Source organism: Erinaceus europaeus, chromosome 2 (assembly GCF_950295315.1).
Source record: "Erinaceus europaeus chromosome 2, mEriEur2.1, whole genome shotgun sequence".
NCBI classification, from domain to species: domain Eukaryota; kingdom Metazoa; phylum Chordata; class Mammalia; order Eulipotyphla; family Erinaceidae; genus Erinaceus; species Erinaceus europaeus.
Genome location: NC_080163.1, coordinates 83,128,765 through 83,200,853, shown reverse-complemented (window position 1 = coordinate 83,200,853; position 72,089 = coordinate 83,128,765). Strand labels below are relative to the sequence as shown.

Sequence of the window (72,089 nt, the reverse complement as noted above, 5' to 3'; positions counted from 1 at the left end):
TTTTATATGCGACTTTCATTAAAAACTGCTAAATGAAAAAAAAAAAAAATGACCACCCTGCCCAAAGCCATACACAAATTTAATGCCATCCTCATAAAAGAACCAATGAACTTCTTTAAAGGAATAGAATGAAAATTACAAAAATTTATCTGGAACCAAAAAATCCCTAGTATTGCCAAATCAATCTTAAGAAAAAAGAAGAAGACAAAAGTCATTACACTACCTGACCTCAAGCTATACTACAGAGCTACTGTAATCAAAACTGTTTGGTACTGGAACAAAAATAGATATGCAGACGAGTAGAATAAATTGAAAATCTCCATATAAATTTTAAAGGCATCTTCAATGAAATGAATCCAATTACAAAGAAGACTAAGGCAAGCATAAACCTATGGGACTACATCAAATTAAAAAGTTTCTGCACAGCTAAAGAAACCACTACCCTCACAGAACGGGAGAAGATCTTTACATGCCATACATCAGATAAGAGTTTAATAAGCAACATATATAAAGAGCTTGCCAGACTCAACAACAAGAAAACAAATAATCCCATCCAAAATGGGGGAAGGACATGGACAGAATATCCACCACAGAAGAAATCCAAAAGCCTGAGAAACACATGAAAGAATGCTCCAAGTCTCTGTCAGAGAAATGCAAATCAAGACAATAATTGGATACCACTTCTCTCCTGTAAGAATGTTATACATCAGAAATGGTAATAGCAGCAAATGCTGGAGAGGGTGTGGGGTCAAAGGAACCCTCCTGCACTGCTGGTGGAAATGTCAATTTGTCCAACCTCTGTGGAGAACAGTCTGGAGAACTTTCAGAAGGCTAGAAATGGACCTACCCTATGACCCTGCAATTCCTCTCCTGGGGATATATCCTAAGGAACCCATCATACCCATCCAAAAAGACCTGTGTACACATATGTTCTTAGCAGCACAATTTGTAATAGCCAAAACCTGGAAGCAACTCAGGTGTCCAACAACAGATGAGTGGCTGAGCAAGTTGTGGTATATATACACAATGGAATACTTATTCAGCTATAAAAAAAAATGATAACTTCACTGTTTTCAGCCAATCTTGGATGAAGTTTGAAAAATTCATGTTAAGTGAAATAAGTCAGAAACAGAAGGATGAATATGGGATGATCTCACTCTCAGGCAGAAATTGAAAAACAAGATCAGAAGAGAAAACACAAGTAGAACCTGAACTGGAATTGGTGTATTGCACCAAAGTAAAAGACTCTGGGGTGGGTGAATGGGAGAATACAGGTCCAAGAAGGATGACAGAGGACTTAGTGGGGGCTGTATTGTTATGGAAAACTAGGTAATTTTATGCATGTACAAACTATTGTATTTACTGTCAAATGTAAAACATTAATTCCCCAGTAAAGAAATTTAAAAAAAAAAAAAAAAGACAGATGAATACTAGCCTGTGAAGTGAGGCTAAGAATGTAGACAAGAGCTAGGTCAATCTCTTAAATGCTTGTGAGGTATAAAATACTAAGGCTAGGTTCAGGGTAAGAAAAAATAAACAAATGGAATGGTGTTTATGTACACTCCTATCAATTTGCAGTCATATAAATCACTATTTAATTAATATGAGATAGATTTAAAAAAAGAAAAATGAAACAAGGCAAGCCTAGTCCTTGCATACTTAATTTGCATTCCTGCAGAATTACATTGTGGGCAGGAAAACACTATCTATTATTCTAAATAGATAAGAAGTTTGATCTACCTGAAAACCTTATAGGCTCTCCCAGGGGAAAAAAAGGTCACCCAGAAGAATGCACACTTTGCCAAATATGAAGGTTCAAGTCACTGGTACTGCAGGAAGCACTATGCAAAGGGAGAGTTTCACAAGTGGTGGAGCTGTGCCTTAGTATTTCTTCTCTATCTCTCTACTTCTCTATTTTAGCCTATATCTGAAGAGAGAGAGATGGAGACAGAGAGAGAGAGAGAAGGAAAAAAAAAACCTGTGAGCAGTGTAAATAGCAGGCACAAAGTTCCAGCAAAATCCTGGAACCAAAAAAATCTTTAATTAAAAATAAAGGGTCTCTGTGGTCCAGGAGGTGGCGCAGTGGTAATGGACTTTCAAGCATGAGGTCCCGGGTTTGATCCCCGGCAGCACATGAGCCAGAGTGATGTCTGGTTCTCTCTCTCTCCTCCTATCTTTCTCAAAAATAAATAAAATCTTTAAAAAAAAAATAAAAATAAAGGATCTCCATGTCCAGCAGAGAAGCAATTACAGAAGCCAGAACTCCCACCTTCTGTACCCCAAAAAGAATTTTGGGTCATACTCCCAGTGGGGGAGAAATGATAAAGGGGAGATAACCAGAGAGCTCTGAACTCCAATTTCATCAGGACCCAGAGAGAGAAGAGGAAAAACTGTAATAAAAAATAGTAAATAGTAATAGGTGTATGTGTGACTTGGAAAGAAAGATAGGACCACAGAAAATAAATGGGCAAATATATATATAAATATAGACAAATAGTTATAAAATAAATGGGCAAATATATGTAAATATAGACAAATAGTTATAAAATCAATAGTTAACCCATTTCTTCAACCTTAAGAGAACTGCTGTAGCTTTCAATAGAGGGAATGGGAATTCAGACCTCTGGTGGTGGGAACAGTGAAGAATTATATTCCTGTTATCTTATAATTTTGTAAAACAATATTAAAATAATTAATAAAAATAAAGATGACTAAATAAATAGAGGGCCTCCTTGGATGTTCTATAAAGAAGTATTAGAGGAACACAAAGTTTGAAGGAGGAATTTTTATTTGCATACCAGGTGGGAGACAGCAGAGAAGATTACAGGAGAAGATTGCTTTAGGATATTTTTAAGAGGTAAAATAATAGGACTTGATTGCAAATGTTTATGTTAGAAGGATGGTGAGATGCATGATTACTCCATATTTCTAGCAGAAACCAGTAGGTAAATGAAAATAATTTAATGAAGAGTGAGAAGGTTGGAAATGAAGTTAACAGGAAGAAAGGAATAGATTTAGGATATATAGATTTGGAGGTAGAACTTAAAATTTCTGAGTTCTGTGTTCTGATTTTAGGGATGTCTATGAAAATTCAAGTGAAAATTTCAAAAAGCAGTTGACCAGGTAAGATTCATCATACAGATGTATATTTTGGCGACATAGGTTAGAGGACTTGCAAACAGGAGGACCTAGGTTTGATCCCCAACATTACATATGCCTGCACAATGCACTAGCCTCTCTCTAAATAAATAAATAAAACTTCTAAAAATAAATTGTATAAAGATGAAACAGTGATCTTAGCAAAAGTATTTTAATGGACTTGTGAAAATGAATGCCAAGTTGTCTGGATAAAAAGCTAGAGAAAAATAAGGAATAGGAGACAGGAATGTGAAATAGTCTTGAAGGACAGATGGCTTGGCTGCTGGAGAGGCATGCAGTCAGTGACTGTCAAGGGAAAGGTCTCTCCATGATGGAAGATGATATTTTTCTCTTTTTTTTTAAAGATTTTATTTATTTATTTATTAATGAGAACCATAGGAGAGAGAAAAAGCCAGACATCACTCTGGTACATGTGCCGCTGGGGATTGAACTCAGGACCTCATGCTTGAGAGTCCGATGCTTTATCCACTGCACCACCTCCCAGACCATGGAAGATGATATTTTTCTAAATGAAAGGTTTACATTTAAATACTGAAAGAAAACATCAAGGAGAAAGAATGAAGAAGTAGATGAAAAGCAATGAATAGAATCCCTGGGGATGTGCGGTGGAGTGGAGTAGGAGTGACCAAAAAGGACAGACCCAGAGAGCCTTTAAAGAGATCTCCTTTGATCAAAAGAAACTTTCTCCACAGACCCCAGGACCAAAAAAAAAAGCTTGCAAATGACAGGTAATGTATCTAATCATAGGGTTTTATGCTTTTCAATTAACTTCACTGTACATAATTAAATACAGTCCCCCTGTGAATTAAGTGAAGTAGACAAGAGTATTTACATTTTACATATGAAGAAAAAATGAAGTGGTTTGAGGTCACACAAAGGGTTTCTTACACTGTTTGCTGTAGATAGCCAGGTTTCTGACACTATTTCATAGCACTATTTCAGATGCAGACTGAATTCAATAGTGTCAGGTAATGTGTTTTTAAATCTTCAAAATTAGAAAAACCTTCATTGAAGTCCTCATTCAAAGTGCAGTTGGCATCTCAAAAATTTTTGTTACACAGGTCACCAGATATAAGAAGTTCCACACTGTGCTTGTTTACAGGAGTTAAATAATCCTGGGTCCTGAAATCATGTGCATAATTCCTAGTCTATAAAACTGGGATGCTTATAAGGAGAGGCAACTAATGGGCAGAGGGACAAGTGAGGAAATACAGTATGAAAGCTATCCTAAAGATAGAGCCGAAACTCAAATAGATTCTTTTGAAATAATGAAATTAAAACTAGCATGATAAATGAATGAAAAGTCTAATTCAGTAAAAGATGAGGAAGTTCACAATGAAAGGGTTTTACTTTCTCACATCTGAGATTTAGGTGGTGGGAAGGAGCCAGGCACAAGAGACATAAAATCAGAAACCTGAGAGGGGCAAAGAAGGGAGTGACCAATTAGAAAGTTCTTCAAATTCAAACAGACAATTAAAATTGTCACATCCCTAGGACTAAACACCAACTGGGAAAAACTCTGAAGGAAATGATCTCCTACTCCCATGAGATAGCAAACATGATTTAGGCAAAAAGCTTTTCGTTTTATGACTGGGGAGGTAGCAATAAAGAAAATGAACTTCCTGCCCATGATTCTTTTTCAAGCTCTGCCAATTCCTGTGTCTGGGAAAACAATAAAGAACGTCCAGCCTTATGTTAAAAGGATCGCCACAGAGCTCCAGTCTACCTGTGCTCAAGCATCAGGACATCCATAAGGCTTTTCCCAGCCCAGACTGGAATCAGAAGGGCCTGGGGATCCTTTTCAGTTCTTCAGTTTCAGCTACACTAATGTTACAGCATAACCAGAGCCATTGGCAGTAGGTGATACAAAGATACTGAGAGGTAAAATAAAGAGCTGATGAAAAACAGAATCTTTTGTCTTTAAAAGTCATACCAGTACCATGAAGCACATCTCACTGGGGGTTTTCCAGACCACTTCAAAAGCAAGTTTTCTGGTATGGATCAAGAAAGCTAGTCAAATTGCCCCCTCAGCGCATACCAATCACCCCTGATATTGATTAGTGAAGGCAGCTCACACTCCAGGTAGTTCTTCTCAGAGTTCTGCTTAATTCAGGCAAGAATGGGCAGCATTTGAAGAAAACAGGGGTTGATGAATTGGTCACATTTGGCCAACCCAAATGTGACCAATTCTCCACCTACCTGGCACTTTACTGTGGTCTGCTCAGGCTCAGTGTCCCTAGTATTATCTCTTGTCCCTGTCAAAAAACAAGCAGGTTGGTCAGGTGGTGGCGCGCCTGGTTAAGTGCACACATTACAATGTTCAAGGACCCAGGTTCAAGCCCCCAGTCCCCACCTGCAGGGGGAAAGCTTCACAAGTGGTGAAGCAGGGTTGCAGGTATCTCTCTCTCTCTCTCCCTATCTCTCCATTCCCTCTAGATTTCTGACTGTCTTGATCCAATAAATAAATATAATAAAAATTTAAAAATAAAATAAAAACCAAGCAGGCTTGTGCCCATTTCCTCTAAACTATACAAATTGACTAATCTGGGAACTTTGTTAAATTCCCACCCAACCCCTAACTCATGGATTAGTGATTATTTCACATTATAGGATTTGCTTAGAGATTACCAAAATCAGGGCTGGGTAGAGGCACACCTGTTTGAGAATACATGTTACAATGCACAAGGACCAAGGTTGGAGTCCCCAGCCCCCACCTACAAGGGGAAAACTTTGCGAGGGTGAAGTGCTGCAGGTCTCTCTCTGTCTCTCTCCCTCTCTATCATCCCCTTCCCTCTCGATTTCTGGCTGACTCTATCCAATAAATAAATAAAGATAATAAAATTTTTTTAAAAGATTACCAAGTTCAATTCTGTCTCCTTCAAATAAAACCAAGGTCTAAGTATGAAATCAAGAGTTGAAATCAAGAGTTTTCAATGCTTGTGCTTTTTCTCCTCTTCTCTTCTTTTTAAATTTTCATTTAAAAAAATTTTTTTATTACTTGAATCCAGAAAGGAGACTCATGCAACAGTTGAACTAATATGAAAGAGCCAATAGAACAGTAAACCAGAAAACAGTCTTTTTGGTGCTCTCCAAGTTATAAAGTGTTTATCTAAAACCTTTCCCCACCAAGTACTATGTGTCTCCCCAAACTCCTAATCCTCATTTTTACCACAAAGCTTACAGTGGCAGATCCTCCTGCAAAATCTACAGTTCAAAAAAAAAAAGACTTTGAAGAATTACAGAGCAAATTATACTAGTGAAAAGACAACATAAATGTTAAGGTTCAGAGTTAGTGTTGCTGCAAAACCCAGCATCCTTTCCTATCTGTACTAGTTTTATCTAATCCTGGATTTTATCATCTCTAAAATAAAAGTAGTGGAAAGCTATAATTATTATTGTGAGGTTATATCATATATGAATTTACTATATATTTATTTTTTATTTCTTTACTGGAGGATTAATGGTTGACAGTAAAATATAATAGTTTGTGCATACATGATATTTCCCAGTTTTCCACATAATAACAATTCAGTTCACACTAGGTCCTCTGCCATCATGTTCCAGGACTTGAACTTTCCCCCCATCCCAGAGTCTTTTATGTTGGTACAATACATCATATTATAAAGTTATTATACTTGATACATATTATATATGTTAGATAACTTTAAATGTATACATTAATATGTCTTTTTTAAATATTTTTAATATTTATTTATTATTTATTTCCTTTTGTTGCCCTTGTTGTTTTATTGTTGTAGTTATGATTGATGTCGTTGTTGTTGGATAGGACAGAGAGAAATGGAGAGAGGAAGGGAAGACAGAGAGGAGGAGAGAAAGAGAGACACCTGCAGACCTGCTTCACCGCCTGTGAAGCGACTCCCCTGCAGGTGGGGAGCCGGGGGTTCGATCAGGGATCCTTATGCAGGTCCTTGTGCTTTGCACCACCTGCACTTAGACCGCTGTGCTACCGCCCGACTATTAATATGTCTTTTTATATTTTAATCAAATCATTGCTCAGGTCTGGCTTATAGTGGTGCTGGAAATTACTCGAAGGAGATCAGAGCAACAGGTATGAAATTCTTCTTTATGAAAGGGAAACTCAAAGCAGACTCTGAGTTTGGAGTATGGCACCAAAGTAAAAATTTCTGGGTGGAGGATGAGAGTAGATGTTCAGTTTCACTGGGGACGGGAGGGAGGACAAAGACTTTCAGTGGTGGGAATGGTGTTGATGTACACTCTTATTAACTTACAGTCTCACTAATCACTATTTAATTAATATGAGAGGGGAAAATAGATTAAATGTCTCAAACTTTTCGATGCATAGACCATAGCTCTAAGTATGTATTCTTTCAATCTAAGCACTTAAGACTGCAAATTGGTAATAAGATTGATTTTTAACAGTGGGCTCAAATTGTTAATACATTTCATTAATTCATAATAATGACTGGCTCTTTGAAATATTAAATCTCCTAAAAACTTAGAGCAGGAAGAACAGAAGCAACTGGTGGTGTTCCTTTATAGATATAAATATATGTGGGCCAGGAGGTGGCACAGTGGAAAAGCTTTGGACTCTCAAGCAGGAGGTCCTGAGTTCGATCCCTGGCAGCACATGTGCCAGAGTGATGTCTGGTTCTTTCTCTCTCTTCCTATCTTTCTCATTAATAAATAAAAAAAAATTTTTTAAAAGATACAAATATATGTAAATAACATAAAGGATATAAATTATGGTGAGGTCTTGTATGATACAGTAAATCCTAACAAAGGGATCTTCAAAGTCAACCGAATTGCCAAATAACTTGATTATAACAATAACTATCTCTTGCCTTTTTAAACCCCAAGACAGCAAGAACCTTCCCCTTTCTCTATAAATCCCATATTTCTCCCAGTTCTGGAACCTCTAGGGTGGGGCTCACTTCCTTGCATGCTCCCCTAAGTTCATAACAACTGATACTGCATCTGCTGCTCCCAGCCTAATGAATGCAACCAGTACCACCTCAGCGTGTTTCACTTCCAGAGACGTCAGACCTGGGATGTCAACCCTCAGCTTTATTACTCTGGTGAGAACTTTCCTAGCTTTTAGGACTCCTTAATTTCATTTCAGCTGGTGTTAACTTCCTAACAAAATCTCAAAACCTAGATATAGACCAGGGCCCATGAGATAGGGCCTATGTACACATGTATCCATAAATTAGGGTAAAATATATGTCTGAAAGCAAAAGTACACAATAGTTCTCAGTGAATCAATAAATGCAGTAAGCAGGTAGAAAGACCTAAAAAGACGCCTTAAAGTACCTAATGAAGCGGTTTCTACTTAGTCCTAGAAACCCTCTTCACCTACTTCCTATTACACTACCCTCAATCACTCCAAAGCTAACCTTGTCAGACAAAGTAAGGACTATGAAAGATAAATAAGGGCAAGGGACTGACATACTTTAATGATGACTCTTTAGTCACTACCAGGCCACCCATCACCTGGGGCTCTAGTCAGGGAGTCCTGGGATTCCCACACAGACATGACAGGCCTAGACCTTAACAGATCCCTCTCACCACTGTCACTGGTCATCTCCATCAGGAACAACATAATGGACCCCTCCCTGGGCCCCTATAGGACCTTGCCCTTTAATGCTTATCAACAATGGTAGGGACTGTTCCATTCTCCAAAGGGAGGTTGAATAACATACTCTACCTTCCACCCAAGGAAGATGTACCCCTCTTACCCTATGATCTTGTTAATATTTCCATTTTATAAATAAAAATTAGATAAATTTTTAAAAATCTACAGATAAAACAAAAAATTCTTCTGTATAATCATGATGCTATCTCCCCAGCCCTTTATAACTACCTATCAGTTATAATTATAGACTTAAATAATATCCATTTACCATCTAAAGTTTTTCCGTATGTCCAGTATGTAACATTGTACTAGGCATAAAGCACATGTTCAATAAATATTAATAGCTTGCCCAGAACATGTATCCAAATATTGGGATTTTTTGGATAGTTCCCAATAGTCCTACAGTTAATGATCAAATTCTCTACTAAGCAAACAGTAAGTTTGCAGCAGACCAAAGCATCACTTTTATATAAAAATAGAACATGATGAACAAGGAGGAATGCAGTAAAGGCAATCACTATTTTTTTTAAGGCAATCACTATCTTTAAGAAGACTCTAAATGATTTGCCTCATAATGTAGTTCTCTCACTCTATTTGCTTCCTGACTTTCCGTATAGGTTTCAGTCATGCAAGAGAAATAAAATTTGTAATAATGGAGGTGATTAAGATAGTCTTTAGTCAGGAAATAAGTCTTCCCACAATGTCCCTAAGAAATGTGGGTGTGTGAGGGGGAAGGGAGTATGTGTGTACAGAAACCAAAACATTATAAAACAGAACTTTATTACAGCCCAGAGAGTTTTCTTCAACTACAGAAAGAAGTCTACTGAGCTGAGCTTATGCCAAAAGAACTTTGTTAAAACTTGGTCTAGTGCCAAAGAAGGCAAAGCACCATTCCGCCTGCTCCCCAAGCCCAAATCTAAGCCTAGATCTGGTCACTGCAATAAGAGAATACCTTCCAGAGAAGAGGACAAGGAAAGTAGTCAGACAGAGGTCTGGTGAAATTAGAGAAACTTGCCATGCCTTTGTTTTGTTTATTCTCATTTACATTTGGTTGTGTATTTGATGGAGGAAAAGTGAACACAAAGACTGCTAGCAAAGGGTCAGTGCAAAGACATGTCTTCTCCAGAGTCTCGGGGAACATAAGAAGCCCACCAAAAAGAGAAATCATCAAACACTTCCAGGCGACTCAACTGTCTTAGCTATCTTAACTTTTCAGCTTGCTCATAAATCTTTAGGTGGAGTTAGGAAAGTCCCATTTCACACCTGTGACTTCAGAATGATCCCTAAACTTCTATATAAACAATCACAGCAGGTTGTCTACTTAGAGATGAAGTGAGTAGGAAAGTGTAGATGGGAGCTGTGAAGTTTCTCTTCCTTCCAATCTAACAGATAATATCTTCTGCATCTTGTGGAGCTGGTACATAGAATCCTTCAGTGATGCTTACCTACTGACAATAGCACAGATGTGTTCTTTATTTCATCACAAATATCAAAGATTCCTAAGAGTTCCTTAGTTATACTATCACTCCCTATTCACAGATTAATAAAGTGGTAACTGAGAAAAATAAGTGAAATTTTTAAAGAACATTTGCATTCTCAAGGACTTAAAAGTATTATAGGAGAATAGTTATTAGATCTTGAAATCAGATGAACTTGGATTCAAATTCCAATATGTCACTTCCTAATTGTGCAGTCTTGAGTAAATCTCTTAAATTTATTTCCTTGGCCAAATTGGAATTAACAAGAGTAGTCAATACCAAGGTCTCATGTACTAACTAACATATATAAAGTGCTTAGCATGTGTTCACAAGTGCAGCAGCTAGAGGAGTCTTAACACATGAAGAGTCTCCTTCTCTCTCTCTCTCTCTCTCTCTCCTCTCAGAAATCTACTTAAGTTGTAGTCACCTACTATCCTGAATCACTGTTTCTTCTTCCTACTCAAATCATAAGCTTTGGGCCTATAATTTCTAGCTCACATCTGATGATTTTTGTCTCTGCTTCTATGGGGACCTTCTGTCTAACTTAGACAATCAAAAAATATTTGTTAAATATAACTAAACACCTCAGTGCTGTTAACCTGTCAGTACTTGTACAGCACATCTCCTTAGGTTCTGCAGGATGCTTGAGACTCCTGCTCCTTAGTATTAAGTCTCAGATTCTGCCAGATTTTTCAGATTTTTTATCTGAATTCTGAGGTGGGGGTAGATAGCATAATAGTTATGCAAAGAAACTCTAATGCCTGAAGCTCCAAAGTCCTAGGTTCAGTCCTCCCCCACCACCTCCACCACCATGAACCAGAGCTGAGTTGTGCTCTGGTAAAAGAAAAAAGAAAGAAAGAAAGAAAGAAAGAAAGAAAGAAAGAAAGAAAGAAAGAAAGAAAGAAAGAAAGAAAGGAAGGAAGGAAGGAAGGAAGAAAGGAAGGAAGGAAGGAAAACCTGAATTCCAGTGTCAACTTTGCCCTCAGGATGGATGCATGTTAATGGCCTACTTAACACTGAATAAACACTAAACCTTTGGCCATTACCTCAGGCCAGGGTCCTCCCTTCCTGCTCCATATCAACCAGCCTGACTCCCAGACAGTCAGGCCTTCACTGAGTGCCAGGTTTCATGTGGCCATGGAGGGAGGACTCAAAGTCAGAACACAGATCTGCCAGCTTCCCATCCAGAATTTTCCTTCAATTCCATCAGTGTATCTATTAAACCATGAGGCTTGCTTGATTTTCATTTCACATTTTGCCACTTTTTATTATTCTCCATTTTGAGAATCCTGACCTCTCAACATTTCATAATCCTTTTGAAAGTGACACAGCAAATGTGCTGCCTACACAGTGCAAACAGAAGTTGATTTCATTTTTCCATCATCTAAAAAGCACATAAGGTAATTTCTGAACCAGCAGTAAAATCTATTTATAAAGAATGCTGATTTGTTTTCTGCATTTCCCAGCACAGAGGTTCAATTTATTTCCTATCCATAAAAAGAACAATTATTTTTTAAAACAATCATAGCTAGTGCATTTTAGAAATGTTTTAATTTAAAAAAAAAAGAACTTGCAAATTAGAGAGTATATAGCTTTCTTAAAACGTCACATTTTAGACCCAGTTTGCTGACTGATGATTTTGTTATGTTTGAAGAGAAATAATTTCACAGTCACTGAGTATGTAATAAAATTGTGTTTTATAGATCTTTTTGTATCACTAAAAACATAATTATTATAAATATAATGAGGGGGTGGAATCCTTACTTTGAAAAGGCTGAATTTTGAACTAGCTCATTGCTAAAAACTACATTTCCATAAGTAAATCCTGCATATTCCTTCTATGGGACAAACCTAATAGCACTCTGAAAACTTCATGATTATTATCAAGAACTATGATAATATTCTGGAAAACATGCACTGGAACCTGCAACCTTTGTTATTAGAAGGGCAACAGCAGCACCTAGTGGACAGTTCAAGAAGTGGCTACATTTATCTATCAAATAATGTTATTTTAAGTTTGACTAGGCCTTTCTACAGGAAAAGTCATGTCATATTTGTATTTTAAGGATGGCACATCTTTGCTTGTAAGAATTTGTAAATTATCCAAAATTGTCTTCTACATGGATTCTCTATATTCCAAACTTCGGGTGGATGCAGAGGATAAGACAGAAATTTTCTTTGAATATACCAAAATTTTGAAGATGGAAAAAAAAAAACTTTAATTCAGAAGTATCAAAAAAAATAACTCATACAGCTCCTAATTTATGGTAGTATCACAATAAAATAATTAGACTATTGCACAACAACAAGAGCGTAAAAGGAGAATACTATTTTTATCTCCCCACCTTTATCGCCCTTGCCATTCAAAACACAGCACACAACCTCTACTTCTCACCTGAACTCACTCTCTTTGTAAAAATATGGTCCAGAGTAGTCCAGGAGATGGCACAGTGGATAAAGTGTTGGATTCTCAAGCTTGAGGTCCTAAGTTTAATCCAAGATAACACATGTACCAGAGTGATATCTGGTTCTCTCTCTGGGTACTCTCTCCCTCCCTCCTTCTCTCTCTTCTCCTATCCCTCTCAATAATAAATAAATTGTTTAAAATATATATATGATCCCATTGTTAGAGTCAAATAGTCAAACACCGTCACCTCTGTTTTTGGAAAAAGTAGATGCTTACTTTCTTTGCCTTTATTTTTTTATTTTTTTAATATTTATTTATTCATTTTCCCTTTTTGTTGCCCTTGTTTTATTGTTGTAGTTATTATTGTTGTTGTTATTGATGTCGTCGTTGTTGGATAGGACAGAGAGAAATGGAGAGAAGAGGGGAAGACAGAGAGGGGAAGAGGAAGATAGACACCTGAAGACCTGCTTCACCGCCTGTAAAGTGATTCCCCTGCAGGTGGGGAGCCAGGGGCTCCAGCCTGGATCCTGACACCAATCCTTTTGCTTTGCACTACCTGCACTTAACCGCTGTGCTACCACCCAACTCCCTTGCTTTGCCTGTCTAACCCACAGTGGAAGTCAAAAGCACATTCAAATTAATCTTCCTATGCTTCTGTTTTCAGGGATCATTTATTCAGGTAAATATGGGAAGGGGGTGCCCCAGGATGTGGTATAGTGGATAGAGTGTTGGATTCCCAAAAATGAGTACCTGAGTTCAATCCATCAACACTGCATATGAAAGAGTAATACCCTGATTCTCTTTTTTTTATATTTATTTATAAAATGGAAATACTGACAAGACCATAGGATAAGAGGGGTTCAATTCCACACAATTCTCACCACCAGAACTCTGTATCCAATCCCCTCCATTGATAGCTTTCCTATTCTTTATCCCTCTGGGAATATGGAACCAGGGTCATTATGGGGTGTAGAAGGTGGAAGATCTGGCTCCTGTGCTTGCTTCCCCACTGAACATGGGCATTGGCAGCTCTATTGATACTCCCAGCCTGTTTCTCTCTCCCTAGTGGGACAGAGCTTCCCCAGGGAAGCGGGGCTCCAGCACACATGGTGGGGTCATCTGCCCAGGGAAGTCAGGTTCAGATCATGGTAGCATCTGGAACCTAGTGGCTGAAAAAGAGTTAAGATGTAAAACAGAACAAACTGTTGACTAATCTATGAACCTAAAGGCAAGAATATTGCAGGTGAAGATTTGGGGTCTCCATATGGGAAAAAGCTAGTAGGTCTATTATAGGTATATTCCAAGGGGCCCATGACTTTACTAGTTTTTGCCTAAGCCTGACATCTGATATGCAGGTGGACCCAAGTTATTATCTGAGGAGATGGTGTCATAGTTGGTGATTCTCTTTTTTTTTTTTTTTTTGCCTCCAAGGTTATCACTGGGACTCGGTGCCAGCATTATGAACCCAATGCTCCTGGAAACTGTTTTTCCCAATTTGTTGCCCTTATTGTTGCCCTTGTTGTGGTTGTTATTGTTGTTTGTAGCTGTTGTTGTTGTTGGATAGGACAGAGAGAAATCTAGTGAGGAGGGGAAGACAGAGATGTGGAGATAAAGACAGACACCTGCAGACCTGCTTCACCACCTGTGAATCGACCCCCCCTGTAGGTGGGGAGCAGGGGGCTTGAACGGGGATCCTTACACTGGTCCTTGCACTTTGCGCCATGTGCGCTTAACCCGCTGCGCTACCAACCAGCCCCCGTGTTTCTCTTTTCTATTCTCTCTCATTAATAAATAAATGAAATTTTTTTTAAAATTGGAAGGGAGACTGAAACCTAGAGGCTCAGGAGCAAGTAAGGTATGGTCCGAGGTGATCAAACCTTCCTGACTCCTAAATCATGATGAGCTCTTCTCAAACTTCCTCTTAGAACAAAGTCATATTAGGTCTCAAATTACTCTCCATCAGAGAAGAGGGCAAAAGGAAGGACATTTGAGGTAGTAGCAGGTGTAGCTGTGACTTAGAAAGGAAGAGAAGAACGCAACAAGTACCACCTCAGCATGCTTCACTTTAGTCTGCGTCCAGAGACGTCAGGCATGCATTGCCAACACTTCACCCTCATCACCTTTCCTTTCATAGTATTCTAATTCCATTCCAGGCAGTTCACTTCCTAACAAAGTCCCAAAACCTAGATATAGACCAGGTCACACACGTATCCATAAACTAGGGCAAAATATATACCTGAAAGCAAAAGTACACAACAGTCTGCAGTGAGTACCCCTCAACACTTAATCTGCACTATTGCAGCCTTTATGTCCATGATTGCTCAACAATTTGTTTGGCTTTGTATGTTAACTCTCTTTTCAGCCACCAGGTTCCAGATGCTAACATGATGTCAACCAGACTTCTCTGGACAGACAACCCCACCAATGTGTCCTGGAGCTCTGGTTCCCCAGAGACCCACCCTACTAGGGAAAGAGAGAGGCAGGCTGGGACTATGGATCAATCTGTCAATGCCCATGTTCAGTAGGGACACAATTACAGAAGCCAGACCTTCCACCTTCTGCATCCCACAATGACCTTGGGCCCATATTCCCAAAGGGATAGAGAATGGGAAAGCTATCAGGGGAGGGGATGGGATAGAGACCTGGTGGTGGGAATTGTGTGGAGCTGTACCCCTCTTATCCTATGGTTTTGTTAATGTCTCCTTTTTAAAATAAATAAAATAATTTAAAATAATAAAAAAAGAAAAGAAGAGAAGGCAGAACCACAGGGGAAAAAAAGGCAAATCTACATAAATATAGATATAGAAATAATAGTCAAGCCATGTCTGTGGCCTTAGGAGAACTATTGCAGTTTCCAGTGGAGGAAACGGGGACCAGACAAATCTCTGGTGATGGGACAGTGTGAAATTATACCCCTTATCTCATAATGTTGTAAATCAATATAAAATCACTATTAAAATTTTTAATTACTCTCTATCATTTTCCAGCTTGTCTATATATATGTAAGACAGAGAGAAACAGAGAGGAGAGGAGGCTACAGAGACAAACAGACACCTGCACCACTGCAACACTGCTTGTGAGATTTCCCCCCTGCAAGTGAGGACCAGGAATAACAACTCCAGACCTTGCTCAACAAGACCTTGCTCAACAAGGTGTGCCACTGCCCAGCCCATCCATCATTTTAAAATAGAAAAAGAACAGGGATGCGATAGAAGATACAAATCTATGATCTTTGTCTTTTTGTTTACCCAGTTGAGTTTTAGCATAATAACTGCTGGCAATGACCCCCTTCATTTATCCCAATTTACCAATCTCAGGTTACCGTCTTTGTCTAGGCCCTGTCAGACTGCACTGACTTTCTAGAGTCATGATTTCAATATGATCAATGTATATTTCTCATAGATCAATAAACTTGGCCTTCATCCTTTGTTGCTGGCACAGGTCTCTGGAAAGTCTTGGAATTTCCTAAGTGTTGACAGTGCTAAACAGGCCTGTTGTTATGTTAATTAACACTTTGAAACTGCCTGGAAATGGAGATTGGTTGCCAGGGAAACCAAAAAGATGCAGGGAGACATTCAGTTCCATGAAACAGGAAAAGACTAAAGGCTAAAGGCAAGGCACGCATGATGGCCAAGGACAAATGAGTTAATAACTCATATCTATGTTAAAAAGAGAAGAAGGAGGAGAAGGAGGAGGAGGAGGAGGAGGAGAAGAAGAAGAAGAAAAAGAAGAAGAAGAAGAAGAAGAGGAAGCAGCTACATTGGTGATGCTTCTTCTTCTTCTAGCATTTGCTCTTCTTCCGTAGCCAGTCAACAGCGTCAGGTTGAGCCTGATGTAAAGTTTCGAGACCTCCTTTGAATCTGGAGAGGTGGCAGTCGTTGACTATGTGGGTCATAGTCTGTCTGTAGCCGCAGGGGCAGTTCGGGTCGTCTCTGGCTCCCCAGCGATGGAACATAGCGGCGCACCAGCCAACTCTGTTTCCAAGAGTCTGGAACAGAGAAGTTCAGTGTAGGTGTAGGGGACCAGATTGGGTGACGAGACATCAAGTGTTGGACAGGGTGGGCGAAGATATCCACGTATATTGGCAGGTCCGGTCGAGTGTAGACGTGGGAAATGAACTTAGATGATGCTGCATCCCGACAAATATCTGGCGGGGCGATGTTGCTAAGAACTGGCAGCCATGGAACCGGGGTGGAACGGATGGTTCCAGAAATTATTCTCATGGAGGAGTATAATTTGGAATCAACCAAGTGGACATGGGGGCTACGGAACCATACTGGGGCACAGTATTCTGCAGTGGAATAGCATAATGCCAGGGATGATGATCGTAGTGTGGAAGCGCTCGCGCCCCATGAGGAGCTGGTCAGTCTTGCAATGATGTTATTCCTTGCGCCCACCTTTGCTGCAGTTTTTATGAGATGTTCGTGAAATGACAGAGTGCGATCCAGAGTAACGCCAAGATAGACTGGCTGGGCTTCATGCCGGATTCTCGTATCGTCAAGCTGCACATTAAGCTCACGCGAGGCCGAGGCATGGTGTAGATGGAAAACAGATGATACCGTTTTTGCAGTGCTAGGGATTAGTCGCCATTTTTTACAGTAATCAGATATCAGAGACATGTCTTGGTGATACTCAACAAGTAGAACATGTGGAAATTTGGAGAGAATTCTAGGTCTGGAGTTTCTATGCACATAATGTGTGTGTGTGTGTGTGTGTGTGTGTGTGTGTGTGTGTGTATTGGATAGAGACACAGAATTTGAGAGGGGAAGGGGAGATAGAAATGGAACAAGAAAAGCTATCAAACTCAAGCAAAAACTACCATAGTCATGGGCCCCTAGAAACAAACCTAAAATGAGTTTCTGAGCTTTCTTCCACCATAAGAGCCCTGATCTCATCTGCTCTGTTCCTACTTTTCGTTCCTGTTCATTAGCCATTTTTGTCTCACTTTATGTCCTGCTGCCTTCCAGACACCAAGTTGCAGATGCTACCAAGATTCCACTCTCAATTCTCTGGGTAGATAGCCTCACGAATTTCCTGGAGCCTCACCTCTCCAGAGCCCTACCTCACTAGGGAAAGACAGAAACAGGCTGGGGATATGGATGGACCTGCCAACACCCAATTCCAGAGGAGAAGCAATTACTAAAGCCAGAACTCCTACCTTCTGCGCTCCAAAAACAACTTTGATCCATACTCCCAAAGGGGGAGAAGTGATAGGAGGAAGAAGATAAGAGGGCTCTGAACTCCAGCTCTATCCGGTCCCAGAGAGAGGGGACAAAAAAGAGAAACATTTGGATGTAGTAATAGGGTAATGTATAGCTTGCAGGGGAAGAGAGGCCTGGACCTGGAAGAAAAAGGGGGAAAATGTATACAAATGTAGACAGATAAATGCAAAGACGACAGTTAATCCATATCTGCAACATTAGTAGAACTGCAGTGGTTTGCAGTGGAGGGACTTGGGATTCAGAACTCTAGTGGTAGGCGTGGTGTGGAATTATACCCTTGTTGACATGTAATTTTGTAAACCATTATCAAATCATTAATGAAAAAAAGTTTAAAAGAACAAGAAGAAAGGGTGCAAGAATGAGAGAGACTTCCAGCATTACTTCACTAATGAAGCTTTCCCTCTGCAGATGGAAACAAGGAGCTCGAAATCTAGTCCTTGAGCAAGGTAACTGTAAAAGGCAGTAGCCTTGAAGTTCCCTTTTTATGCAGTTGTTTGTTAAGTGCCTTTAGTATAAGTTGCTTGTAATGTGAGATGGAAAATTCCTTGCCCTTTCCCCCTTGAAAAACAGGACCTAATCAGTAAAGGCCATCAGTTGTTTTGCAGGTTGCTTGAAGGACCCTGCATAGGGGCAAGCCTGATCAGGGCCTTTGCACAGGGTTTGAGGAATGCTGTTTACCAGATGGATACAACAGATGGCCGGGTGGTCCCAGCAGAAAACAAAAAGATGTGGTGACCCTACCTGGCTAGATTCTATTGGTTGTGGGACTTTGCAATGTTTGAAACTAGCCTGCGCTTTACTTTGAATGGATCATGCTTTTGCTAAGTTTGAAATGATTGGATTTTGTGTTTGCTATAGCCTGTTATTGGATGTAGGTTGATAAGGTGATGTGTTCCCCCTCCCTGAGTATTTTCGGGGTAACTCTCTCCCTCTCCGGCAGGGTGGCCTCCAGGGGAAAGGTAACGGGCTGGTTCTTTCTCGCTCACGACAGGGATGACACAAAGTAAAAGACACCAGGGGACTCTTAGCGTGAATCTAGAATCTGAGTCCTTAGAGTCCCAGAATCCTAGAGTCCGTTTATTAGCAAAGTGGACATGAGTTAAATAGAAAAGCAATGAAGTTAATTATTGTTGAAATATGACAGAAATTACAGGTTTCTTAACAGTCAGCATGCCCCTAAGGTAGGGGGTTGGTATGACAGGAATTGATGAGATACAAGACAGTTATTCTCCATAACACAAGCAACTTAATTATCCAAAGGTATCTGAGAGAAGCATAGGGGTTAAACCCGTAGGGTGAGACAGAAAGAAGATGAATATCAAAAGGCCATATAGTTTGGAATTTCTCTTGTCTGGGGTCTGAGGTGTGTGATGAAGTGTGTGATAAGGTGTGTTCTTCTGTGATCAGAAGGTGACTTTGAATGAGTGAATCTGCGGCCATGTGGCCTGCAGTTGATGGAGGGAAGTACTGGGGTATCTGTGGGCCTGAGAGTCAAGAAGGAAAGAACCAAGTCTGAGTTTCCCCCCTTATGCTCACCTCGGTTGAGAGAGACTTACCAAGAGGTTATCTTCTCAGACCTCCATCCAAAGATGGGGGTGGTTCTCCCTAAGCTCTATCAGGCTTACACATGTTCCCAAGAGAGTATAGTCAGAATTCCTATAAATTGTGTGGGACTCTTAGCGTGAATCTAGAATCTGAGTCCTTAGAGTCCCAGAATCCTAGAGTCCGTTTATTAGCAAAGTGGACATGAGTTAAATAGAAAAGCAATGAAGTTAATTATTGTTGAAATATGACAGAAATTACAGGTTTCTTCAGGGTCGAGCTTGGTAGACTAACATCAGTCACCACTCGGCCCGGATTGCAATTCGTGAATAAACATCTTTGCTTCCTTGCATTGGATGGTGGTTAATTCTCGCTCTGTAACAGTAACATGTGTGCTCAACCAGGTGAGGTATGCCAGCCCCTAGTCCTGCCCATATCTTTGACTAAGCATCTCTTTCCACCTAGTTGTTTTGAAGTTATACCCTTTGTAATAAATCGGATATCTAAAACACTGATTTTATGAGTTCTGTGAGTGACTCTAGTAAGTTATAGGAGTCTGAAGAGGCCATTATGGGACCCCTCTGGTTTATAGCAAGTCAGTGGGATGCACAGGTAACGATCTAGATTTGCAGCTAGCATCTGAAGTAGTAGGTGGTCTGGGTAGAATGAGCCCTTAACCTATGAAATCTGAAGCTATCTCCAGATAGGTAATGTCAGAACTGAGCTGAATTCCTGGATACCTTAGTTGGTGTGAGAGAGCCTCCACATGCTCACATTGAAATTAAGCCTAGGATATCATCAAAAAAATATTAATGGAACTCTTTCTACACACAATGTACTTAACCCTATGTACATATAAAGCTTGTCAAAATTCATATAATTGCACATATGTACAAAAAAAAGTTAGTGTCTTCTTTTACTTCTGTAACTGTTTTCACCTTTTTTCTCAGTAAAATTGGAAGGAAGTGCTTAAACTTAGCAATTAAATACTACTGGACCTCTTTCCCATCAGCTATTACTTAAGCACTCAGCAATTCAAAGTTAAAAATCAGGGATACTCCTGATTTCTTTGGGCAGATAGCCTCACCAATGTGTCATGGAACCTCACCTCTCCAGAGCTCTATCCCACTAGAGAAAGACAGAAGCAGGATGGGGGTATAGATCGACCTGTCAATACCCAATTCCAATGGGGAAGCAATTACAGAAGCCAGAACTCCTACCTTCTGCACCCCCAAAACAATTTTGATCATACTCACAGTAGGGGAGAAGTAGTAGGAGGAAGAGGATAACAGGGCTCTGAACTCCAGCTCCATCAGGACCCACAGAGAGAGGAGGAAAAAGGGAGGAAGATTTGGATGTAGTAATAGGGTCATGAGTGGCTTGGAGGAGAAGAGAGAACTGGACTTGGAAGAAAAAGGGGGCAATTATGATACAAATATAGACGGATAGTTGTACAGATGATAGTTAACCCATGTCTGCAACCTTAGGAGAACTGCAGTGGCTTGCAGTGGAAGGACTGAGGATTCAGAACTCTGGTGGTGGGAACAGTGTGGAATTATACCCCTGTTGACAAGTAATTTTTTAAATCAATATTAAATCATTAATAAAAAATAAATAAAAATTCAGTGATGCTTATTTGACCAAAAGACCTACTCTCTGTGCCTTTCAAACTACAAAAGACACCTGGGTACAGCAAGATCTCACACATTGTCATGGATATAGGCAGTAGGAAGGTACACTGTCCTTGGGACACAGTGCTCTATGCTGTGTAAGGTCAACTGAGTCTTTTCTCCAGACACTCTACATGGTGGTCTGCTTATATGTGACACACATCTGCTCATATAGAATCCCCAGAAATCCATCTTGGACCCCTGACCTCTGACATCACCCACAATTACAGCCATCCCCCGAAACCCATGATGTGACCTGACACGATCTGGAGAACCTGATTCACAGACTCCAAAGGACAAGACTTTCCTACTGCCTTTCTTTCAACCATCGGTGTCTGCTCTTCCTGCTTCTGTTTCGCCCATCATGTTTTGGCGGTTCCAGGTCACTCTCTACAGAGAAGAAAAGTTCCGGTGGCCGTCCTCCTCCATCAAGATAGACGTGTGGCATTTATTTCCTGGCCGTTGACATTGGACTGATGCTTCTATAGAACTTGCTGGACACTCCTTTTATACTCCTGGACTTCTTGAAGAATGACTGTAGCAGTTCATAGAACTTACCGCCAGCTGACTCGGGATTTTGCAATGCCAGATCACCCCTCTAGCCCCTCGGCTTATCAGGCCCCCACTCCTCCACCCATCAGGCTCACTCTGTTTCTTGCTACTCTTACTTATCCCTCCCTGTCTTGTGCTAGTTATTTTTGAAGACACTTACACACTATCATTCTGCTTTCTTCCCAACAGGTTTCCGTTCACCCCTACACTGCTATTCCCTTACAGAGATGAAGCCTTTTACAGACATTGACCCAGTTATATATGGCCATTAAGTAAGAAAAAGATGTTGGAGAATTGTGAAGATATGGTTGAGCTTAGAAGGGCTTGAGCCTGAGGGGTGTGTCAATCCTGTTAGTCTCTCTCTCCACGGAGAGGTTGAGCAAAGAGGGACAGTAGAACCCCAAAAAAAGGTGTGCCTCTTATCAGTCTCCCTGCCTCACAAAGTGCCCCACACTCCTGATACTATGGCAAAAAGTTAAAAAGAAAGGGGGAGATGTTGGGTAGTTGCCATCTCCCCCTGGCTTCTTCTTATCCATATGCCTATATAGGGATTTACTGATCCAAAGGTTTGGTCTATTTACATAAATCACTTTTACATAAAGCACTCCAGGGCATTGGTGGTTCAGTTATAAGATTCTCGCCTGTTCCGCCCCCTCCTTGTCACACTCTGATTTTCACCAGTCACTTTTCTCTCCACCCTCTCTATATCACATCCTGTTTCCACCCTACTTGGAGAGTATAAAAACAGCTGCTCTTCTGATTAAAGACACTTGGAAATTGCTTTCCGGCTCCGAGAGTTCCAGAGTGTATCTCCTGCGGAAGTTGGTGCAGCACGCGTTCCTGATCCCTCTCCCACACAGCAGCCTAGATCAGCTCCAGTTGAGTTCTCTCCAACCCAGAGAGCACTAGCTCGGGAAGAAGTACCCTCAGGCTATCCCGGCAATGCTGTGTAAGGTCAACTGAGTCTTTTCTCCAGACACTCTACATGGTGGTCTGCTTATATGTGACACCCACTACTGAACCTTCTGATCACTCAATGTCACTTGTCTCTAGTCACCAAGGCTTCACATTCAGAAACATCTATATGCCATCACAGTTATTTGCTGATTCACTAGTCCTGTCGGAACAGTCCTGAGTCTCTCCCTCGATGGTGTGAAAGAAGTCTCTCTGACTCAGCACTGCAATCTGAGAGGAAAAGGGCACATCAATTAGATCTCAACCCCTGTCATTCTACTTCCTGTGGCACAGCATGAAGCAGAGTCACAATATATGGATATGTGGATATTCTCTGACCTTCATTTACCTGTCTATTCAACTAAGTTTGGGGAGGAGGCTGGACCAAGTACCATCTCATAACTACATCTTTTTGGAATTTCCCATTTTCTTTATAACAGAAGGTCTTCCTCTAACAAAATGTCTTCCTCCTCTTCTTATGCAGTGAGAATTTCCCTTACATCATACCTTTAACCAGATTAATAAAACTTTAAACAGTGGGACTTCCAGAGGCAGAGCTACGAGCAGCAGCAGATCGCTTTCTCTCCTCTCCTCTCCTCTCCCGGATCAACTAGGAATACCAAAGGAGACCACCCGGGACCAAAACAAGACAGGATTTGAATGACCACAGGAACCCACTAAATCACAAACACGTGAGTACAAACACGTGTGGCTGATGACAGAGAGGAGAGAGGAGCATAAGGAGAGATTAAGTGACTGCTAACAGTCCAGCAATTTATCAGTTGAGACACCACCTCCAGTCTGCTCCACCAACAAGGGGACAGCTGAAGGGAGGAGAGTACTCCTCAGAGACTCACCAAGTGCAACTCTGAGTCTCCATTGCTACTTCCCTCAGAATCTGGAGCAGCAACAGGGAGGGACACCAGGGGACAGAGATCTAACCAGGAAACTCAGGAGAAGACCTGTAGCTCAGTGGCATAGCTGAGGGGCTGTGAAAGTCTCTTTGCATAACCACTGGATTATCTCTGCCACACCCTGCTTTATCTCTTGGTCAGGAGTCAGTGATTAAGCTGAAGCCTATTGATAGTTTAAAAGCCCTCAAGCTCCCATAGCCTACAGGGAAGAAAAAAAAAAAAGAGAGAGAGGCTTTTAAACCACTGAGCTCAAACTCAGGGATTTAAATACTATTGAAACAACTGTTAACTTCCACCACTATGAACCCTTTAATTAACTTACTTGGACATAAGTCAATCCAGGCAATAGTGATCAGTAATTTGAAAAGTACTGATAAAGGGAACTCATAACATAATATATAAAATGGTTAAAACAACAAGAAGAAATATTGGAGACTCGAACCAGAACAAGAGTCCAGCTAAAAGTCCTCCAGAGGGTGAAGCACAAAATAACGAGTTCAACATCCAAACATTAGCTAAGGAAATAATAACAGGAGTGAGTAAAGAATGTGAAAAAATTGTAATCAGAAATACAGGAACAACAAATAAGACTATGGAAGAAAATACTAATTATCTCATGGTTATTAGAGAGCTTAAAGCTGAAATCGCTGAGCTAAGAACACAACTAGCTGAACAAGCTAAAACAGTATCAGATCAGAGCAACAAAATAGATGAACTCCAGAAAACAGTAGAGGGCAGAGAGAATAGAATCAATGAGGCTGAAGACAGAATTAGCAAGATTGAGGATGAATTAGAGACAACTAAAAAAGAAGCAAGAGATCTCAAAAAGAGATTAATTAGATGCTGAAAACAACAACAGAGTCCTATGGGATGACTTCAAAATAAACAATATACGCATTATTGGCATACCAGAGGAAGAAAGCATTTTCCAGGCCATAATAGCTGAAAATTTCTCTAGTCTAGACAACATCAAAGACATAAAGATTCAAGAAGCCCAGAGGGTCCCAAACAGAATTAACCCAGACCTAAAGACACCAAGACATATCATACTTAGAATGGAAAGGAATAAGGATAAAGAAAGGATCCTGAAGGCTGCAAGAGAAAAACAAAGAGTCACCTACAAAGGAAAACCCATAAGACTAGCAGCAGACTTCTCCATACAAATACTACAGGCCAGAAGAGAATGGCAAGATATCTATTGAGTACTCAATGAGAAAGGCTTTCAAACAAGAATACTATATCCTGCTAGACTGTCATTCAGACTAGATGGAGGCATCAAAACCTTCTCAGATAAGCAACAGTTGAAGGAATCAACTATCACCAAGCCTGCCCTGAAAGAAGTTCTGAAAGGTATCCTATAAACAGTCAGACTACCACAAATAGGACATATATCAAAACACTCTAAAACTCTATAAGAATGGCATTAAAATATCTTCAATCTTTGATATCAATAAATGTCAATGGCCTGAATTCACCTATTAAAAGACACAGAGTAGGAAGATGGATCAGAAAACACAACCCAACAATATGCTGTCTACAGAAGACCCACCTAACTCAACAAGACAAACACAGACTTAAAGTGAAAGGATGGAAAACTATCATACAAGCCAATGGCCCACAAAAAAGGGCAGGAGCAGCTATTCTCATATCTGACACGATAGACCTTAAAATAGATAAGATTTAAAAAGATAGGAATGGACACTACTTAATGCTCAGAGGATCAGCCAATCAAGAGGACTTAACAATTATTAACATCTATGCACCCAATGAGAAGCCATCTAAATACATCAAACTTCTACTGAAAGAACTACAGCAATATATTAACAGCAACACAATCATAGTAGGGGACTTCAACACCCCACTCTCTCAACTTGACAGATCATCCAGGCAGAAAATCAATAAAGACATAAGGGAGCTAAATAAGGAGATAGATAAACTAGAACTATTGGACATTTTCAGAGTCATTCACCCCAAGAAACTGGAATACACATTTTACTCAAATCTACATGGGTCATTCTCAAGGATAGACCATATGTTAGGCCACAAATACAGCATCAGCCAATTCAAGAGCATTGAAATCATCCCAAGCATCTTCTCAGACCACAGTGGAATTAAACTAACACTTAACAACCAACAAAAGATTAGTAACAGTCCCAAAATGTGGAAGCTCAACAGTACACTTCTTAACAACTTGTGGGTCAAAGAGGAAATAAAGGAAGAAATCAAAATGTTTCGAGAATTCAATGAAAATGAAGACACAAGCTATCAAAATATTTGGGACACAGCTAAAGCAGTCCTAAGAGGGAAGTTCATAGCTATACAAGCACACATTAGGAAACAAGAAAAAGCACAAATAAACAGCCTGATTGCACATCTTAAAGACCTAGGAGAAGAAGAACAAAGGGACCCTAAAGCAACTAGACGGACAGAAATCACTAAAGTTAGGGCAGAAGTAAATAACATTGAGAATAAGAAAACCATACAAAAGATCAATGAAAGTAAATGTTGGTTCTTCGAAAGAGTGAACAAAATCGACAAACCTTTAGCCAGACTCACAAAAAAAAAAGGGAGAAGACCCAAATAAATTGGATAGTAAATGAAAGAGGAGATATCACAACAGACACTGCAGAAATTCAACATATCATGCGAGGCTTCTATGAACAACTATATGCCACCAAGCTAGAGAACCTGGAAGAAATGGACGATTTCCTAGATATCTACCAACTTCCAAAACTAAGTAAAGAGGAACTAGATAACATGAACAGGGCCATCACAGCTAATGAAGTTGAATCAGTTATCAAAAATCTCCCCAAAAATAAAAGTCCTGGACCAGATGGTTTTACAAATGAATTCTACAAAACCTTCAAAGAAGAACTAATACCTCTACTTTTAAAAGTCTTCCAGAAGATTGAAGACACTTGAATACTCCCTGCCAGCTTCTATGAAGCCAACATCACTCTGATACCAAAAGCAAACAGGGACACAACCAAAAAAGGAAACTACAGACCAATATCTCTGATGAACATAGATGCGAAAATAATGAACAAAATTCTAGCCAACCAGATACAGCAGTATATCAAAAAAATTGTTCATCATGACCAAGTGGGGTTTACCCCAGGCATGCAAGGTTGGTTTAATATACGTAAATCAATCAATGTGATCCACCACATCAACAAAAGCAAGACCAAAAACCACATGGTCCTATCAATAGATGCAGAGAAAGCCTTTGACAAAATACAACATCACTTTATGATCAAAACACTACAAAAAAATGGGAATAGATGGAAAATTCCTGAAGATAGTGGAGTCTATATATAGCAAACCTACAGCCAACATCATACTCAATGGTGAAAAACTGGAAGCATTTCCCCTCAGATCAGGTACTAGACAGGGCTGCCCACTATCACCATTACTATTCAACATAGTGTTGGAAGTTCTTGCCATAGCAATCAGGCAGGAGCAAAGAATTAAAGGCATACAGATTGGAAGAGAAGAAGTCAAACTCTCCTTATTTGCAGATGACATGATAGTATACATGGAAAAACCTAAGGAATCCAGCAAGAAGCTTTTGGAAATCATCAGGCAATACAGTAAGGTGTCAGGCTATAAAATTAACATTCAAAAGTCAGTGGCATTCCTCTATGCAAACACTAAGTTAGAAGAAATTGAGATCCAGAAATCAATTCCTTTTACTATAGCAACAAAAACAATAAAATATCTAGGAGTAAATCTAACCAAAGAAGTGAAAGACTTGTATACTGAAAATTATGAGTCACTACTCAAAGAAATTGAAAAAGACATAAAGAAGTGGAAAGATATTCCATGTTCATGGGTTGGAAGAATTAACATCATCAAAATGAATATATTACCCAGAGCCATCTACAAATTTAATGCTATCCCCATCAAGATCCCAAGCACATTTTTTAGGAGAATAGAACAAATGCTACAAATGTTTATCTGGAACCAGAAAAGACCTAGAATTGCCAAAATAATCTTGAGAAAAAAGAACAGAACCAGAGGCATCACACTCCCAGATTTCAAACTGTATTATAGGGCCATTGTCATCAAAACTGCTTGGTACTGGAACATGAATAGACGCACTGACCAGTGGAATAGAATTGAGAGCCCAGAAATGAGGCCCCACACCTATGGACATCTAATCTTTGACAAAGGGGCCCAGACTATTAAATGGGGAAAGCAGAGTCTCTTCAACAAATGGTATTGGAAACAATGGGTTGAAACATGCAGAAGAATGAAACTGAATCACTGTATTTCACCAAATACAAAAGTAAATTCCAAGTGGATCAAGGACTTGGATGTTAGACCACAAACTATCAGAACTTAGAGGAAAATATTGGCAGAACTCTTTTCCGCATAAATTTTAAAGACATTTTCAATGAAATGAATCCAATTACAAAGAAGACTAAGGCAAGTATAAACTTATGGGACTACATCAAATTAAAAAGCTTATGCACAGCAAAAGAAACCACTACCCAAGCCAAGAGACCCCTCACAGAATGGGAGAATATCTTTACATGCCATACATCAGATAAGAGTTTAATAACCAACATATATAAAGAGCTTGCCAGACTCAACAACAAGACAACAAATAACCCCATCCAAAAATGGGGGGAGGACTTGGACAGAATATTCACCACAGAAGAAATCTAAAAGGATGAGAAACACATGAAAAAATGCTCCAAGTCTCTGATTGTCAGAGAAATACAAATAAAGACAACAATGAGATATCACTTCACTCCTGTGAGAATGTCATACATCAGAAAAGGTAACAGCAGCAAATGCTGGAGAGGGTGTGGGGTCAAAGGAACCCTCCTACACTGCTGGTGTCAATTGGTCCAACCTCTGTGGAGAACAGTCTGGAGAACTCTCAGAAGGCTAGAAATAGACCTACCCTATGACCCTGCAATTCCTCTCCTAGGGATAGATCCTAAGGAACCCAACACATCCATCCAAAAAGATCTATGTACACATATGTTCTTGGCAGCACAATTTGTAATAGCCAAAACCTGGAAGCAACTCAGGTGTTCAACAACAGATGAGTGGCTGAGCAAGTTGTGGTATATCTACACAATGGAATACTACTTAGCTGTAAAAAATGGTGACTTCACCGTTTTCAGCCGATCTTGGATGGACCTTGAAAAATTCATGTTAAGTGAAATAAGTCAGAAACAGAATGATGAATATAGGATAATCTCACTCTCAGGCAGAAGTTGAAAAACAAGATCAGAAGAGAAAACACAAGTAGAACCTGAAATGTAATTGGCATATCGCACCAATGTAAAAGACTCTGGGGTGGGTGGGTGGGGTCCAGGAAGGATGATAAATAACATAGTGGGGGCTGTATTGTTAAATGGGAAACTGGGGAATGTTGTGCATGAACAAACTATTGTATTTACTGTTGAATGTAAAACATTAATTCCCCAATAAAGAAATAAATTTAAAAAAAAAAAACTTTAAACAAACTTCTTTGAATCAAGAACCCTAAACTCTTTCTTAGAATACTTATGACAGTTTACACAACTTATCATTGTAAGTGATTTTCTGTCTCTTCATGTATATTTTTATAAAAACCTTTGTCAGCTTTCCAATACAATGATACTCTTCAAGAAATGAGAAGTTTTATTTTTGAAATATTATTTTTAAGGAAGTTAGGTACAGACTCAAATTTTGGTAGGTTCCTAATTCCATGTTTTATACTATTCCCTATTATGAAGACATGGGAAAATTTGTTTTTCTAGGAAAAGACAAAGCAAAACTTAGATTGTGTGAGGTATACTACACCAAAGCAAAAGACTCTTGAGAAGCAGTGTTTGGGAGGGTGTGGAAAAGATTTTGGGGTATTGATGTACCAATATGTCAACAACCATACTATAAGCCATTCACACACACACATACACACACACACACACACACACCAATAAAGTGAAAAAGAAAGGAAGGAAGGAAGGAAGGAAGGAAGGAAGGAAGGAAGGAAGGAAAGAAGGAAGGGAAAAAGGAAGATAGTAAGAAAGAAAGAAAGAAAGAAAGAAAGAAAGAAAGAATCCTATCCAACAATGACAATAACAATAATAACTACAACAATAAAACAACAAGGGCAACAAAAGGGAATAAATAAAATAAATAAATAAATAAATAAATAAATAAAAAGAAAGAGAGAGAGAAAGAAAGAAAGAGGAAAGGAAGGAAGGAAGAGAAGAAAGGAAGGAAGGAAGAAAAGGAAGGAAGGAAGAGAGAGAAAGAGAGAGAGAAAGGAATCTTAATTTTCCTTTGGGTAAAGCCAACTAGCAAACACAGATGATTATAATCTGTCAGCCCAACTGTTTAAAACCCCACTGCCTTTTGTTTTGGTTGAGTTCAGACTGAGCTCTGACCTCTTCTCTTGCAATAGCTTTGCATAGTTTTCCAGATCTTTTTAACATTGCTACAGTGTCTGCTCTGAAACTTTCTACCCCAACTAAAACTAGTATTAAAATCTCACAATAGTCCTAGGAAGCCAACCTTGACTTTTGAATGTGTAAAAAGGTGAAAATAGGGTTTTAAAATTCATGTCTCCTTTAGTACATTATTTTTCAGAACTACTGTCTTATGGCTTTCAAGTTCCTATTGAAAATATAAAAGGAAAAAGCATGTTTTAATAAGCTTCTACTCACTTTAATTTCTACCATCAAAATCATACTGTTTCCCATGTCTTCTTGCTGAGTAAGTGAAAAGACAAACCAGAGAACATAAAATTATCATTAATTTATTTCAAAAAAGTTACCTTTAACGTGGATGGGTTCACTTAATATTTTAACATTCTAATGAGGTAGGTGATATTTCCCTACTATATGGATATTAAGATTAAATATTATAAGTAACCAGTTTAAGGCCAGAGCATGGTAGAGATAGAAAGAACATAAGTGATAGCATTGAAAGCAGAGAAAGAAGAGCTAAAGGAATAGATGTAAGATAGTTAGAAAACGAAGGAAAACTAGAAGAAGCAAATCTAAGGAATGGCCTAGGTACTGTAAGATTAAGGGAGACAGAAGACAAGGTTATCTAGCAGTAAAGATATGAAGTTTTGAAAGAACATGGAATAGGATATTAGAGATTACAACATTGGAAGTACATTTTAGGTTACTGGAAAGTTACGTTTATTGCCATGGGTGTATGTTGGGAAATTGTGAGCATGTGGCTGAGCTTGGCAGGGCTTGACTTGAGGGAACATCCATCCTCTCCCTGACTCAGGAACCATCCTAAATTCCCTGATACTATGGCCCGTCCTTTTATTATCTACATAGCAATCTTCTGCTTTGTCTTACAAATGACTAAAGGTCTCCTTCCTAATTCCCCACAGGGTATTGCTACTCCTGCCAATTGAACCTCTAGCAACAGTTGCTGGGGAGGTTCATACCATTCCTGGCCCCTTTCTCCACCCCTCTCCTAACCATGTATGGTATAGTCAAGCCACTTGCGTTTCTGGTTTGTCTCTTCCGTGTCCCGACCTGGAGGAGGGTGGGCATGCAGACCCAGAGGCTGACACTGGCCATTGCAGTTGGCACCACGTGGCTTAACCAGGTGTGCTAGTGCCCGACTCTAGAAGCACTCAAACGAATAAAGATTTGTATTGCTTTGCCACCATGAGCTTAGTCCCTGGGTCATCTCTCTCACACGCGACAGGAGCAGATAGCTCAATTGAATTGGAACTAAAAGTCAATGGAGAATTAACTTGGAAAGTATCTATTGTTTGGCAAATGGTATATTCCACAGAAATATTAACGACCCTAAAAAATCAAGAACTTCAAGGTTACTTGCAGATAAGAGACCACTTTCAACATACACTTAGTAATTTTTTAATGTTTATTAGTGATTTAATAGTGGTTTATAAGATTATAGGAATATAGTTCCATACCTCACCTTTCTCCAAAGTCTGTGCCCCCACACGCCAATGATCACCACCATAGTTCTCATAGAACCTTAGAGATAGTTTGGTTATGTCTTCGTTTTTATTTGTTTGCAAGCTCATGTGTCTCAATTCTCTATTTACCACATACAAAAAGCATATACTTGTATGTGGAGATTGTCGTATGCTTTACATTGGCTTGTTCTAGCCCTCCCCCTCCAAGAGAATTGGATGAGTCCTGTTAATTTCGCGGGCCTGCTTGGCCCCGCCCCAAGGGACCCTGGGAGAGGGTTCCGGAGTCCGAGAGTTCCTGAGTTCCCCAGTGACCGAGTTCCTGAGTTCCGGAGTTCGAGAGTGCGAGAGTTTCAGAGTTCGAGAGTAAGAGAGAGGGTTCCTGAGTTCGAGAGTGCCAGAGTTCCTGAGTTCGAGAGTTTCAGGGTTACAGAGTAAGAGAGAGTGCCAGAGAGACAGAGTTCCTGGGTTCCTGAGTTCCAGAGAAAAAGAGAGAGTGCTTGCGCCGCCGCAAAGAGACAGCAGAGTTCTGTTTGGTGATTAGTTTGGTTTAGTTTATGAATCGTTGTTCCTGAATAAAGAAATACAGCTTCCCTGCCCAGCCGTGTGTCTGGTCGTCTCTGTTACCCGCCCGTGAAGCTAGCCCGGCCGGCAAGAGCCTCAGAAATTTCAACAACAAATGGCGCCCACGTGGACCTGACCTGCGCATCTCTCAGATAAGTAAAGACAATTTGGCTACCTATGCACGATGGCCTTCTCTTCTGCTTGTGAAGAGATCTCCAAAGGCCTCTGCTCTTTCTTCACGAGACTGTTTTGCTGTTTCTGGAACATTTATCTCTGGACCACTCTGTGGTTTCTACTCGCTCGGGCGGACTCAGAACAGCCAGCGGGAAGAGCCAGCGGGCGGGAGGCAAGGCACGGAGCTGCCGTTTCCACCTGGTTAAACAGTCAGCCAGCCGGCTGCGCCCAGACAACCCCGCGAACCGCGCCCGCAGCCCCGCAGCCCCACAGCCCGCAGGAGGCCTACGCCACCATGCAAGAGCCTGATGCCAGCTCGCTAGAGCCCGATGCCAACATGCTGGAGCCCAATGCCAACATGCTGGAGCTCTATGCCAACACGCAAGAGCCCGAGGCCAGCCCACAGGAGCCGGCTCTCCACCACGTGGCGCAGGGCACTGGACGCGTGATCCCTCCACACTGCTTGGCCACTGCGAGCAGGGCAGCAGACATGGCAGGGCCATGGGGCAGGGCCGCGGCATTCTATCATGGCCGCCACCCCTGGGCACCTAGGCTCACGCCTTCTACAAAGATGGCCTGCCTGCCCTCTTTCTATGAATTCTGGAACCATCCCGGGCCTCCCGGACCCCCGGGCTCCCTGCCAAAACTGGGCACACGAGATCTCCAGCCGCCGGTCCGGTCTGAAGACAGACAAGCTGGAGTACGCAGAGATTTGTGCAGAGATCGCAACCTGCAATTCCTAGAAGTGGAGCTGCGCGGGAAGCCACCTCCGGATGGTGAACCCCCCCCAACAACTAAGACAATATAGATTTAAATTCGTGTTTAAAATGACATGTCTTCGTAACAAAGGTTTCTCTCCTCGTGTATTAATGACTATGTTTATGTGTATGTTTAAAGTTTGGTAAACAGTAGCTTTAAGGCTAAATTCTTACTAGTCAAAGATAAATGAAAAAGGTTTTCAACGTAATTCTCATAAAGATAAAAATTAACTTACATTTAAAGTCTGAGGTAAAAATTAGTTAACAATCAATATATTTCAACTAAGTTGGTCTAAACAAAAGGTTAAATAGACTTGTTGATATGTAAAACACTACCTTCTCTATTAGAAATGGTAGATCGCACAATGGCTATGCTAATTATTCTCATGCCTGAGGTTTCCTCTCCGGCCCACACCTAGGGTGTGTCTCCATCTTGAATGGGTGTAACAAAAGGTTAAAAGACGTTGTTGATATGTAAAAGTCTCAAATTCCTTCTCTATTAGAAATGTTAGATCGTGCAGTAGATATGCTAATAACAAGTTTTGTTTCATAGTAAGTAAGTTGCAGCCAGCTGCCTTTGGGACCCTAGGCCGTTCCCCGCCCCCATGCAAATGCCCGTCGAGGCAAGTAGCCCCCCAGAGGCAAGAAATGTTTTTTTTTTTCAGATATGGCCCCCTCAGGCCTTCCCTTGGCAACATGCTGGTTTTGGTTATATATGTTTCTGTTCACCCCACACCCTTGATACTATAGTCATTTAGTTAAAAAGAAAAGGGGGAATTGTCGTATGCTTTACATTGGCTTGTTCTAGCCCTCCCCCTCCAAGAGAATTGGATGAGTCCTGTTAATTTCGCGGGCCTGCTTGGCCCCGCCCCAAGGGACCCTGGGAGAGGGTTCCGGAGTCCGAGAGTTCCTGAGTTCCCCAGTGACCGAGTTCCTGAGTTCCGGAGTTCGAGAGTGCGAGAGTTTCAGAGTTCGAGAGTAAGAGAGAGGGTTCCTGAGTTCGAGAGTGCCAGAGTTCCTGAGTTCCTGAGTTCGAGAGTTTCAGGGTTACAGAGTAAGAGAGAGTGCCAGAGAGACTGAGTTCCTGAGTTCGAGAGAAAAGAGAGTTCCTGAGTTCGAGAGTTTCAGGGTTACAGAGTAAGAGAGAGTGCCAGAGAGACAGAGTTCCTGGGTTCCTGAGTTCCAGAGAAAAAGAGAGAGTGCTTGCGCCGCCGCAAAGAGACAGCAGAGTTCTGTTTGGTGATTAGTTTGTCTTAGTTTATGAATCGTTGTTCCTGAATAAAGAAATACAGCTTCCCTGCCCAGCCGTTGTCTCCGCGTCTCTGTTACCAGCCGTGAAGCAAGCTAGCCCGGCAAGAGCCCCGGAAATTTTAACAACAGGAGATATTATACTTTCTAGTTGTAAAAGTAGTAGCTTTAATCATAGACTGCTAAAAGGTTTCTTCAGAACGTGACCCAGTAACAACAGTGTGTCAGAATTGCCTAAGCCTGAGGGTATAGATCAACCTGTCAATGCCCATGTTCAGCAAAGAAATAGTTACAGAAGCCAGACCTCTGACCTTCTGCACCCCATAGAGATCTCTGGTACTGGTTAATCAAGGAAATCAATTAATATGGGTGAGTTAAGGTTTTCTGTAAGGGGCTGTTTGGTAAATCTTTTAGGCATTGCCATTATTCAAAGCCCTATCGGAAGCCATTTCGATTACTCATTGTCTCCTGATCCCACCGACAAGATAGGAACCCTTGTTCTTTTTTTTTTTTATTGGGTGATTAATGTTTTATAATTGACAGTAAGTACAATAGTTTGTACATGCATAACATTTCCCAGTTTTCCACTTAACAACACAACCCCCACTAGGTCCTCTGCCACCCTGTTTCAGGACCTGAGCCCTCCCTTCCCCACCTGCCCCAGAGTCTTCTACTTTAGTGCAATACACCAACTTCATTCCAAGTTCTGCTTAGTGTTTTCTCTTCTGATCTTATTTTTTAGCTTCTGGCTGTGGTTGAGATCATTCCATACTCATCCTTCTGTTCCTGACTTATCTCACTTAACATGATTTCTTCAAGCTCCATCCAAGATGGGCTGAAAACGGTGAAGTCACCATTTTTTACAGCTGAGTAGTATTCCATTGTGTATATAGACCACAACTTGCTCAGCCACTCATCTGTTGTTGGGCACCTGGGTTGCTTCCAGGTTTTGGCTATTACAAATTGTGCTGCTAAGAACATAGGTATACATAAATCTTTTTGGATGGATGTATTTGGTTCCTTAGGATATATCCCCAGGAGAGGAATTTATTCTTAAAATGTGCTGGCACTACATCCTGCCATAACATTTTGCCCGTACCATTCTCAAGGCATCATAATACCTAAGAAAATAACTAATGTTAATGATGTACTTACTATTTAGCAGAAATTTTTTAATTTTTCCCTATGGGAGTTGGGCTGTAGCGCAGTGGATTAAGCACAGGTGGTGCAAAGCGCAAGGACCAGAGTAAGGATCCCGGTTCGAGCCCTGGCTCCCCACCTGCAGGGGAGTCTCTTCACAAGCGGTGAAGCAGGTCTGCAGGTGCCTATCTTTCTCTCCCCCTCTCTGACTTCCCCCGTCTCTCTCCATTTCTCTCTGTCCTATCCAACAATGATGACAAAAATAGTAATAATAACTACAATAATAAAAAACAAGGGCAACAAAAGGGAATAAATAAATAAATATTTTTAAAAAGAAATATATAAATTGCTTTAAAAAATTTTTTTTCTTTATTGGGGATTCATATTTTACAGTCAACAGTAAATACAATAGCTTATACATGCATAACATTTCCCAGTTTTCCACATAACAATACAATACAACCCCCACTAGGTCCTCTGCCATCATATTCCAGGAATCCATATATATATATATATATACATATATATATATTTATATATATTATATGTGTATGTATATGTAATCTTCATAATCCTAGGAGGTACCACCTCATTATTTTCTACTAGAAATATGTTTATTAATATTTTTCATTTTAAAGTACATTTTATTATTTTAAATAAGACCACTATTTTTCTTTTCATAAATAGTATTTCTCCCACAAACACACTTTAATAGGGGGCTAGTGTTTTGCAGTACAGTTGTTGACTCATAGGCACAACCTCATAGGCACATACCACATCCATGGTATGCCCTGGGCAGGCTGATGATGCAGGAGGATCTGGTAATACCATCCCCCATCCTGCAGGCAAATGATCTGAAAAGCCAGTTTATGCACTTGGCCCTGCTCGGCTCCCCTAAGCACACAATCTAAGCAGGCAAGAGCTATGACAAGAAGACTGGGCAGATGGACATGGCCAGCATGCTGTACCACAAGGTGAGATTGCCACGGCCAGGCAAGACTCACCCAATATGCTGCTGACAAGGCCCCCGGAAGCTGCTCAGGACCCTCTGTCAGGAGGTCCTCCAGGGCCCTAAACTGACCTTCTCCTCATAGCAGTTTCTCTTCCTCCACATCTCCCTCATCATCGTCCCACTAGAACAACTCTTTTCAATACAGGTAAAATGAAGCTAAATTTTATTTTATGTAATTATTGCTTGTCTGTCTAGTTTTAATACTTTAGTATCAAAAACAACCCCATCAATTTATAAAATACCAAGTCAATGTGAAGTTTCTAAGGTTCAGAAATAGATTCTTTTAATTTCTTGACATTTTATAAATTGTTGGTCTTTGATACAAACCTTAAAACTAGACAAACAAATAAAAAAATATTCCTTCTGAAGTATTTTCCGTGACCCTTATGGGAAATTTTGTTCAATACTTGTGGTCTTGCCACTTGTGTCTTTTGGAATCAACAATTAGCACCAAGGTATCATGTATTTTAACAATATTTACAGGGTCTACACCAAAGATGGCATTGGGTAGTTACAGGTGAAACTAAATTGAATAAACTTCAGCACCTGACCTGAAAAAATAACACAATTAAGTAATAACATGAGAAATGCATGTTAGGGGAAGTACAAGAGGTCATTCAAAGACGGTATGGAGCAAGAAATGATGCCTGGTGGTCTGGGAGGTGGCACAGTGACAGGGCTTTGGACTTTCAGGCATGAGGTCCTGAGTTCAATCCCCGGCAGCACATGTGCCAGAGTGATGTCTGGTTCTTTCTCTCTCCTCCTATCTTTCTCATTAATAAATAAAATAAAATCTTTTAAAAAAAATGAAATGATGCCTGAATTTGTTTAAAAGTCTAAGTAAAAGAATCTAGTAAAAAGGAAAAACAAGAGGAATGGGAGGCATTCCTGGGCACAGAAGCAAACACAGATCTTTCATTTCTAACAATTTAGCTTGAAAGTGTTGACCATAACATCAAAACTATATTAAATTATTGTGTGATTTTCCTCCAGTAAGCAATGATTGTTCAGAGCTTTTAATAAGGTGATAAGGATTAGTTATTTCTTTTAAAAAGGTCACTCTTGGATCATTATGGAAAATAGTTTGGTAAATCAATATTAAATCACAAATAAATTTTTAAAAACCAAAAAAAAATTGGAAGGAAAAAAGATGGAATCAGAGAGGTGAACTATAAAACTATTAATAGAAAGATTGAAGCATGCAGAAGAAATATTCAGATGACTCAGACTGTAAAAAACAAAAAGAAAAAGAGAAAGAAAAAAGCCCTCTCAAAACTCAGATTAAGACTAATCTGATGACCTTAGTTTTTATTGCTAACTTCCCATCCAAGCTCTACTCAAACTCCTTTCGAGATCTCCTACTTCAATTTTTAACATTTTTTTTTCTTATTCCTTAATTGTTTCCTGAGCATTAATTAAGTCTCCCTGGTTAAAACACTGTAATAAATGTTTAGGGAATTGAAATGGTTTGTGAAGTCGTCCAGAGTCAGATAATACACCAGACAGTGGGGTCCCAGTCAGTCGCTCTCCTGCTATCAGCATGGGAAGGCTCAGTATTGTGCCATCTCACCCTCTGGCTGTTTAAATTGTCTTCTCCTCCCTAAACTTCTTCTTCTTCTAGCGTTTGCCCTTCTTCCGTAGCCAGTCAACAGCGTCAGGTTGAGCCTGATGTAAAGTTTCAAGACCTCCTTTGAATCTGGAGAGGTGACAGTCGTTGACTATGTGGGTCATAGTCTGTCTGTAGCCGCAGGGGCAGTTCGGGTCGTCTCTGGCTCCCCAGCGATGGAACATAGCGGCGCACCGGCCATGGCCTGTTCGATAGCGATTGAGGAGGGCCCAATCATAACGTGCTAGGTCAAAGCCGGGTTGACGCTTGCAGGGGTCTGTGATGAGGTGTTTGTTCTTTACCTCAGCTGACTGCCAACTCTGTTTCCAAGAGTCTGGAACAGGGAAGTTCAGTGTAGGCATAGGGGACCAGATTGGATGACGAGACATCAAGCGTTGGACAGGGTGGGCGAAGATATCCGCGTATATTGGCAGGTCTGGTCGAGCGTAGACATGGGAAATGAACTTAGATGATGCCGCATCCCGACGAATATCTGGTGGGGCGATGTTGCTAAGAACTGGCAGCCATGGAACCAGGGTGGAACGGATGGTTCCAGAAATTATCCTCATGGAGGAATATAATTTGGAATCGACCAAGTGGACATGGGGGCTACGGAACCATACTGGGGCACAGTATTCTGCAGTGGAATAGCATAATGCCAGAGAGGATGATCGTAGTGTGGAAGCGCTCGCGCCCATGAGGAGCTGGCCAGTCTTGCAATGATGTTATTCCTCGCGCCCACCTTTGCTGCAGTTTTTATGAGATGTTCGTGAAATGACAGGGTGCGATCCAGAGAGTAACGCCAAAATAGACTGGCTGGACTTCATGCCGGATTCTCGTATCGCCAAGCTGCACATTAAGCTCACGCGAGGCCGAGTCATGGTGTAGATGGAAAACAGATGATACCGTTTTTGCAGTGCTAGGGATTAGTCGCCATTTTTTACAGTAATCAGATATCAGAGACATGTCTTTCGTGACTGTTTCCTCGAGGATGTCAAACTTCGATGCCTGAGTTGCACAGCAGATGTCATCGGCATAGATGAACTTCCTTGAAGAAGTTTCTGAGAGGTCATTGATGTAAATATTAAATAGCGTAGGAGCCAGAACAGAGCCCTGGGGGAGGCCACTTGAGACAGGTCTCCATCTGCTAGACTTGTCACCCAGATGCACCCGTAATCTTCTGTTTTGGAGAAGAAACGATATAGTGTTGGCCACCCATGGAGGCAGGCATCTTGAGATCTTGACCAGACCGTGTCATAGGCTACTGTGAGATCAACAAAGACCACACCCGTCTTTAAATTCTTCTCCCTAAACTAATACTAGCCTACTGCTCAAGAGTGGATCCAGACTCCGAAAACATCTGTGCACCCGCTGTGTCCACAAGAGGGCGTCTCTCTGTCATTTTCTTATTTCCAGAAACCATCACTCCAAAACTCCGCGAGCGGAAGCAAATGAGCGCTGATGTATTTAGACCTTCTGCAGTCTCCGTAGCTCAGCGGGGTAAACCGGAAATAGCATTTTTGTGTTTGCTTTTCACTATTCTGGCGGAAAAGTTCAGCGACTTAGTTGAAAGGTATCAACCGCTGCTGTTGCTGCTTACGTATTTCGGGGATCAGTGCTCCGTCTCTCTACTTTTACCCTTCCTTCCGTGGCCTGTTTCTGAGCCTGTCGAGGTATTTTGGCCTGCCCGTGCTCCCGTCTCCCGTCCCGGCCGAGCCTGCAGAGCCATGGCCGAGTACTCGTATGTCAAGTCCACGAAACTCGTGCTCAAGGGAACCAAAGCCAAGAGGTAAGGCCGCAGGTTGGATCGGAAGGTGTCCGCGACACCCTCTGCTGCCCAGCCGCCGCCTCGCCCTCCCTGCGGAGAGTGTCGTGGACACCGTGGGGAGCTGTCATTCGAGCTCCCAGCCACGGGGCCTGTCCCCCCGCTTCGGGAATCGATGGACCGGTGCTGTGACTTAGTCCTCCTGTCGCTGCCTAGCTCTGAAGAAACCGCGAAGGCGCGACCTAGCTGCGGGGTCCTAGGGGAGGAGGCAGGACAGACGCCAGTCACCTAGGAGTCTGTAGCTAGAGTCTCCTGAGGCCAGGCTCCGACTTCCCCACCTTGTGTTTGCAGTAGTTGGTCACCAAGCCAGTAACAAGAGAATTTCCCGCACGAGGAAGATTTTTCACCTTCCACAAATACACAAAGACTTTTCTCTTTTTTTTTTTTTTTTGTGGCGCAGAGGATTGAACCTGGGACTTCAGAACGATAAGCATGAAAATTTGTTTGTATAACCACTATGCTATCTCCCACTCCCAGGGTAAAAAAAAAATGTGCTTTTATTTTGTTTTATCAGAGCACTGATCAGCTAAGCTTTATAGTGGTGCACGGGATTGAACCTGGGACTTTCAGAGCCTCAGACATAAGAGTCCCTTTGCATGAATTTTATGCTATCTACCCCCGCCCAGAAAAAGTTCTTGATTAATTATGCGGAGTGCTCTGGACTGAATCCGCAGGAGTTAAGGATATGACTGTGTAATCTGTACTCCACCAATTATTAGTCCTCCGGTTATTCATTGACTAAGTATTCTTGATACTCTCAATTATGAGGATTGAATGAGGTACAATACAGCATTTCAGTAGAACCCAGTTCAAGATAGGAGTCATAGTGATTTATAATTAGTAGAATTCTTGGGATAAGCCATCTGCCTCCCCCCCTTTAGGTGTAGTTGTTACCTCGGGGTTGATTGTCGGTACAAATATTGAACCTTTAGTCATGATCTCAGTGATAAAGTGTTCTGGGTACTTTTGGCTGATATGGAAAAAAAGTGTTAACTTCTTTTTTTTTTTTTTTTTAGAACTCTGCCTGGCATTATGAAGAATTTATCCTGAATAAATCTAGAACATTTACTGTCTGTTGAGTTTACAGAAAGGAGAGGGGAGTTAGCTTCTGAAAGCTTAGTTTAAAAACAGACTAATGTGATGTCTTACACATCATTAGTGACCATCAGTCATAGCACACAGCACTTTCTATGTGCCAAGAAATGTTCTCAACGCTTTTTTGAACAATTATCTCTGCATTTTATTATTATTAAGATATAACATATGTACCATTCACACTTTTAAAATAAAATTCGTTTTTTTAAAAAATATATCACTATTTAGTTACTGAATATTTCCTTCACTTCAAAAGAAATATCCTGTTTATTAAGTGGTCACTCTGCATTTCCCTATACCCTAGTCTCTATCAAATGCTAATCTTTTTCTATCTCTACGAATTTGCCTATTCTAAATATTTCTTGTTAATAGAGCCATACAAAATGTGACCTTTTTTAAGAGCACGTGGTGCAAAGCGCTTCACAGGTTGTGAAGCAGGTTTGCAGGTGTCTTATCTTTCTCTCCCGCTCTCTGTCTTCCCCTTCTCTCTCCATTTCTCTCTGTCCTATCCAACAACAGCACCATGAATAACAACAATAATAACCTCAACAATAAAACAACAAGGGCAACAAAAGGGAATAAATATTTTTTTTAAAGTGACCTTTTTTGTACCTGACATTTTTGACTTAGCATTAACTACTCATGCCTGATCCACTCATGTTGTAGAATGTCTAAGTAATCATTATTCTCAGAGCTGAATAGTATTCCATTGTATAATGCATTTTAGATTATATGTGCATGCATCAGTTATTGATATTTCCATGAACTTTTTTTTCCATGAAGTTTGTTGTTGCCAGTTTTTGAGTGAACTTATTTTCATTTCTATCCAGTGTAGGTGAAGTAATTCTATATTTCACTTTTGGGGACTTTCAAACTTTTCTGAAATGAGTGAATCATGTTATATTCTCAGAACATATGAAGGCACATGTTAAGATTTAGTAATCACAATAATCCTAAAATGTAGATTAAATTATTAACCTAATTTTATAGCTGAGGAATTGACTCATAGATTAGTTTTTCTAAAACTCACAGAAGAACAACAGAATCCGGTAGCACAGCAGGTTAAGCACACATGGCGCAAAGTGCGAGGACCAGTGTAAGGATCCGGGTTCGAGCCCCCAGCTCCCCACCTGCAGGGGAGTCGCTTCACAAGCAGTGAAGCAGGTCTACAGGTGTCTATCTTTCTCTCCCCTTCTCTGTCTTCCCCTCCTCTCTCCATTTCTCTCTGTCCTATCCAACAACAATGGCATCAATAACAACAACAATAAAAATAAATAAATATTTTTTTAAAAGAATAACAGAATCAGGACTTAAAGCCAACTAGACTGGCTCTTCTCAACTATAGAGCAATATGTACAGTGCTGGGAGCAACATTTCAATATTAAAGTAAGAAAATACATTCTAAGCTCCAACACAACTTCTAAAGAAGATTTTTTAAGTCAAATAAACAATATTTATATAGGTCACTATAAATTTATAGTCAACATGCAACTTAAAAATTCTTTTAAATTGTTATCTTGTGACGTTTAACATGTTAGTTAATACTGCTAACCTAATCTAAAATTGCCTCCTATAGCAAGAAGAAAAAGAACAAAGACAAGAAGAGGAAAAGAGAAGAGGATGAAGAAACCCAACTTGATATTGTTGGTGAGTCAGTTTTTAATACCTTGAGAAAAGTTAACATTTGTAGGGTTCAAGCACCGGGTTGAGCACACACATTACAAGTACCTGGTTCAAGTTCCCACTACCCACTTACAGAGAGGATCCATCAGGAGTTGTGAAACAGGATTGCAGGTGTCTCTGTCTCTCCCTTTTTCCCCTTCCCTGCCAGTTTCTCCCTTCCTATATAGTAAAAAACATTTTTAAAAAAGGAAAATAAATAAATAAAACTGGGCCCCAGGAGCAGTGGTTTTGTCATACAGGCAACAAGCCCTAGCAATAATCCTGGTGGCAGTAGAATTGATGATGATGATAAATATATATGTTAATATTTATTGAGACCTCATTAAAATATTTTTAGGGCTTGTGTGGTAGTGGAGCAGGTTAAGGGCACATGGCACAAAGTGCAAGAGCCAGCATAAGGATCCAGGTTCGAGTCCCTAGCTCCCCACCTGCGGGAGGGGGGGGTGTCACTTCACAAGTGGTGAAGCAGGTCTGCAGGTGTCTGTTTTCCCCCTTTCCATCTACCCCACCTCTCTCCTTTTCTGTCTGTCCGATCAATAACAATAATAACCACAACAACGATAAAACAAGGGCAGCAAAAGGGGAAAAAATAGCCTCCAGGAGCAGTGGATTCATGGTGCAGGCACTGAGCCCCAGCCGTAACCCTAGAGGCAAGAAAAAAAAAAGTACATATACATATACATATATATATATTAAAAGAAGGGCATCGGGCTGTAGCACAGCAGGTTAAACGCAGGTGACTCAAAGCACAAGGACTGGAGGAAGGATCCCAGTTCGAGCCCTGGCTCCCCACCTGCAGGGGAGTCTTCACAAGCGGTGAAGCAGGTCGTCAGGTGTCTATCTTTCTCTCCCCCTCTCTGTCTTCCCCCATCTCTCTCCATTTCTCTCTGTCCTATCCAACAATGGTGACAACAACAATAACTACAATAATAAAAAACAACAAGGGCAACAAAAGGGAATAAATAAATAAAAATTTTTAAAAAAGAAAAAAAATTAGAGATAAATACTTCACACTACTTTATCTACAAACCATAAATTTTGATGTTTTGTTTCTATTCAGTTGAGTTTTTTTTTTTTTTTTTTTTTTACTTCCTGTGACTTCTTCTTTTACCCATTGGTTAAAGTATGCTTAATTTCCCCTGCTTGGGATTATATGTACAGGGCTGGGAGCAACATTTCAATATTAAAGTAAGAAAATACATTCCAAGCTCCAAAACAACTTCTAAAGAAGATTTTTTAAAGTCAAATAAATATTTATGTAGGTCACTATAAATTTATAGTCAACATGCAGTTTAAAAATTCTTCTAAATTTTTATCTTATGACTTTTTTATTTGCTTGTTGGTTTTGATATCTTATTATTGCTAGTGATCCCTAATTCACTAACATTTTAACAAGAGAACATATTTTTCTGTTAAATTTCCATAGGGAAAGTAGTATATTTTATACTATTTTCAGCTTTTTACAGATCAAGTCAGTTACAGCTTTTTAAAGATCAAGTCAATTGTTGGGATGGAATAGATATCCAAATCTCCTGTGTCCTTACTATGTTTGATTATTTACTAATTCTATTATTTATTAAGAGAGATATCTTAAATGTCTTACTATAATTCTGGATTTGTCAATTTCTGTTAGTTACAGCTTCAAGTATCTTGAAGCAGATAAAGATTCATATTCATTCAGGATTATTCTATCTTCTTTATGAATTCAACCTTTTCGCTTAATAAAATATTCACTTAATAATAATCTTGAAATCTAAATTATTTGACTCCTTTTGTTCCCATCAGACTTGATTTTTGCATTTTTGTTTATAATTATTAGGACTTCTAGGCGTGACCCTTATACCCATAGAATGTCTCTTAGTCGAGGAAGTAATCTTCGCATCTCAACCAAGTGCCCAAAATATTTATTGAGCTGTCTCTCCATTGTATCATCTGATGATCTTTGGTATCTCCAGTCAGCTCTCCTTGTAAAGTCTGCCCAGTACATGCACAGCTCAGCCAAGTGCCTGCCACAACCCCTATAATACTTTTTGTTACCCTCCCCTCTGCATTTCCCTCTTCTCATTGCCTTTATCTATAAATCCCAGCCATGTCAGGACTCCAAATCTCACAGCTTAGTGAAACTGCCTTAATCATCCCTACACTGTGGATGAGAAAATGCCACCAAGCAAAGCTGAAGTGAGTGTGAAGTTCGCCTCATGTTTTCCTGTTCTTAGGTATCTCAATCTTATTGTAATTGTATTTAGTACCTGAAAACAGTTCTTTTTAGTAGTCTGCCCTCTTTCGTAGTTGTTCTTGGTGGGGGACAAGTCTAGAACATTACTTGGTGTTGACTAGAAGAGGAAATTGCTCTTTTTCTCTTTGCCTTCCCACCTTCTTTTATATTCCTAATTTCCTAAGGATACTATATAATGATCTTCTTTCTGAAAAAGGAAAAGCTGTTGAATTTTCTAAAGCTCTACCAGCGGTTCAATTCAGTCATCTGAAGGGAAAAAGATCTAAGTCAAAGTGGATTCTTAAATAGGTGAAAGAAATTATGCCTTTAGCATGGGAAATCTCAAATCTAGACAATAAATAAAGAAGAGCATCTCTGTGAGAGAATTGCTTCCATGAGCTTTTGTAGGTTTGGAAAGAATTGAATTTATAATAATATAGTTTGTAGGACTCCTCCATACTGTACTTTCCCAAGAATTAAAACTAAGTCAGCTTTATGTCAGTTTGCTGCAACAATTCTGTAAAGGCTACTTACAGTGCAGTAGGAGGAAAGATTCCATTTCTAAAGCTAGGATTTATTATTCCTTTGTGACAGTTACATCATTGTGCTAGAGATATACATGCCTAGTGATATTTAGCACAAAGACATTGGATGAGTTCATAGATGAAGTAAGCCATACACACAACCTCTCACCTCTGCCATTTCCTCAGAGATAACGGATAGTAGGGGATAGAAGAGGAAGATGTCTAGGCCTAAATAATAAATATTTGTTTAGAGAATTTCTTCTCTATATCCCCTACCCTGTTTAGATGAATAGGAAGTTTTGTTCAGTGTCATGATTTATTATTTTTTTAAAAAAACTATATTTTAGAGGTTTTTAAGCAAAAATGTAAGAGAAGAATATAAAATTTTTTCCATGTGTACATCCCCCAGACTGGTAACTGTCGATGTTTTACATCTTGTTTCCTTTATACGCATGCCCATTCACCTGTTTACTTGAGAACTTTAAGGTTAATCATAGATATACTTTACTCATGAATACATATGTGCACACTTAGTATAAGATTAGTGTCTCTTCTGTTTTGCTCGTTCATTAATACTACAGTATTATCAAACCTAACAAAACACAAATTCATTAATATCCAATATCCTACTAGTAATTGATACATTTCTACTCTAGCAAAAAGTGCAATTTAAGGGAAGAGTTGACCTTTTTTTCCCCATTAAAATATAATCCTTTGCAAAGACTGCTTTAATCATTAAACTCTAGAATTTAACATGTTTATTGGTGATCTGGACAATAGTGTACATAGACAACTCATTTTGCATCTAATCTAAAATTAGATACTATGCTAGAAAGTCTTTTTGAAAGAATCCATACAAAACAAGTTATAAGAGCCATTGTATCTGGAAAGCAGTCATGGGTGACGGGGAACAGGAGAAATTGTTCTTACCTATCATGTTTGGTTTTGGTTTTGGTTTATAGAACTAAGGCCTTGTGTATAGCAATTTTATTACTCCAGGCCACTTTTTTCATTCATATACATAGATAGAGGGACAGACAGACAGGGTATTGAAATTTCCTTTGTTGCCATAGCAAACCCCCCATGTGGTACCTAGGGCTTAGGCTTACCCTACCCAGTGAGTTATCACTCCATCCCTGTTTTGCACTTTTATTTTTTTTAATATATTTTTTATTTTATTTATTTATTCCCTTTTGTTGCCCTTGTTGTTTTATTGTTGTAGTTATTATTGTTGTTGTCGTCGTTGTTGGATAGGACAGAGAGAAACGGAGAGAGGAGGGGAAGACAGAGAGGGGGAGAGAAAGACAGACACCTGCAGACCTGCTTCACCTCCTGTGAAGCGACTCCCCTGCAGGTGGGGAGCCGGGGTTCGAACCGGGATCCTTATGCTGGTCCTTGTGCTTTGCGCCACCTGCGCTTAACCCACTGCGCTACAGCCCGACTCCCTGTTTTGCACTTTTAAAAGAACCTATATTTGACTTGTGGTAGTTTCCTATACCAATAAACACCTGGGCAAATGCATAAGTGAGTGCGTCTAAAAGCTATGAAATCTGGGTAAATTTCTGGAGGGTAGATAGCTGCTGATGGTTATGCAAACAGACTCTCATGCCTGAGGCTCCAAAGTCCCAGGTTCAATTCCCCCACACTACCATAAGCCAGAGCTGAACTGTGCTCTGGTAAAAAAAAAAAAAAAAAAGAAAGAAAGAAAAAAAAAGAAATCTGGGTAAATTTCCTGGTTTTGGTGTTTGTATAATTACACAAGATATTAGCATTTGGGAGAAAGTGAATAAATGGTATATGAACTCTGTTATTTTATTTATTTATTTAAGAAAGAATTAATTAACAAAACCATAGGGTAGGAGGGGTACAATTCCACACAATTCCCACCACCCATTCTCCATATCCCACCCCCTCCCCTGATAGATTTCCCATTCTCTATCCCTCTGGGAGCATGGACCCAGGGTCGTTGTGGGTTGCAGAAGGTGGAAGGTCTGGCTTCTGTAATTGCTTCCCCGCTGAACATGGACGTTGACTGGTCAGTCCATACTCCCAATCTGCCTCTCTCTTTCCCTAGTAGGGTGGGTCTCTGGGGAAGCAGAGCTCCAGGACACATTGGTGGGGTCTTCAGTCCAGGGAAGCCTGGCTGGCATCCTGATGACATCTGGAACCTGGTGACTGAAAAGAGAGTTAACATACGAAGCCAAACAAATTGTTGAGCAATCATGGACCCAAAGCTTGGAATAGTGGAGAGGAAGTGTTAGGGGGATACTCCCTGAAAACTCTAGTGTACTTCTGCTTTCAGGTATATATTTTGCAGTAGTTTACGGATACGTGTGAACATATGCTCTCTCTCACAGAAACTGGTGTATATCTAGGTTTTGAGACTTTGTTAGAAAGTGAACCACCTGAGATGGAATTAGAGTATACTATGAAAGGAAAGGTCTCACCCGAGTAATGAAGCTGAAGGGTTGTCATTCCACACGTGTAGTCTCTGGACAGTCAGAAGTGAAGCATGTTGAGGTGGCAATCGTTGTGTTGGTTAGGTTGTGATCGGCAGATGCAATATTATTTGATATGGATTGGGAGAGGCATACGGGAAAGTGGGCCCTATCCAAGGGTTCCAGGACTGGGGGAAGTAGAGGCTCTATAGTGGAGATGTGAGGTTCCTGCTGTCTTAGGGTTCAAAAAGACAATGGATAGTTAATGTTATCATCACATTATTTGGTAATTGGGTTAACTTTGAAAAGTCCTTTTGTTAGGGTTTGCTGTATAGTACCCAGTATCTTGTATATAGCTGTGCTATTGGTTGCTTCTGATCTACTTGGTCTAGGCTTTTGAGAGAGTCTGCATATCAATTACACTGCATATATTGAGAAAAGATTCAGTTTGTGTTTTGAAAAACTTCGAGACATACAATTAATTTTCCCCCTCTCGTATTAATTAACTAGTGATGTATATGACTACATTTTACTAGGAGTGTACATAAACACCATTCCCACCACCAAAAGACTGTGACCCATCCCTTCTACCCACTCCCACCCCCCACTGTCCCAGGAAGCTGCATGTCTACCCCTCACCTCAGGGTTATTACTTTGGTGCCCTACTTACAATTTGGTCAGGTCCTGCTTTTAGTTTCCCTTTCAGATCTTCTTCCTCAACAAGAAACTAATCACCAAAATATATAAAGAGCTCAGCAAACTTAGCACCAAAAAAAGCAAATGACCCCATCCAAAAATGGGCAGAGGATATGAACAAAACATTCACCTCAGAGGAGATCCAAAAGGCTAACAAACATATGAAAAACTGCTCTAGGTCACTGATTGTCAGAGAAATGCAAATTAAGACAACACTAAGATACCACCTCACTCCTGTAAGAATGGCATACATCAAAAAGGACAGCAGCAACAAATGCTGGAGAGGTTGTGGGGACAGAGGAACCCTTTTACATTGCTGGTGGGAATGTAAATTGGTACAGCCTCTGTGGAGAGCAGTCTGGAAAACTCTCAGAAGGCTAGACATGGACCTTCCATATGATCCAGTAATTCCTCTCCTGGGATTATACCCCAAGGACTCCATAACACCCAGCCAAAAAGAGGTGTACTCCTATGTTCATAGCAGCACAATTCATAATAGCTAAAACCTGGAAGCAACCCAGGTGCCCAACAACAGATGAGTGGCTGAGAAAGCTGTGGTATATATACACAATGGAATACTATGCAGCTATCAAGAACAATGAACCCACCTTCTCTGACCCATCTTGGACGGAGCTAGAAGGTATTATGTTAAGTGAGCTAAGTCAGAAAGATAAAGATGAGTATGGGATGATCCCACTCATCAACAGAACTGTTATTTTTTTATTAGTGATTTACAAATGTATAAGGGGTATAATAGGAGTATAATTCCACATTGTTCCCACCACGAGAGTTCTGTGTCCCCATCACCGTCCAGCAGAAACTGCAGTAGTTCTCCCAAAGTCACACATCTTTGGGTTAGATCTAGGTTTTTAGTGTGGTCTAAGTTAACTTTGAGTCTTTTCTCCATTTACTTGATTAATGATTCTAATCAAGATTGTCATAGGACTACAACAATAAAACAACAAGGGCAACAAAAGGGAATAAATAAATAAAAAATTTTTTTAAATTCGCTTAAAAAAAAATGATTGTCATAGGAACAAAAGTTGTCTTTTACTTGATTTATATATTGTTGCCAGTGTATCTTTTGGCCAAAGTAGGATAGGAGAGGAAGATGTCTAGGCCTAAATAATAAATATTTGACGATAAAATTTATCCTCCATTATTTATTACAATTGCAGACAAAAAGGTTTTAAGTGAATTATAAAACCGCAACAAGAATTTTGCATCAGAATCAAAATACAAGTTTTTAAATAAGTATTTTACTTTATTTCTTTAGGAATCTGGTGGACAGTAACAAACTTTGGTGAAATTTCAGGAACCATAGCAATTGAGATGGATAAAGGAACCTACATACATGCACTTGACAATGGACTTTTTACACTGGGAGCTCCACATAAAGAAGGTTTGTTGTGTCTGGTAGAAGTGGCAGAAGAGGAAAGGAACACTTAAAGTATATACTTTGTGCATTAATTTACTTGAGCCAATTCTAACTAGTCTCAAATATATTCTAAAAGAATGAATTCATTCAATTGAATTCTTCCTCAGTATATCTAATTAGTGGGGACTGGATGGTGGCATACTTGCCTGAGTATACATATCACCATGTACAAGGACCCAGGTTCAATCCCCCACTCCCCACCTGTAAAGCTGACACATCATGAGTGGTAAAGCAAGTCCACAGGTGTCTCTCTTTCTCTTTCCCACTCTATTATACCCTCCCTTCTCAATTTCTCTCTGTCCTATCAAGAAAAATAAAATTAAAAACTTGGAAAAAATGGCCACCAGGAGCTCATAGTGCTGGCACTGAGCCCCGGTGGTAACCCTGGTACAATAAAAATTACCAATTATTGAGAACTCTTTTTAGTATAAGTATTCTAAGACATTCAAGATGGTTACAAAAGAATACTTACAGAAATTTAAAAAACACATGAGTAATTGGCATAACAAGTAGAAAGGGAAATAGAAGGCCTGATTGAATAAAAGTTTAAATTCAGGCCCAGGCAGTGGCTTACCCAGTAGATTACACTTTACCATGTGAAGGAACCCAGGTTCAATTTCCCAGTCTCCACCTATGGAAGAGGGGAAGCTTCATGAGTGATAAATCAGTGCTACAGATATCTCTCTTATGTCTTCCTTCTCTCTTGATTTCTCTCTCTCTCAAAAAAAAAAAAAATGGCCACCAAGAATTTTAAATTTGTTTTATAAGTACTGAACACCAGCAATAATCCTGGTGACAAAAAATAATAAGTAAATAAATAGATAATTGAAATGCCTATACTCAGATATTTGCCAAAACTAAACTAGGTTATAATTAATGATTTGAAGTTTTTTTTCACTCTGTTTAGTCCATCAAAGGAATCACTAATGAAGTAATGATTCTAATTACTTTCACCCATCAGCTAAAGAAGCAGTATTGGAGACCCAGGAGATTGTTTAGCAGGTAGATCTCACATCTTACAATAAGTGAGGCCTTGGGTTCTCTTTCTGGCACCACAGCACCATGGACAGCACTAAGAGAACTCAACCCCATGGGTGCAGAGTATTTTTCTCTCTCTTTATCACTCTCTCAAAATGTAAAATAAGGGGCAGGGTGGTGGAGCACTTGGTTGAGCGCACATGTTACAGTGCACAGGGACCCAGGTTTGAGCCCCTGGTCCCCACCTGCAGGGGGAGAGCTTCATGAGTGGTGAAGCATGGCTGCAGGTGTCTCTGTCTCTCTCCCTCTCTATCACCCCCTTCCCTCTTGATTTCTGGCTGTCTCTATCCAATAAATAAATAAAGATTTTTTAAAAAAGAGTAATGACTTCAAAAAAAATTTTTGAATGTAAAATAAATTAATTAGGGAGGGCTCAGTGGTATCACATAAGAGAAGTCTTGGGTTCATTCACTCAACACCCTATTAAAAAAAGAAGAGACCCAGTGACTGGGAAAAATAGCACAATTCATAGAGCATCAGAATTTCATGCCTAAGATTCCTGCTTCAAACCCCAGCATTACATGTACCAAAGTGGTACTCTATAAACCCTCCCACATACACCTCATATGAGACTTTCTCTGTATATAGAATAAATAAAATTAATATCTTTTACAAAAAAGCAGGAGGAGTAGTTCTAGGGCTGGAAAGGTGGCTTAGCCATACTTTGCATGTGTGAGGCCCTGGATTCAATCTCCAATAGGGACTGAATTAACTAAGATGACAAAACATTATAAATTGTAGTGCAGTGCTGTGGTATCTCTCTGTCTCTCTCTCTCTCACACACACACACACACACACACACATGATTTAAGAGGAAGAAAGGGAGTGCAGCGGATTAAGCACACGTTGCGCAAAGCGCAAGGATTAGTGGCTTAAGGATACAGGTTTGAGCCCCGGCTCTACCTGCAGGGGAGTCACTTCACAAGCGGTAGCGGTGAAGCAGGTCTGCAGGTGTCTGTCTTTCTCTCCCCCTCTCTGTCTTCCCCTCCTCTCCATTTCTCTCTGTCCTATCCAACAACGATGACATCAACAACAATAATAATTACAACAATAAAACAACAAGGACAACAAAAAGGAACAAATAAATAAATATTTTTTTAAAAAAAGAGGAAGAAAAAGCAATTTTAGTCTAGATGGCCTCCCCTTGAGTTAAAGCACTTAGTTTTTAAATATTAAGTGTTTGTCTTACGTAGTATATTTTAAAATACAATAGAAAAATCTTAGAAGTAACTAGATAAATATCCTGCTAACCAATCTTAAGTATACAAAACTAACACTTTAATTATTATAAGAAGATAAATTTTTATACTACGAATTTTGTATTTCAAGAATAATATTTTTACATTTAATTTTTAAAGGAAAAAGCTAAAGATTTTGATTTTCAGAGGTAAATAATATATATATATATTTATAGTAAATGTCAATTTTATTTTAATTTTTTCTCCTAAAGTTGATGAGGGGCCTAGTCCTCCAGAGCAATTTACAGCTGTCAAACTGTCTGATTCCAGGTAAGCTTAAGCTGAATTATAATGAATACCTTTTTTAAATTTCCTTCATTAAATATCTCGCTAACTTAAGCCACGGAATAATACTTTTATGTGGAACTAGGGACTAACATATCCAATTTCACTGCTCCAAGACATATTCTTATTCCAATAAATAGAGATATAGAGAGAAATATTACAGCACTGAAGCTTCTTCCATTGTTCTAGCACCTCCCGCATGGTGTCAGGCCTCAAGCTTAGGCTACACTCATGTCAGGGCAAACACCCTACCCAGTGAGCAGTCTGGCCTAGAATTATTCAGATTTAAGAAACATAATACCTTTTTTGAAAAATAGACTTTGTCACTTTTTTTTCCCCCTCCAGGGTTATCATGGGCTCGGTGCCAGCACTGCGAATCCACTGCTCCTGGAGGATATTCTTCCCATTTTATTGCCCTTGTTGTGGTTGTTGTTATTGTTGTTTTAGCTGTAGTTGTTGTTGGATAGGACAGAAATCAAGAGAGGAGGGGGAGAGAAAGACACCTGTAGATCTGCTTCACCACCTGTGAAGTGTCCCCCCTCCCTCCCACCCCCCGCAGGTGGTGAGCTGGGGGCTTGAACCGGGATCCTTAGACCGGTCCTTGCGCTCCATGCCATGTGTGCTTAAACTGCTGCACTACCACCCAACCCCCAGATTTTGTCACTTTTAAAAGATTTTAACAAATATAAGACTTTTTTATTAGTGATTTAATAATGATGGACAAGATTATGAGATAAGAGGGTTACAATTTCATTTAATTCCCATCACCACAGTTCCACATCCCATCCCCTCCACTGGAAGCTTCACTATTCTTTATCTCTCTGGGAGTATGGACCAAAGATATTATAGGGTGCAGAGGTGGAAGGTCTGCCTTTTGTAATTGCTTCTCCACTAGACATGGGCACTGACAGGTCGATCCATACCACCAACCTGTTTCTGTCTTTCCCTAGTGGGGTAGGGCACTGGGGAGATAGGTTCCAGGACTCATTGGTGAGGTTGGCTGCTCAGGTAAGTCATCTTGGCAGCATGGTAGCATCTGCAACTTGATGTTTAATAATCAGGAGCCTACAGGTAAAAATATAATAGATGAGATTTTGGATCTTCATGTTGGAAGAAGCTAGGAAGTCTATTTTAGGTAGATTCCAAGGGCCCATGACTTTACTAATTTTGACTCAGCCTGATAGTGTGCAGGTCATTTCAAAGTCTTATCTGGGAGGATTGTGTCAAAGTTAGGAATAGGACTAGAAAGCTGGATCAGGGGGGAAAATAGCTCCCAAATATAGGACAAGTATATAATAGCGTTAACTGTAAACCCCATCGATCTGACCTATAGCCCCTGTCTATTCATATTCAGCACAGGAGCCTGTGTAACCCCTACATCCTAGTTGGTCTGAGCTCACATTCCCATAGCTAGGAACATTCTAAGCTGCACTCATTTCAGAATTAGTCTTCCTTGAGTGGCAGGCAGAGTATATTGATCTAGCCTCCCTTCAGAGTGAGGCAATTCCTACCACTGTTAATCTACTTTCTACATTGAGAGCCAGGTCCTATAGAGGCCCACAAGAGGGTTTATGATGTTGTTCCTATTGGAGATGATCAGTGATAGTGGAGAGAGGTCTAGGCTCATCAAGATATATGACTCTTAAAAAAAAAAAAATGCTTTCTTGGGAGTCAGGAAGGGTGCATAGGGTTAAATGCAAATATCATTATGTGCAAGGATGCAGTTTGAGCCCCTACTCCTGCTTTTCCAGGGGGAAAGCTTTGTGAGTGGTGAAGCAGTGCTGCAGGTATCTTTCTCTTTCCCTCTCTATCTCCCCCTGTCCTTCAGGATAAATCAAGTTTACCTAATGAAAAGATATAAATAGTTCTCTATGTAATAGCAGAAAAAAAAATAATACAATTATAATAGAACATTGTTTCACTACTAAAAGTAGGGTATTTGAAGAATAATTTGGAAAATGTTTACTTATAATGCTTATATTTAATAGCAAAACAAAATTGAACATAAAGAACTTTTGCGTGTGGTACCCAGTAATCCATCACATTTTGTCTTTTGAATGCTTAGACTGTGGCTAGTCTGAATTTATACACACTTAAACACTTTTAAGTTCCATGTTTAATTTTTTCTGTTTTTATTTACATTTACCCCTTTTTCATTAACCTGAAGAATCGCCTTGAAATCTGGCTATGGAAAATATCTTGGTATAAATTCTGATGGACTTGTTGTTGGGCGTTCAGATGCAATTGGACCAAGAGAGCAGTGGGAGCCAGTCTTCCAAGATGTAAGTGCTATTGTTTTAAAAGCTTGTTTTTAATGTAACAGAAAAATCCTAATAGTCGTTAAGAGTAAAAATTATTTTAAAATATAAAATAGTGTATCAGTGGGTAATAGTCCACTCATATTTCTATATATATTTGGTGCCCGGATTTGGGTCTCAGTTATTTTTCATTATAGCATCAGTATTCTTCAGAGGTGACCAATTTTAGGTCTTCAGTAGGAAAATGGGTTAGTTCTAAAATATCTCTTTAATCAAAGAAATTATGAATGGGTTCAAAAATATTAGCTTAAAGAGATGACTATGTACCAAATTGTAACAATTTCGCATAAAGTAATAATAATAATAATGGTTCTATGAAATTGGGCTGTAAATGCCTTTGAAACCACAATAAATCCAAAGAGAAAAGTACAAAAATACACAAATACAAAAAGAAAATTTTAATACAAAAGAAGGGTCCAAGGGTGGGGGTAGATAGCATAATGATTATGCAAAGAGGCTCTCATGCCTGAGGTTCCAGTGTCTCAGGTTCAATCCCCATACCACCATTAATTATGTCTTTAATAGTTTAGTCAAAATAAGCCATTTATTTCATCTGTTTATATTTTTTATTTAATATTTTTATTTATTTATAAAAGGGAACACTGACAAAAACCATAGGATAAAAGGGGTACAACTCCACACAATTCCCACCACCAGAACTCCGTATCCCATCCCCTCCCTTGATAGCTTTCCTATTCTTTAACCCTCTGGGAGTATGGACCCAAGGTCATTGTGGGATGCAGAAGGTAGAAGGTCTGGCTTCTGTAATTGCTTCCCCACTGAACATGAGTGTTGACATATGTCAGTCCATACTCCCAGCCTGCCTCTCTCTTTCCCTAGTGGGGAAGGGTTCTGGGGAATCTGGGAGCTCCAGGACATATTGGTGGGGTTGTCTGTCCAGGGAAGTCTGGTTGGCATCATGCTAGCATCTGGAACCTGGTAGCTGAAAAGAGAGTTAACATACAAAGCCAAATAAATTGTTGATTAATCATGAACCTAAAGGCTGGAATAGTGCAGAAGAAGAGTTGGGGGGGGTGTCTCCGTTTTGAAAATACCTAGTAGGCATATTTTAGTTATATTCCAAAGGGTCTGTGGCTATACTTTTTTTTTTTTTTTTTTTTTGCCTGAGCCTGAAATCTAATATGCAGGCGGATCCAAGTTATTGTCTGGAGAGATGATGTCATGACTGGAAAAAAGACCAGAAAACTGGATCAGGGAAGAGAGTAGCTCCCAAATATGGGAACATCTGTTTATAATTTAATCCTACTAAGAGATATACTAAAATGATTGTTGTAATGGTTATCCTTTGAATACTAAGATTATAGGTGATTTTAATTTCCTGTTTTTCCTAGATTTTCTCCACATTTTCCTGATTACTTTTAGGGTGGGAGTTTAATTTAGTCTCAAGGCAAAGAATTATTTTATAGATATTCTCATAACTATTTCTTGTTTTGTTTGTTTGTTTTTTATTTTATTCTAGGGAAAGATGGCGTTACTGGCCTCAAATAGTTGTTTTATTAGATGCAATGAGGCAGGAGACATAGAAGCGAAAAATAAAACAGCAGGAGAAGAAGAAATGATAAAAGTAAGTATTACAGTTTCATTTATGCAAATAGATGTCACACAATGACATGACTACATCTGTTCTCTCAATATAAAATATTATTCATTTAATATTTTAAAGATTTTGTTTGGCTAAAGAGAAAATAATATCTTATTTTCTCCTCTTGTAGAGTTGTAAGATTTCAGTCTGGATATTATTTCACAATCATACATAGTCAGTGTGAGTCATCACACCCTCCACCAAAGTTCTGTACTTCCTCTTTCCACCCCCATAACCACCATAGTTTTCACAAAGCTCAGGAGATGGTTTGGTTACATTTTCTCTTCTGGCACATTCGCATATTCCACATATATTGGTTGTCCTTCACCTCTTATTTCACTTATCATTATCACCTCTAGCTCTATCCATTTTGATCAGATAATAACCCTAAATGTGAATGGTCTAAATTCACCAGTCAAAAGGTAAAGTGGCTGGATGTATTAATAAAATAAAACAGTATTAATCAATTCTGTCTCTACAAAAAACATCCGAAACAAAGACAAATATAAATTCAGAGTGAAGCAAGGAGTTCCAAGTCAGTAATTTAGAAAACGGGGGGGGCAGTAACTGCTGTTCTCATATCTGATAAAGTACATTTTCAGATTAAAAAAAAAAAGACAAAGGGGGATCAAAGACAAGAAACCATAACTGTCATCAATATATGTGCACCCAGTAAGGGGCTACCAAGTCTACCAAGCATGTTCAGACTGCCCTCGAGGGATGCTTTGATAACACAGTATTAGACAAAAAGCAGGTCAGCAGGATAAAGAAATTAACTATGAAATAGTGTCCTTATATGAAATCATGGAAGAAATGGACTTAACATATATAGAATGCTCTAACACAAAAGAAATGAATACACATGTGGGACATTCTCATTACTGATCATATGTTGGGAAACAGCCAGCCAGCCTTAATAAACTTGTGAAAATTGAAGTCACTTTATGATTTAATTCATAGCTTTTTTAATACTGTACTTGAAATAAGCTTTATCTTTCATTATAACTAATGACTTTTTTGTAGCAAATTGTAGAGAAATTACTATACTGAAGAATTATTTTGTTGTTCTTTGTGTTTTAGTGTCTTTGCCTGTGTAGTTCTACGTGATTTGTAAGCTTTTTTACATAACTCATATTCAGGTATAACTTTGAAATAGATATATATCCACATTTCAGATGTTTCAGATATGTGCATATAAAAACATGCTTCTTGGCCTTCTATATAGATTTATTGAATTTTTTTATAAAACTATGAGTATGAGGGAGTCGGGCGGTAGTGCAGTGGGATAAGCACACGTGGCACAAAGCGCAAGGACCGGTGTAAGGATCCGGGTTTGAGCCCCCGGCATCCCACCTGCAGGGGAGTCGCTTCACAGGTGGTGAAGCAGGTCTGCAGGTGTTTGTCTTTCTCTCCACCTCTCTGTCTTCCCCTCCTCTCTCCATTTCTCTCTGTCCTATCCAACAATGACAACAACAATAATAATGACAACAATAATAATAAACGGGCAACAAAAGGGAAAATAAATATAAATTTTTTTTAATTTAGTAATATATATGTGTGTATGTGTGTGTGTGTGTGTGTGTGTGTGTGTGTGTGTATGCCTCCTTTATACACTCCTTTGGACTTTGACTAAGTTTCCTTGCTGTTTTATCTTTTCGTCTATTAATATTAATATAGAAAGTTTTTTCTCTGTACAGCTACATAGTCTTCCGCTTTAAGAATTTGTACCATACTTTAGTCTTTTCCTTATAACTATAAGTTTGAGTTATTTCCTTTCTTTTGCTGTTACAGGCAGTCCCATTACAAAATGGTTTGAATATGCATCATTTTGTAGATGTTCTAGTATACTGAAGATAAAGCCCTGGAAGTAGAAATACAGGTTTAGGGGTATGTGCATTTGCAGTCTGTTAAATGTTGCCAAATTGCCCTCCATAGGGTGCGTATTAACTTACACTCCCAGCAAGATGTATAAAAGGGTTGCTAGGTTATTTTGAGTGTGTTTGGTCCTTGAACACCTATGTTGCTCATCACTGTATAAAAGTTATAGCAAACTTCTAGAGCTAAAGCTCTCAGATTCTGGATCATCTGATGAGAGAAACAAAGCCTGTGAAACAAATGTCTTTTAATATCTAACCTGGAAATAAAAGTTTTTTATTCCAGACTAAGTTCCCTGATGCTACTTTTTGTTTTATTTCATTACAAAAGTTATAAAAGTCTTCATATCAATGTGAAATTCTAAATAAATTGCAAAATAAGTAAAGCAAGTAGTTAGCATAACTGTATTTAGACGAAAGCCATTAAGGCTTAATTTATGAGGCTTACAAAAACTTACTTGATATCTAATGAAAAGCATATACCAAGATGGTTTTAAAAAGTAACTACCACCCTCTTGATATATTGTTGTCCTTGACATCTCAGTACTGAGTATTCTGAATCTTCTGTTAAGAAATCAGTTTCAACTATTCTAATAGCAATTCACAGTGTGTAGCATACTAGAAAGACCAGAGTGGAGGGCTTATAGAATTGGGGGAAATGCCTTTGCTAAAATACCCTTAATCCTATAAGTAAAGCATTAAAATCTGTGTTACATTTTCTCTTTTACCAGCATAACTTTAAAGTATCTGCATATATATTTTGTGTTAGATGTATAAAACTAAAGCAAGTAACTATAGTGATTCTGCTGAGTGTGGCACATGATTAGTGTTCTTTAACTTGTATAATGTTCCTGTGAGGTAGCTTAACTTTGAATATGAGGAAACAACCTTTGGTCCTCTTTTCAGTCTGCTTGTGCAGACACTTCAACTCACAGGTACAGTTAGATATGGTGAGACAAGGTGTGTAACCAGCTCAAGTGATTCTAAAAACCACTCTTGCATTCCAGACCATATTGCCCTTAGAAGTAGGCCCTTAGAAAAACACTATTGAGCACTGAAGGAAGGTTTCATGCTGTGGTTTCTCATACTCCCTATGAAAGAAAGAGAGAAAGAAAGGAAGGAAAGGAAAGAAAAGGAAGGAAGGAAGGAAGGAAGGAAGGAAGGAAGGAAAGAAAGGAAGGAAAAAATACTGATGGGCTTTTGACTTATTTTAAATCTAACGTTATAGCATGAGTAAATTATTTTTTCATCTGTATTGCATTATTAAATAAATTACTGAAAACAGTTCAAGTAAATAGTTGTGCACTTCAGTGAAGAAAGAGCAACTTGGATTTCTCATTAATTACAATTTTTGTCTAAAGTGACTATCAAATTTCCATGGGTCTGTTCACTTAGTAAAGTACCTAGAAGCTCTGAGCGATGATAACCCAGAGTGTTTTGCACCTCACCTTTTACGTCATATGCTATGCTAGTCTATATCCGCCATCTTACTTTATCTACAAAAACGCAGATCAGCCCTACCAAAAGTAGTATTGGGTCTCAGACCCATTTTCCCAACTCTCCTAAGATACCTGTAGCCAAAACTGTCACCTGCATATCATTTGTATATGCACTATTTGTCAGCACTTTCTCAGCAGTATTAGAATTGAACCCTGAGCCACAGGGATCACTTTAGAGATGTGGGTCCATAGAGTCGCAAATTGTCAGTACTATAGGCTTGAATTTTGCTTCCCTTGTTGACACAATCAGTTGATCCTCATTCTGCATCTGTATCAACTAATTTGTCGAATATCTGTCAAAACATGGGCAGTTGGATGGGTTCCAACTTGGGTTCTAAACAAATTGCATTGTACGAAATATTTTAATCTATTTGTTAATGGCCTCTTCAAAGTAAAATAGGTGTTATCTTAAACTTACAGTTTTTACAAAATAAACATGATCTACATGAATTATTTGATCCTACTGTTGGATATATTAACTTTGAGGTCAAAATCCATTTAGTCAAATTATGGCCTCATTACTGAGTAGAATTAATATGTTAAATATTTTTCAAGTATTTTTTTAATCTCTATGATGCAAGGGCTATAGAGAACCATACAATAGCAATTACTTATAGAGGTGAATTAAAAATATATGGATAGAATAATTCATCTAGTAGAATACACTGGCAGGTGTAAGGCCCTGGGTTCAAGCTCCAGTACCACATGGGAATGCTATGTACACTAACATGGAAGTACCATGAATGACTTAACAGTGGTGTGGTATCTCTCCTCTTATGGTCTCTTCCTTTCTCCTCTATACCCCACCTCAAAAAGTAATAATAAAAATTGGGCCAGGGAGGCTACTCAGCAGTATGTCACATGCTCAAATCCCTAGGTTGACTTCCTAGCACCACATTAAAAAATTAATGGAAAAATATATAGAACATATCTTTTCCTGTGTCTTAATTGCTGAGTTTTTTTCTTTCTTTTCCATGAAAAAAAGAAAAAAACCTAAAATGTTCATATGTGATAACTTAGGGGGAGAGAAATGTATATATAACCTATTGGGTTCTGATTTCCAATATTCAGATTAGATCCTGTGCTGAAAGAGAGACCAAGAAAAAAGATGACATTCCTGAAGAAGACAAAGGAAATGTCAAACAGTGTGAAATCAACTATGTGTATGTATGACTTACTATTACACCTACAGACTTGGCAATGAAATAAATATTTCTCAGAGCATCTAAAATAGAATACCTGGAGGACAAGAAGTAGCATAATATAAACTTGAGGACAGAATACTCAGTCTTCCTTATTATCCTGACTTTCAAAGTTAAAGTCACCTGAGTTAGTTGATTGTCCCTGTGGCCAGTCCATAATGCAAATCAAATGTTCTGTCATAGCACAAAGATGTTAGAGCAGACAAACAACCGCCTTCTTAATGAGATGACACTAAGGTTATCTTTGTAGGTGAACTACTACAGGATATTAAATGTAATTAGATTTTTTAAGTAAGTAAAAACATTTTTAATATACATAAGTTCATCAGTAAATTTGTATGGTCAAAATTTAAGATTTTGAAAGAAAGATATTTCTGTTAACAGAAAGAAATTTCAGAGCTTCCAAGACCAAAAACTTAAAATAAGTAAAGAAGATAATAAAATTCTTAAAAAGGCCCGGAAAGATGGATTTTTACATGAAACACTTCTGGACAGGTAAGTACATTTTTACTTATTCCCAACTATTATAGTAGCCAGTGGAAATGGTATATATAAAACCTTTAAAAATATTAGCATAAAAGCAAAATGAATAAAACAGAAGCTTGTTTTTAAGTTAGATTCAGAAGTGAACAGGATATTTATCACAGCACATTATTAATATTGATTACTAATACTGTTTATAGATTTACAACATAAAAAATGGGTAGGTCTCTGATCCCCACCTGCAAGGGAAGAAGCCTCATAAACTATGGAGTAATGCTACAGATAGTTCTCCTTTCTAACTACCTCCCTTACCTCTCTTTTTCTCTTCCCTCGCCTTTCTTTCTCTCTTGCCTCCCTCTTCTCTCTTCTTTATCTCTCTGACTCACACCATCTAAAAAAAATTAAAAAAAAAGGAGGGGCCACTTGGTGGCACATCTGGTTGAGTGCACATATTACAATGCACAAGGATTCAGGTTCAAGCCCCTGGTCCCCACCTTCAGGGGGAAAGTTTCATAAGTGGTGAAGCAAGGCTGCAGGTGTTTCTCTCAGTCTCTTTAACTCTCTATATCCCCCTTCCTCTGTGGCTATCTCTATCAAATAAATAAAGATAATGAAATTTTTTTTAAAAAAATGGCCACCAGGAATGGTTGAGTCTTGCAGGCACAGGGGGAAACTTCATGAGTGGTGAAGCAGGGCTGCAGCTGTCTCTCTGTCTCTCTCCCTCTTTATCGCCCCCTCCCTTCTCAATTTCTGTCTATTCAATAATAAATGAATAAAATTAAAAATTTCAAATACCATTTTGTGAAACTAGTCTTAAATTGTCTTTGTCATATTACTTGATAAAGACAATACTCAGTCATATGTTATCTGTTTACTAGTTGGTCAAGTTGCTACATAAAGTCAGTAAATATATTTTGTGAGCTGAGTAAATTAGGTATTTCTAATTCTAAGGAACCAAAATCAAGAGTATTGGGTTCTTTGGATATGAACTCCAAAAAAATAGAATAAGATAAGTATCCTGTAATATTTTTTTTTCTTGAATAGGCTAGAGAGAAATTGTGAGGGGAAGGGAGGGGATACACCTTCACAGCTCGTGAAATGAGGTGGTGAATGAGGACTCAGACCTGGGTCCTTGCACATGGCAATGGTTTGCTCACATTCCCTCAACCTGGCCACTCCTCTAGCTTTTGCCACTTAAGAAAATACAACATTGCCACCCTGTTCAATTAGGAATGCTTAAATTAAGAGGTAATTAAACTTGCTTATAATGACTAGAAAACATTCTTAGGCAGCATTTACTGAATGCCAGGAAAACAACTGCATGAGAATATAACCCATTTAGTATGAATCTTAAAATAGAAAAATAAATTTTAACTAAAATAATTCAGTATAGGGAGTTGGGCAGTAACGTAGTGGGTTAAGCGCAGGTGTCACAAGGCGCAAGGACCAGGTTTCAGCCCCTGGCTCCCCACCTGCAGGGGAGTTGCTTCACAGGCGGTGAAGCAGGTCTGCAGGTGTCTTTCTCTCCCCCTCTCTGTCATCTCCTCCTCTCTCCATTTCTCTCTGTCCTATCCAACAACAATGACATCAATAACTACAAGGGCAACAAAAGGGAATAAATATAAAAAATAATAATAAAATTTAATAATAATTCAGTATAATATAGTATTGTATAATATAGTAAGCAAAATTGAGAACACAGTTTCTAAGCATCATTTTACATTTAGTAGCACTTAACTGTACATGGTATATTTCACATGGATTAATTTTTATTCTTTGTCTTTATTTAAACAGGAGAGCCAAATTGAAAGCTGACAGATACTGCAAATGACCAGAATTTTTGTTTCTCTGTTCTCCTTTTTTTTTTCCTGAATAAAGTAATTGGTGTATTTTTGAAGAGAGTATCACATCCCTTGATGTCATCTCCAGAAATTCTGCTTCAGAAGAACTAAAGTTGGCTGAGTTATTTTTTCCATCCCACATTAATTCCAATGCATACCCCCAGACTGACAACTGGCCTAAGCTGCCCACCCAATTTAACTATCATCTGTCATCAGCTCCAGAGTTCCATGGCCCTGCTACAGGAAGGTTGCTTCACTGCTGATCTGCATCTGATAAAGGAATTCTTCAAGACCTAGCCCTAACCTAGCCCCATCCATTTCCAATAGATGAATGTTTCCTTATTTTGTATTCTCCTTTTGTCCTTGGGTTGGGAACGTGCTTATTCCTCTGATCCACCAAAGCAGTGATTCTCACTCAGGGATATTTGGCCTCCAACAGGACATTTTTTTGGTTGTCACTACATGGGGAAAGGTTTTTCATGGCATCTAGAAATATTAGTAGGGAAGAGGGGCAAGGCAGTGGCCACCTGGAAGAGCAAACATGTTACAGTGCTCAAGGACCCAGGTTCAAGCCCCCTACCTATAGAGGGAAAGCTTTATGAATGGTAAAGTAGTGCTGCTGCTCTCTCCCTATCAACCTCTCTCTGTCCAATTTTTCTTTTTTTTTTTTTTAAAGAAAGCAGGGATGGTATTAAATATCCTGCAGGACACACACACACCTTATCCATCCCAAAATACCAATAGAGCCAAGACTTTGAAAACTACCATGCCGGGTGGGGATAGATAGCATATTGGTTTTGCAAAGAGACTCATGCCTAAGACTCCAAAGTCCCAGATTCAATCTCCTGCACCACCATAAGCCAGAGTGTGGGACTATGTGTAAACTTGATAGAGCTTAAGGAAAAAAAACCCCATCCTTGGATGGAGGTCTGGGAAAGACACCCCCTTGTTAGTCTCTCAACCAAGATGAGCAAAGGGGAAAAACAGTCTCTCAGACTTACTTCTTCCCTTTCAGACTCTCAAGCCCACAGAAACCTCACTGCCTCTCCCCATTAACTGCAGGTCACATGGCTGCCTGCCTTAAGGTTCACTCAAAAGTTCACATAGTGACCCAGAGTTCACACAATCACCTCACTTTTGATCACTAGGGAAAGCATACTCCATCAAACACCTCTCTGACATCAGTCAGTGAAACTCCAAATTTTATTTCCTTAATAGCTTTGATAACTACCATGCTCTGTTTATCTTCTCTCTATCTCACTCTGCTGGTTTAACCCCTATGTTTCTCTCAAATACCTTTGGATAATTAAGTTGTTTGCATCATGGAGAATAATTGTCTTGACCTTTAGGTATCTCATCAATTCCTGTCATACCAGCCCCCTACCATAGGGGCAAGGTCACCTTTAAGAAACCTGTAATTTCTGACATATTTGGAAAATTTTACTTGTCTAAATCTCTATTTAAGCCCATGTCCATCTGCCATTAAACAAGAGTGCTTCAATTCTCCCCGGTGTCTCTTGTCTATCACTGAGCCAGCGAGGGAGAACTGGTCATTTACCTTCCTGGCTGAGAGCCAACCCAAGTGAGCTCCAGCACCAGAGCTAAGCAGTGCTCTGGTGTTTCTCTCTGTGTCTTTCTCTGCATCTCTCAAAAATACAATAAATAAAATGCTTTAAAAAGTTTAAAAATATATATGTCATGCCAACACACCCAGTAGAGCCCACACATTATCATATGTGAAGACCAAGGTTCAAACCTCAAGTCTCCACCTGCAAGAGGAAACCACAAGAAATAGAGCAGTACTGTGTGTCTATCTCACTATCAATGGGAAAAAAAAAAAAAAAAAAAAGACTGAGGGTGGGGGTCGCCAGAAGCAGTGGGATCCTACAAGCACCAAGCTTCAGCAATGACCTTGGTGGCAAAAAAAACAGAACTTGGTTCCTTGCTTTTACCAGTTCTCCACCCCCCCACCCCAGAAATAAAATAGTTAAAATATATATAAGAATCATTCAGGTTACCTATAGATTTCTAAGACATCCTTAGAGATAAGGACTTAGTTAAGTCTAAGACTAAACTCATGGGCAGAGGATATGAACAGAATATTCACTACAAAAGATATCCAAAAGGCCAACAAACATGAAAAAAATGCTCAAGTCATTGTCAGAGAAATGCAAATGAAGACAATGAGATACCACTTCACTCCTGTGAGAATGTCATACATCAGAAACAACCTCAACAAATGTTGGAGAGGTTGTAGGGACAAAGGAACCCTTTCACATGGCTGGTGAGAATGTAAATTGGTCCAACCTGTATGGAGATCAGTCTGGAGAAATGGACATTTTTATGACCCAGTAATTCCTCTACTGGAGATAGATCCTAAGGAGTTGAACACACCCTTCCAAAAAGATATGTGTATACCTATGTTCATAGCAGCACAATTCAAAATAACCAAAACCTGGAAGCAACCCAGATGTCCAACAACAAATGAGTGGCTGAGAAAGTTGTGGTATATATACACAATGGAATACTACTCAGCTATTAAGAATAATGAATTCGGTTTCACTTCGCTAGTGGTCTCGGTTGGGGCACCCCGAGGATTGGGAGGCCGCCCAGGGCAGGTTCCCCCTCGGTTATTCCCAGTGGAGGAAGCGGTGTGCTGGGCTGCAGTCCCGAATGCACACAGCCCTCACTGGACGGGGATGGCTGCGGCCTGCACTGGGGTGTGAGCCGAGATGACTCAGAAAGGAGTGCTTGCGGACTCAGGACTGCAGCTTTCCCAGCTGTGATTGACCTTCAGTTTCAGAGAGTAGGAGCAGTGCGTCACCAGGCCTGAGAGTAGTAAAGCAACTCATTCCTCTCTGGAGACTCATCCTGATGTCCTGTCTGCATAGTATTTGAAGACTGGACTATCCTGCCTCCAACACCCAGAGCTTTCTCTGTTCTGTAATCAATGTGATCCATTAAAGTAGCAAATGAAATGAGACAGGAGCGTGGAAAATATGACTTTTATATTGGTCTGGGATTGGCTATGAGCTCCTGTGTTTTCATTGGAGGAAGTTTCATTTTGAAAAAAAAAAAAAAAAAAGGCCTTTTGCGACTTGCCAGAAAAGGCTCCATGAGAGCCAAGGTGGTCATACATATCTTAAAGAATGGTTGTGGTGGGCTGCCCTGCTATCAATGGGAGCTGGCGAGGTGGCCAACTTCGCAGCATATGCCTTTGCATCAGCCACCCTAGTGACACCCTTAGAAGCACTCAGCGTCCTAGTTTTATCTTCTTTGCAACACTTGTGATCATTGTATCCTTGATATTAATCTTCGTGGTGGGGCCTCGCCATGGACAGACAAACATTCTTGTGTACGTAACAATCTGCTCTGTGATTGGAGCATTTTCAGTCTCCTGTGTGAAAGGCCTGGGCATTGCTATCAAAGAGCTTTTTGCTGGAAAGCCTGTGCTGCAACATCCCTTGGCCTGGATTTTGCTGCTGAGCCTTATAGTCTGTGTGAGCACGCAGATTAATTACCTAAACAGGGCCCTGGATATATTCAACACATCCATTGTGACTTCAATATACTATGTATTCTTTACAACGTCAGTTTTAACCTGTTCAGCTATTCTTTTTAATGAGTGGCAAAATATGCCTGTAGATGATGTCAATTGGTACTTTGAGTGGCTTCTTTACAATCATGGGAATATTCCTGTTGCATGCCTTTAAAGACGTCAGCTTTAGTCTAGCAAGTTTGCCTGTGTCTTTTCGAAAAGATGAGAAGACTATGAATGGCAGTCTCTCTAGTATGTATGAAGTTCTTAATGATGAAGAAAACTTAGCCTGTGGAATTGAACATACTGGTGAAAACATCTCCCAAAGAAGTGGAAATCTGACAGCTTTTTAGGGAAATGTAATTAAAAGGTTGATCCTGAATTGTTATGAAGTGGATTTAAATATCAGAATGTGTCTAAAAAAGCATTGTCCTCAGTAATGTTCTCCAGAGACAATCCTTTTTAAGGTTTCACTAATTTGGACCAAGCTTCTTACATTTAAGTGATGGTAGCTCATGAAAATGACCTCAGTACATCGCCAATTTCTATTAACACTGTATTATTGTAGAGAATTTTAAATCTTCCTTTACCAAAATCTAAGTGCACTAATGACAGTTCCAAGTCTATAAAAATGCTTTTTTTTATTGGTGAAAAAAAAAAGAATAATGAATTCACTTTTTTCAACCTATCTTAAATGGAGCTAGAAGGAATTATGTTAAGTGAGCTAAGTGGATGATCCCATTCATAAACAGAAGTTGAGAGAAAACACAAAACATAACTGACGTTTTAATAAGCACTCCAAATAATTCTGAAACAAGTAATATGAACCACACTTGTGGAAAAACTACCCTCAAGGGTTTGAAATCTTACTTCCAACACTAGTTGGATGCTTGAGACATCTACTGGATCATTTATTTTTCTGGAACAAATTGTCTGTCTGCCTAAATTTCTGAGCACAATGCATTTCTAGATTCCATATACCCACACTCCTAGGCCCCCCTTTAACTGAGCAAAATTAATTATATATTTTGGCAATTAGGAAGATATTGAATAAAAATATAAATTGCTTGTGACAGAGCTCATGAATCAGTGAAGGAGGACAACAGATGAAATAAAAGTTATAGGTAAATGTTCCACCCACCCTCTTTGTTTCATTGTTCTTTATACAAACATCCATTATAATAGTAAAGTAAGTCTGGAGGAGTGGCAGAAATCAAGAACAAATGCAGTACATATTGTCATATGATTCAATTTTTATATAAGGAAACTATGGGTTTTTAGTCATTTTATCCTGTCCTCTGATTCTCTAAACCAGTAAGACTTATGATTTATATGTGGGTATTAATGACTTTCTGACACTGTCCAGGACCTGTCCTAGCATAAAAAAATGTTTAAAATGCAGTTTCCCAGGGCCAGGTTGTGGCACACTGGATTAAGCACACATTACAGTGCGCAAGGTCCTGGGTTCAAGTCCCTGTTCCCCACTTTCAGGTGGGAAGCTTCACAAGTGGTGAAGCAGGACTGCAGGTGTCTCTGTCTTGCTATCTATCTCCTGTTCCCTCTTGATTTCTGGCTGTCTCTATCCAATAAATAAATAAATGTAGTAAAAAAAATTTTTAATGTTGAATCTCTTTTTAAAAAATGCAGTTTTCTTATTGAAGCTAACTCATTTTTTACCTTTTTTATTGGAAATGAATTTTTAATGACAAATAGATGTTATAAATAGAATATAATTTCCAGTGCAAATTTCTGACAGATAGTTTTCATGTGATCCAAACTTTCCCACCCCACTAATTATTTAGTTGCATTTTACACAGTTAATGAGTGATTGTCAGAGGCTCACAGGTATTTATTCACAGATTTTTTTTCAGTTTATCTAAAAGTGAGTTTTTGTATGTGAGAAAATTACTTAAAGGGAGGTAGCTACTACATTTCAGAAGGTTTGGTTTAACTGGGTGGTGAAGAACAGATACATGTTTCCTAAAATCTAAGATGTTATAAGCCTTTAAGAAAGTGTATGCATTACCAAGAATAAAAAAATTCCTATTAGATTAAAATATAGCATTTTAGTATCAAGATGAAGGGTGTATCCTGATCCTCAGATGTTTAAAACAGTGAGAAGAAGGGAAAAAAAAAACCAGCATGGAATTTCTCCCTAGTGATTTATCAACAATTTTTTGTTTGTTCATTTGTTTGTTTTTAATTCTCACAATGAGCTATTCCTCTAAATAAGGTTATGGTTCTAAAAAGCTCTTTTAAAATGCAAATATTTTACCCAGAAGGTATAGCAGAGTAAGTCATTCACAGTCATTAAAAATGCATTAATCTGTTAGCAGCCACTGAAGCCTTAAGGAATATTCAGTTATCAGATTATCAGAGTAAGGAGGAGAGAGGGAAGATGCAGAAAAAGAAAAACAATAGGTGCTCAACTTGGATACTCACGTTAGGTTGTCAGGAAAGAAAACTAACTGGTAAAGAAGGATTTTTTATATATATATTTTTTGTGTTTTTAGTCAGTTTCCATTGCCTCTAGATATTTTAAAAATACTTTATCCAAAGTTAAATTCCTTAGTGTGAGAGGCTGTCTGAACTGCTCCAACATGATCTGTTCTTTTTACTAATTCTTTATCTTCCACTCCTCAAAGTAAGGATCTTCCTGAGCTTTCCTTTATACAGATAAAAAGTTCTAGCATCCTACAAAACGAAGATGATAACGAAGTCATTATAATAAACTTATCTTAAAACAGGCCCGAATTCCTGAAAAAGGACTCATCAAACCAGATGATTCAGTATTCGCCCAAATACTACAGAGTTATGGGTCAACCCTAGTTTAGACTCTTATCAGTTCACAACTTATCTTTATCTCAGTCACAGGAATTATATTTACTTGATTATTCTAAGCTCTTGTGCTCACACACACACACACTTATTGGTACCATATTTTATTGAACAAGTTATTATGGCTTAATAGTTTTCATAACTGGGATGAAAAATAAAAGGTGACTTTTATTATATTGTTATGATATTCTCATCATCAATAATATTTGCCTGAAGGATTCACTGCATTAAGCTTGAAAGGACTGAAACAAAGTGAGAAAAATAATAAGCTTCTTTTTAAAAGAACTTTTAATTTTATTTATTATTGGATAGAGACAGAGAGAAATTGATAGGGGAAGGGAGAGGAGAGAGAGAGAGAGAAACAGAGAGACACCTACAGCCCTACTTCACCACTTGTGAAGCTTTCCCACTGCAGGTGGGGACCAGGGGCCTGAACCTGTGTCCTTGTACACTGACTGCAATGTGTGCGCTTAACCGGGTGCACCACCAATTGGCCCCGAAAAATAATGATTTTCTATCTTTACCCTTTCCTATTTAGGTTTTTTTAAGTGTATTTATTTTATTAAGCAAACATGAAATTAAAGCTGCTTTTACTTTTTTACATTTCTTGACACTTTTTCCCCCCATTTTATTCGACAGTACAGAGAGAAATTGAGAGGGGAGAGGGAGAAAGAGAGCAGGAGAGAAAGGAACCAGCAGACCTGCTTCCTGCTTTACTGCTTGTGAAGTGTCCCCCCTGCAGAAGGACAGGGACTTGAACTGGATCCTTACACAAGTCCTTGCACATGGAACGAGGTGCACTTAATTAAGGGTGTGCCGCTGCTTGGCCCCCTTCACACTCTTTCACGGATTTCTAAATTTTATGTCATTGACCTGCTTCTCTCAAATATTACTTGGGTTTATTTTCTATGGCGTTTTTTCCTTTAGCCTATGTTTCAATACTGTCTCTATATTTTGTAAAGATAGATTTTCTTTTCAAAAGGCAGAGTGAGGACTTAAAAATTAAAATCTACAGGTGTTTCATTTCCCTAAAGTATTTTGCAAATCTAAGGAGGTTTTGCAATCTTGTTTTGAGTGCTGCTAGAAGGGGATGCAATGGTGCAGCACTACTTATTAATGTTTACATTTTCATCCTACAATTTCCTAATTCTGATCCTCGGAAACTGAGTGTAACTGTAAGGAAGAGGACAAATAATACAAAATGCAATGCATTCAGTTATTCCTGTAGAAAGGTGAAAACTTAAATATCAATAAACTTCAAATTAAAGAATCAAGTTATTATTAACCTTTGTCCCTAACAGTCACTATCAAATTGAATTGTATAGTTGTAGTCTGTCACATCAGGAGGAAGAAAAAAAAAACATAATACTTTGAGTATTTGATGTCTTGTTCTTTATCATTCTTTATTCTTAAATACCATTCTGTATTTTCTTACCGTCTCTTTAAATATCCCCACAAACAGTTGCTTGTTTTTGGTTGGGTGGGTTGTATTGTATTACTAGTGGAGGTGAGTAGAATACCTGAATTTAAGAGGAAAGGTTAAGAGAAATGTTTAACAGATCACCAGCAGTCTTTCAGTTTCATGCCACCTGTGTATATAAAAGAACTTTATAGTGGTCCAGGAGGTGGTGCAGTGGATCTGTGTTCTGTGTTCTCAAGCATGAGATCCTGAGTTCAATCTCTGGTGGCAGCACATGTACCAGAGTGATGTCTGGTTCCTTCTCTCTCTCCTCCTATTTTTTCTCATTAATAAGTAAATAAAATCTAAAAAAAAAAAAGGAAACTTAAAAAAAAAGAATTTTATAAACTATATTGACTTGTTTAAAAATGACCATAAATTATAGTCTAGAACAACGAAAGGAAAGCAACAAAAATTGTTTGAATGTGTCTCTTCTTACTGTTGTTTAGGAAAACAATTCTCCTAATTGCACACAGAAACAGAGCCTTTATTCTTCACGTTCGGTTAACCCAAAATCCCTCCCTGCAATGCCTTCTATATACTCCTTCATGGTCTCTTTAACCTCCTCCACCTCTTCATCTATAATTATCAATTTTCCTTTACCCAGATTATCTTTAATATCATAGCCTCATTCCATACAAATAAACAAAAATTCACAATAGGCAGATTTCTTCTTCACAGTACTGTCAAAATACCTCTTCTGGAGACCTCTGGCAAGATAACAACATACTAGTAAGTCTTGTTTTCTTTTACCACCACAATTAAAAACTTACAACATACATGGAAAAACCAACATCGAAATGAGCTTGGAGCCCAGATAAACTAGAAGCAAAAGAAAACAAGTTTAGGGGACCCTGTGGTAGCGCAGCGGGTTAAGCACACATGGCAGGAAGCTCAGGGACTCTTGTGGGGATCCCTGTTAGAGCACCTGGCTCCCCACCTGCAGGGGGCAGTGCGGGGAAGGGTGTCACTTCACAATCAGTGTAGCAGGTCTGCAGGTGTCTATTTTTCTCTCCCCCTCTCTGTCTTC

The 72,089-nt window shown here is 39.3% G+C and overlaps 1 protein-coding gene and 2 pseudogenes across 1 annotated transcript; all 3 read left to right on the top strand.

Moving 5' to 3' along the window:
- LOC103107490 (large ribosomal subunit protein uL24-like) overlaps window positions 1–162 on the top strand; it is a 793-nt pseudogene extending 631 nt beyond the window's left edge.
- A 39,264-nt stretch (window positions 163–39,426) lies between these two features.
- On the top strand, window positions 39,427–63,280 carry FRG1 (FSHD region gene 1). Its single transcript, XM_007516290.3, has 9 exons — window positions 39,427–39,718; window positions 42,426–42,496; window positions 49,682–49,807; window positions 52,332–52,389; window positions 54,572–54,686; window positions 56,203–56,307; window positions 60,770–60,861; window positions 61,285–61,395; window positions 63,178–63,280. Exons 1-9 carry the CDS (start codon window positions 39,657–39,659, stop codon window positions 63,212–63,214), a joined length of 777 nt encoding a protein of 258 aa, XP_007516352.1. The 5' UTR covers window positions 39,427–39,656; the 3' UTR covers window positions 63,215–63,280.
- Window positions 63,281–66,123: 2,843 nt separating this feature from the next.
- Window positions 66,124–67,442, top strand: LOC103107506 (magnesium transporter NIPA2-like; annotated as a pseudogene).
- The last annotated feature ends 4,647 nt before the right edge of the window (window positions 67,443–72,089 follow it).

What these genes read in the sequence shown, in the direction of transcription:
- FRG1 (XM_007516290.3), top strand. Translation starts at nt 39,657, where the DNA reads ATGGCCGAGTACTCGTATGTCAAGTCCACGAAACTCGTGCTCAAGGGA. An exon ending in AACCCAACTTGATATTGTTG is followed by an intron (nt 42,497 to 49,681) that starts GTGAGTCAGTTT and finishes TTATTTCTTTAG; the next exon opens with GAATCTGGTGGACAGTAACA. An exon ending in GAGAAGAAGAAATGATAAAA is followed by an intron (nt 56,308 to 60,769) that starts GTAAGTATTACA and finishes TCCAATATTCAG; the next exon opens with ATTAGATCCTGTGCTGAAAG.